Source organism: Oncorhynchus nerka, unplaced genomic scaffold (assembly GCF_034236695.1).
Source record: "Oncorhynchus nerka isolate Pitt River unplaced genomic scaffold, Oner_Uvic_2.0 unplaced_scaffold_1630, whole genome shotgun sequence".
Taxonomy (NCBI): Eukaryota; Metazoa; Chordata; class Actinopteri; order Salmoniformes; family Salmonidae; genus Oncorhynchus; species Oncorhynchus nerka.
The window spans coordinates 23,587-88,033 of NW_027039685.1; the positions used below are offsets into that span (position 1 = coordinate 23,587).

Here is a 64,447-nt window from a genome sequence, read left to right on the forward strand (position 1 = left end):
TGATATACGTCACAGATGACTCAAATATAACAAAACTGTTTGACATAGAAACAACAGATTTATACTGTAGCTTCAATGTTTTTATACAACATACTGTTGAATGAACTAAGGGTCGCTGTCAAACAGACATTCTCTATGCAATTATAATATCCTACCACTAGATGTCGATGTCGGTAATATACTACGACTAAAAGTCCAGTCCCTCAATTGATATCCTCATTCCAGGTGATGGGAATTGGCATAACATGCTTCTTTCTTCATCTCGGAACAAACCTACCAGTGATTATTTGCAAATAAACACAAACAATAACACAAGGAGGTTCCAGTGGGTTGTGGTTCCCTAAAATAGTTTTTTATTTTTCCTTTATTCAACTAGGCAAGTCAGTTAAGAACAAATTCTTATTTTCAATGACAGCCCTAGGAACAGTGGGTTAACTGCCTTGTTCAGGGGCAGAACGACAGATTTGTACCTTGTCAGCTCGGGGGTTTGAACTTGCAACCTTCCGGTTATTAGTCCAAAGCTCTAACCACTAGGCTACCTTGCTGCCACACGTCTTGGTAAAATAAATGATCAATAATTTATTTGGATGGGCAAGGAGGCCAGGGCCTGTAAGGTTATTACAACACATGTTACATAAAAACAACAACATAAAAACAACAACAACAAAAAGTATGTTACTCACTAACGTTTAGTCCCTGGACAATAAAGTAGACGAGCTCAGGACCAAGGTTTCCTTCCAGAGAGACATCAGGGACTGTAAAACTCTCTGTTTTACTGAATCATGGCTCTCTCTCTCTCTCTGGATGTATTGTCCCCATCCATACAGCCAGCGGGGTTCTCCGTTCATCGCGCAGTCAAGGAAGAAGGAACTCTCCAGGAAACACAGGGGTGGAGCGGTATGTCTCATGATTAACAACTCATGGTGTGATTGTGATAAGGTACAGGAAGTCATTTTGTTCTCCCGATCTGGAATACCTCACCATCAAATGCCGACCGCATTACCTCCCAAGAGAATATTCTTTGGTTATTGTCACTGTGTGTATATTCTCCCCAAGCCAACACCATAGCCATAGCCTCCTATCCGGAGGCAGCATTTATTGTACCTGGGGACTTTAATCAAGTAAATCTGAGGAAAATGCTCCCGAAATTCTATCAAACGCGGAGAGATCACGCACGCTTGTCCATTGTTACCCTCCCTTCCGGGAAAGCTACAACGCCCCACCCCTGCCCTCCCTTCGACGAATCAGATCACGCCTCCTCCCTGCCTATAGGCGGAAACTTAAGCAGGAAGCAACCGTGGTAAGGATTCTTCCACATTGGTCTGACCAATCGCAATCTATGCTTCAATATTGGTTTGATCACGCAGACTGGTAAAAAAGCATGAGCTGGCGCACACCCAGAGAAAATGATTTAGTGTAGAGGTGCTGACTAATGGCAAATAAACTGTAAGCTATAAAAAATAAAAAATAGTCTCTGTCTCTCTGTCTCCTTCTCTGTCTCCTTCTCTGTCTCCTTCTCTGTCTCTCTCTGTCTCCTTCTCTGTCTCTGTCTCTCTCTGTCTCCTTCTCTGTCTCTGTCTCTCTCTGTCTCCTTCTCTGTCTCCTTCTCTCTCTCTCTCGCTCTCTCTATCTCTATCTATATCCATATATATGGTGTGATTGTGGTAAGGTACAGGAAGTCATTTTGTTCTCCCGATCTGGAATACCTCTCTTTGGTTATTTTCACTGTGTGTATATTCTCCCCAAGCCAACACCATAGCCATAGCCTCCTATCCCGAGGCAGCATTTATTGTACCTGGGGACTTTAATCAAGTAAATATGAGGAAATATATATATATATATTACTGGGAGTGTATATATATATATATACCACGGTTGCTTCCTGCTTAAGTTTCCGCCTATAGGCAGGGAGGAGGCGTGATCTGATTCGTCGAAGGGAGGGCATGGGAGGGCGTTGTAGCAATATATATATACACTCCCAGTAATTTATTGGTTAAACCACCGTTTCGGCATCACTGTGCCTTCTTCAGGGTGATGTCATGAATACTTGAACCAGGTTATGTAGACAAGCATTGCAATAAGTGCAACCAATGACAGGTTGATTAGAATTTATTGAGTGAAACTGTTAAAAGCCAATAGTTTACAGCATATAGAATATATTAGGCTATTGTTATCATATGGACACATAATAAGATATTGTACGTAATATTAACATCAACGTACATTATTGTATAATTTAATGTCACATATAGTGCACAATAAGCATCATCAACAGGGGGAAAATACTGTGTACGCTGATAAACTGTAGAAATAATTTAATTCATTTCAGATCATGCAGACACTGACTCGGTGACTGGGTACATCAGGAAGTGGATAGAGGATGTTTTTCCCACTGTGACTGGGGTTCATCAGGAAGTGGATAGAGGATAGAGGACGTTGTTCCCATGGTGACGGGGTTCATCAGGAAGTGGATAGAGAATAGAGGACGTTGTTCCCATGGTGACGGGGTTCATCAGGAAGTGGATAGAGGATAGAGGACGTTGTTCCCATGGTGACGGGGTTCATCAGGAAGTGGATAGAGGATAGAGGACGTTGTTCCCATGGTGACGGGGTTCATCAGGAAGTGGATAGAGGATAGAGGACGTTGTTCCCATGGTGACGGGGTTCATCAGGAAGTGGATAGAGGATAGAGGACGTTGTTCCCATGGTGACGGGGTTCATCAGGAAGTGGATAGAGGATGTTGTTCCCACTGTGACTGGGGTTCATCAGGAAGTGGATAGAGGATAGAGGATGTTGTTCCCACTGTGACGGGGTTCATCAGGAAGTGGATAGAGGATGTTGTTGCTACTGTGACTGGGTTCATCAGGAAGTGGATAGAGGATGTTGTTCCCACTGTGACGGGGTTCATCAGGAAGTGGATAGAGGATGTTGTTCCCACTGTGACGGGGTTCATCAGGAAGTGGATAGAGGATGTTGTTCCCACTGTGACGGGGTTCATCAGGAAGTGGATAGAGGATGTTGTTCCCACTGTGACTGGGTTCATCAGGAAGTGGATAGAGGATGTTGTTCCCACTGTGACTGGGTTCATCAGGAAGTGGATAGAGGATGTTGTTCCCACTGTGACTGGGTTCATCAGGAAGTGGATAGAGGATGTTGTTCCCACTGTGACTGGGTTCATCAGGAAGTGGATAGAGGATGTTGTTCCCACTGTGACTGGGTTCATCAGGAAGTGGATAGAGGATGTTGTTCCCACTGTGACTGGGTTCATCAGGAAGTGGATAGAGGATGTTGTTCCCACTGTGACTGGGTTCATCAGGAAGTGGATAGAGGATGTTGTTCCCACTGTGACGGGGTTCATCAGGAAGTGGATAGAGGATGTTGTTCCCACTGTGATGAATAGAATTTATCCAAACTCCAAAACCGTGGATAGATGGCAGCATTCGCTCAAAGCTGAAAAGCGTGAACCTCCACAGAGAGGGACTGAAACAGTCTGTACTCTTACTCCTGGGATGCCTGGTTTTCTGCACCACTGTTATCCAGATCTCTCTTTTTTACTCAATTTACTTATTACAGTTTTGAAGTTGTTCAATATTGAGATCATTTTATGTGTCAGTTATCGTCCAACGGAAATTTGACTTCCGTTTAATCCTCAATCTTCCCGAAAGACACGCATACAATCATTGTGGATGATACTGTGATGCTGTGGCTAAAACAACACATTTGAAACACAAATGTGTGACATTAACGTCATGTCGGGAAAACCCAGAGCTCAGATCTTGTGTAATTGCGAGAGATTCACATTAAAGCGGTAGATTGTTCACTTGATTTATAATGTGGTGTGTGCAACTGGCTATAATGTGATGACCTGCTTCCTTTTCTACAAATCAAAATATATTTTATATTTGAGATTCTTCAAATAGCCACCCTTTTGCCTGGATGACAGCTTTGCACACAATGTAGAAAATAGTCAAATTAAAGAAAAACCCTTGAGTGTTCTAGAACCTTCGACCGGTAGTGTCTGATCATCATCATCATCATCATCTAACGGGTTCTATTTGTCCACAGTGTTTATTTTTTAAGCAATAAGGCACGAGGGGGTTTGTTTTTTTCTCATTTTTAAAATTAGAAGTTCAAACTGTTTGGGTATAGACCTGGAAAGTATGACAGAACTTTGCAGGCTATCTCTCCAGTAGACTCCTCCTCCTTTGGCAGTTCTATCTTGACGGAAAATGTTGTAGCTGGGTATGGAAATGTCTGAATTCTTGGTGGCCTTCCTAAGCCAGGATTCAGACACGGCAAGGACATCAGGGTTAGCAGAGTGTGCTAATGCAGTGAGTAAAACAAACTTAGGGAGGAGGCTTCTGATGTTGACATGCATGAAACAAAGGTTTTTTTTCGATCACAGAAGTCAACAAATGAGGGTGCCTGGGGACACGCAGAGCCTGGGTTTACCTCCACATCACCCGAGGAACCGAGGAGGAGTAGGATAAGGGTACGGCTAACGGCTATCAAAACTGGCATTGGGGACAAAGAATCAAAGGAGCAGATTTCTGGGTGTGGTAGAATAGATTCAGGGCATCATGTGCAGACAGGGATATGGTGGGGTGCGGGTACAGCGGAGTTAAGCCCAGGCACTGAGTGATGATACGAGAGGTTGCATCTCTGGATAAGCTGGTAATAATTGGGTGAGGTCGCCGTATGTGTGGGAGGTGGGACAAAGGAGGTATCAGAGGTATAATGAGTGGAACTAGGGGCTCCATTGTAAACTAAAACAATGAAAAGGCATAAAGTAATCACAGGTGTTGATTTGGAGAACCAGCTAAGTCAACAACGGGTGGGACAACAGCTGATCAGCTAAAACAACAACAGGTAAAAATGGCGATGACTGGGCAGAGAGGGTCGGTTAACTACACACAGAGCCTGAGTTCACGGCTGGGGCCGACAGATAAAAATAAATAAATAAATAAACAGAATGGAGTACCGTGATTAATGGACAGTAAAGCGGGCATCAGCTATGTAGCCAAGTGATCATAGTGTCCAGGGGGCAGCAATAGATGGAACAGGGAGGCCGCGGAGTAGTCGTTACTACGCTAGCACGCGGGCGATGACACGGCGTTTAAAGTTAGTAGCCCGGGGCTAGTAGAAGTGTCTGCTCCGACGTCCGACGGAGGCCGGTTGAAGGCACAGCGGATGGAGTATTCGTCGGCAGACCTGTCGTGGTGGTGCGGCGGGGTGCCGTGTCGACTAAGGATCCAAGCCAGATGGCGAAAGAGGTATTGTAGTTGTAGTAATTTAGTTTTCTATCCGGGAGATGCGCCTGGCTCACGGCTAACCGGTGCTTGCATGGGGGCAGGGGAGTTAGCCACTATAGCCACTCTGTAGCAGCCGTGATCCGGTGCCAAGGTCCAGAGCTTACGGCAAGGATCCGGTGGAGTAGTGGATTCTAGCCGTGTTTGGGTGGAGTCTGGGTGAACAACTGAGTAGGCCGGGAGGTGGGCCTCAGGGATAGCTTCGGTACTGGGTAACTCGGTGGGTGCTAGATAGCTGTGAAGATCAGGAGAATGGTCCAGGGATTACGGCAGGAATTGGGCATTGTAGTGGAGAGACAGTCCGTTACTGGTAGGCTGGCGAGGATTATCCAAACAAAAAAGAAAGTGCTGGTACCTCTGCAGATTGTAAAGGCCGCTAGCAGTGGCTAACAATTACTAAATAGCTTGTAGCTAATTAGCTGGTTAGCTTCTGATGGCTAGGTGGTTCTGGCTATAAGGTCTAGAAATAAAAAAAATAACAGCGGTTCCACATCACATTGGGTGAGAAAGGTATAATTGAATTAAAATGGAGAAGAGATTGAAAATAAAATTGAAATATATTTTTTTTAAAAGACGAAAAAATACAAAAGTACACGAAAGGACGAACAAAACACGTCTGCACTGCTACGCCATCTTGGAGTTTAAGCAAAGGGTCTGAATACTTACATAAATAAGGTATTTAATTGTTTTAATACGTTTGAAAAATGTTCTAAAAACCTGTTATTGCTTTGTCATTATGGGGTTTTGTGATGTCATTATGGGGTTTTGTGATGTCATTATGGGGTTTTGTGATGTCATTATGGGGTTTTGTGTGTAGATTGATGAGGGGGACAAAAAAAGATTGAATACATGTTAGAATAAGGCTACAATGTAACAAAATGTGGAAAAAGTCAAGGGGTCTGAATACTTTCTGAACGCACTGTATATTGTCCATTTATTTATGTATCTATTTATTGATCTGTTGATCTATTTATGTATCTATTGATCTATGTATCTATTGATCTATGTATCTATTGATCTATGTATCTATTGATCTATGTATCTATTGATATATTTATTGATCTGTTGATCTATGTATCTATTGATATATTTATTGATCTGTTGATCTATGTATCTATTGATATATTTATTGATCTGTTGATCTATGTATGTATCTATTGATCTATGTATCTATTGATATATTTATTGATCTGTTGATCTATCTATGTATCTATTGATCTATGTATCTATTGATCTATGTATCTATTGATCTATGTATCTATTGATATATTTATTGATCTGTTGATCTATGTATCTATTGATATATTTATTGATCCTTTTTTATGTATTGATCTATTTATTGATTGATCTATGTATTTATTTATTGATCAATTTCTTTATTGGTCTGTTTATGTATTTATAGATATATTGATGTATTTATTTATTGGTCTGTTTATGTATTTATAGATATATTGATGTATTTATTTATTGGTCTGTTTATGTATTTATAGATATATTGATGTATTTATTTATTGGTCTGTTTATGTATTTATAGATATATTGATGTATTTATTTATTGGTCTGTTTATGTATTTATAGATATATTGATGTATTTATTTATTGGTCTGTTTATGTATTTATAGATATATTGATGTATTTATTTATTGATCTGTTTATGTATTTATAGATATATTGATGTATTTATTTATTGATCTGTTTATGTATTTATAGATATATTGATGTATTTATTTATTGGTCTGTTTATGTATTTATAGATATATTGATGTATTTATTTATTGGTCTGTTTATGTATTTATAGATATATTGATGTATTTATTTATTGATATATATTTATATTTATTTATCTTTTATTGCTTAAAAAAAAAAAAGATCAATGTAAAAAAATATATATATTTATTGATCTATTGATTTATTTGATCTATTGTTTATTGATTCATTGACTGATACATTTGCCCTGTTTTTGGTTCATGTTTCTCAGATGAGTAATATTCCTATTTATTTTTCCTTCTATAACCGCAACATGTAAAGTGTTGGTCTCATGTTTCATGAGCTGAAATAAAAGAAAGAAATGTTCCATATGGACAAAAAACTTATTTCTCTCAAATTGTGTTCACAAATTTGATTAGATCCCTGTTAGTGAGCATTTCTCCTTTGCCAAGATAATTAATCCATCTGACACGTGTGGCATATCGAGAAGCTGAATAAACAGCATGATCATTACACAGGTGCACCTTGTGATGGGGACAATAAAAGGCCACTTTAAAATGTGCAGTTTTGTCACACAACACAATGCCACAGATGTCTCAAGTTTTGAGGGAGCATACTATTGGCATGCTGACTGCAGAGCTGTTTCCAGAGAACTGCATTTGAATTTCTATAACATAATCCTCCTCGTTTTAGAGAATTTGTCAGTATGTATTTACATTTACATTTAAGTCATTTAGCAGACGCTCTTATCCAGAGCGACTTACAAATTGGTGCTTTCACCTTATGACATCCAGTGGAACAGCCACTTTACAATAGTGCATCTAGGTCTTTTAAGGGGGGGGAGGGGGAGAAGGATTACTTTATCCTATCCTAGGTATTCCTTAAAGAGGTGGGGTTTCAGGTGTCTCCGGAAGGTGGTGATTGACTCCGACCGACATATTAATTCATAACAAATTTAACTTCTTTAAACAATTGATGTGAATTGTGTGACTTTGTTTTGGTCGTGTTCCCTTGCTTAGACATTGCTGACGGTTGGATTGGTATTTTACGTATTAGCTAACCACATCAACACCAACTCAGTGGCCTTGTGATTACAGTGTCCACCCTGAGATTGGGAGGTTGTGAGTTCAATCCCTACCAAAGACTGTGAAAATGGGACTGGATGTATCTCTGCTTGGCACCCAGCATTAAGGAGATAGATTGGGGGTAAGGCCCTGTGATAGACTAGCGTCCTGTCCAGGGAGTGTACTGAGGAGATATTCTAGTGTCCTGTCCAGGCGGTGTACTGAAGAGATAGACTAGTGTCCTGTCCAGGGGGTGTACTGAGGAGATAGACTAGTGTCCTGTCCAGGGGGTGTACTGGTACATCAAGCTGCATTGTGTTACAGAAATAGGTGATAGGCTCCTACACTATGTTCTGTTCTGTATTTACTAACCACATAATCTGGTGCAGTTGATGATGTGGCACGCAACCATTGGCTGATCCATGCAACATCTGAGCAGCGCAACATCACCTTTGTGCTCAGTAAATAAATAATAACAGTACGTTGCCTGTACTTTCATTTTGAGATGTATCTGCAGTCCCACAGCGAGAAATGTTCACACAAACGGTTCTACCGCAGCGCTCTCTTACCCAAGCGGTCCCAACAATACCTTAGCGGCATACACATTGACTGGGAAACAGCTGTTCGCTAATTGGCAGGAAAACACAAGGCTACTGTTCACTAATACACAGAAGGCTATGTCTGTTTATATCTAGTTTCTAAAATGTATTTTTGTTTTTAAGTAAATGGCATGTAACTTATATGAAGGCTATATCTAGATACAGTGAGGGAAAAAAAAGTATTTGATCCCCTGCTGATTTTGTACGATTGCCCACTGACAAAGAAATGATCCGTCTATAATTTTAATGGTAGGTTTATTTGAACAGTGAGAGACAGAATAACAACAACAAAATCCTGAAAAACGCATGTCAACAATGTTATAAATTGATTTGCATTTTAATGAGGGAAATAAGTATTTGACCCCCTCTGTCACGGGCGTCGTACAGACCGCACCACCCTCTGGAGAGCCTTGCGGTTGTGGGCGGAGCAGTTTCCGTACCAGGCAGTGATACAGCCCGACAGGATGCTCTCAATTGTGCACCTGTAAACTTTTGTGAGGGTTTTAGGTGACAAGGCACATTTCTTCAGATGCGGAAAATGTGGTAGATTGAGATGCAGCCCGTATCAGATATCTCTAGCTTAAACTGACAGGTTTTGATGGCGATTCTTTTCCATTACGTTACTTAGATTGACGCATGGGTGAAATTATGTTACTTAGATTGGCCTCATGGTGAAATCCCTGAGCGGTTTCCTTCCTCTGCTGCAACTGAGTTAGGAAGGACGCCTGTATCTTTGTAGTGACTGGGTGTATTGATACACCATCCAAAGTGTAATTAATAACTTCACCGTGCTCAAAGGGATATTCAATGTCTACCAATAGGTGCCCTTCTTTACGAGGCATTTAAATAAAACCATGATCTTTGTGGTTGAATCTGTGTTTGAAATTCACTGCTCAACTGAGGGACCTTACAGATAATTATATGTGTTGGGGCACAGAGATTAGTTAGTCAATCAAAAATAATTTAAACACTTTTTTGTGTTTAAATTATTGAGTCCATGCAATTTTTTGAGTCCATGCAATTTATTATTATACTTTGTTAATTAAACACATTTTTACTCCTGAACGTATTTAGGCTTTCCATAACTAAGGGTTTGAATACTTATTTACACAAGTAATTTCAGTTTTTTTTACATTTATTTTTTTACTAATAAAAAAAAAATCCATATTAAATGCAGGTTGTAACCCAAGATAATGCCGAAAAAGTCAAGGAGTGTTAACACTTTCTGAAGGCACTGTATTATGAATAAGTTTTTACACTCTTCTAATATAACGTGGGGGACATTTTGAAACGATAAAAAAATTATGTGACCCGGAAGTGATTTTGTTTTGTTGCTGAGACGATGACGTGTCTGTTTTGTGGTACGTTACAGTCGAAACCGTATTTATGTAATATCTTTGGTTTAAGAGTTTAACCTAACATCAGCTGTAAAAAAACAACAACAACTATGTTGTTGTAGTACTAATTGTACCAAGTAAAAACACTCATGACAACAACGTAAAACTGTGAAGCTAATTGTGCCTAGCTAACCTTTACGAATTAGCTAGACCTTGGTCACTGCTGGCTGTACATGCCAAAATGTATTTTGTGTTGTTAAACTAGCTATAGATCCACTGTCGTATGTTTGCAAGCCGTATGATATTTTTCACTAGCCTGCTGAGGAGAGGACTCTGTGTGAAACCATTCTGGAACCATCGTTACCAAAACGCTTCGGTGGTATTACTGAATGAGGTTGTATTGTGAGTATGCATAACAATTCACTTTATTTTGTATGAACTATAGACAATCTAATGCTTGTGGCGTGTGAAATGGCTAGCTAACGTTAGCTAGATGGTTTATCAACACACGTCCCATCTATTCTCGGGATGCTAACGTTATTATGGTGCTCTTTCTCTATCGTTAGCTAGATGGTTTATCAACACACGTCCCATCTATTCTCGGGATGCTAACGTTATTATGGTGCTCTTTCTCTATCTTGAAGCATGACTGCACTGTCAGACTTGGAGCCTGCTAAAAAGAGACAGCGGGTTGAATTTGGCCTCCAAGCACCTGTCGGCTCAAGGAGCCCTCTTTCATTGGCTTTTAAAGGTAACACTCCCTGAGCAGGGAATATTAAATGACCCTCTGTGTAAATCTGATTGTGGATTTTTCTTCAGTTCCATTGTTTTTCTCAAGTTATTTTTTTTGAGTTGTTTGATTTTCTGATGTGTTTTTGCGGTAGGCCTATAGGCTACACTCACTATGACTTACCAGTCAAGTTAATTATGATCGAGGTTGATTCACATTATGTTGTCTTTTGTGTCCTCTCCATTAGCAAGTTCCAAAGAGGCAAGTCTACACGCAATGGAGGGGCAGCAGCATAGTGCCAAAGCAACATCTCTTAGTCAGAAAAACAATCCCAAGTCCCAACAGAATAACCTTGATAAGTGGCTGTTGGAACTTCCCCAAAGCACCACAAGCCCAGCTTCTGACATGTGTGAAGCTGCTGAACAACAACTGGAGGATGTAGAGATGGTGAGTCCAGACAGCTCCGAGTCTGGCTGCAGTCACAAGATCCAGTTTATGGAGACCGAGACCGAGGCCCAGACCCACAGTTCAGACTCTGAGGAACCTGTTGTCTCTAGTATTATAGACCTGGAGGATGAAGAGACAGCGCCCTTAACACCATCTGACAGCTTAAAGGATCACAAACCCGTCTTGCAAATCACCACAGATCACAGTCCTGTTTCGGAGGTCTCCACAGATCTCAAGCCGGTCTCGCAAGTCACCACGGATCACAAGCCGGTCTCGGAAGTGCCCACGGATCACGAGCCGGTCTCGGAAGTGCCCACGGATCACAAGCCGGTCTCGGAAGTGCCCGAGGATCACAAGCCGGTCTCGGAAGTGCCCGAGGATCACAGCCCGGTCTCGGAAGTGCCCAAGGATCACAAGCCGGTCTCGGAAGTGCCCAAGGATCACAAGCCGGTCTCGGAAGTGCCCAAGGATCACAAGCCGGTCTCGGAAGTGCCCAAGGATCACAAGCCGGTCTCGGAAGTGCCCAAGGATCACAAGCCGGTCTCGGAAGTGCCCACGGATCACAAGCCGGTCTCGGAAGTGCCCACGGATCACAAGCCGGTCTCGGAAGTGCCCAAGGATCACAAGCCGGTCTCGGAAGTGCCCAAGGATCACAAGCCGGTCTCGGAAGTGCCCAAGGATCACAAGCCGGTCTCGGAAGTGCCCACAGATCACAAGCCGGTCTCGAACGTGCCCACAGATCCTAAAGGGAACAGTGGTGAGCAAATGGAGGAGACCGTGAGCCAGATCAACAGGGATCTGGACAAGCAGCAGGACACAGAAAGATCCTCCTCCAAGGGCCAAGGAAAAATAACAGACTTCTTCGCCCCATCCACAAGGTACAGTATTGAATACCTGGTGCTGTAGAAGTAACCCATTTAAATACAGAATTCTGGGTTCACGCGCTTTACATTCAAATATGCAAGAGAGCAAAATTACGTCACGTCTTAGATTCACGGACATATGACTTTGTACTATCTCAAGATTATATAGTCTAAGCATCCTCAATTACACGTCAGGTATAGGCTTCATTACAAATGTTGGTTGATAGGACAGTGGTGGTACCAGCAGGTGAGGACCGTGGGGGTACCAGCAGGTGAGGACAGTGGGGGTCCCAGCAGGTGAGGACAGTGGGGGTCCCAGCAGGTGAGGACAGTGGGGGTCCCAGCAGGTGAGGACAGTGGGGGTACCAGCAGGTGAGGACAGTGGGGGTACCAGGAGGTGAGGACAGTTTTTGAGAGCTGAGAATTCTTTGTCCTTTGTCGTTCCACCTCAAAAAGTACAAGAGGATTTAAACACCCACCGTCTCAGATTGTTCTGGAATCATTTGTTGTTAGAAACAGATCAGACTAGCATTCCTGTAACACTCATTTGTGGAAAATACAATTTGATCTCTGAAGGAAGAAAGCTAATTGAGTGCATCCAAATTGGCCATTTTTTGTGTATTTATTACGATCCACATCAACAACTCTTCCTGGGGTCCACAGGAAACATGACATAAGACATAGTACAGAACATTATTAGTCAAGGACTGAAATGCATTTAAAACATCACACACAGCCTACATGTCTGTACATACACACTACATGTCTGTACATACACACTACATGTCAGTACATACACACTACATGTCAGTACATACACACAACATGTCTGTACATACACACTACATGTCTGTACATACACACTACATGTCTGTACATACACACAACATGTCAGTACATGCACACTACATGTCAGTACATACACACAACATGTCTGTACATACACACAACATGTCTGTACATACACACTACATGTCTGTACATACACACTACATGTCAGTACATACACACTACATGTCAGTACATACACACAACATGTCAGTACATACACACTACATGTCAGTACATACACACAACATGTCAGTACATACACACAACATGTCAGTACATACACACAATACCTAGGTCTAATACAACATTTGTATTTATATGATTAATTTGCATTTATAATCACTGACCTAGACAACCAGGTGAGGGGAGTTCCTACCTAATCACTGACCTAGACAACCAGGTGAGGGGAGTTCCTACCTAATCACTGACCTAGACAACCAGGTGAGGGGAGTTCCTACCTAATCACTGACCTAGACAACCAGGTGAGGGGAGTTCCTACCTAATCACTGACCTAGACAACCAGGTGAGGGGAGTTCCTACCTAATCACTGACCTAGACAACCAGGTGAGGGGAGTTCCTACCTAATCATTGACCTAGACAACCAGGTGAGGGGAGTTCCTACCTAATCACTGACCTAGACAACCAGGTACAAGTGAACAGTAAAAACCAGCAGTCACTAGACCAGGGTTCCCCAACTAGCGGCCTGCGAGGTGAATCTGGTCTGCGAATAGTTTATAGGTGCTATATTTACATTCAATAAATATAGTACCTAACATCCGATTTGGACCAAACGTTTTTCTAACAATGAGCAAGACATGAGGAATCCACGCAAATATATACTTCACTTCAGACTTAAAAAAATAAAAGTTAGTTAGGCCTATGTGTAAGTAATTAAGTAGGTTACTCCTGTTATGGTTGTAAACAAAGATCTGTAAGGATATGAGTCGACTTGCCGTCCGGCTCAGTATGCTCGTTTCTCTTGGTTGACCTTTTTAACATTTTTGAATTAGTATTTTTCAACGATAAAGTTGTTTCAGGGGCAAGTTGTGAAGCTTCTTTATGGGTTTTTTCACTATTAGGCTACTGACCAATAGAACACCTAGCCGAATTTGAATGTTATTCATACTATTTTAATTTGTGGATAGGTTTTTATCGTGACAGTTATTTGTGTTCCTGTTGTGGCTGTTGTGACTCACCAAGTGGTGGAGAAAATATGGCAACAGAAGAATCAATGTCTTCCTGTCAGTACAGAGATCAAGTCAATGTCTTCCTGGCAGTGCAGAGATCAAGTCAATGTCTTCCTGTCCGTACAGAGATCAAGTCAATGTCTTCCTGTCCGTACAGAGATCAAGTCAATGTCTTCCTGTCCGTACAGAGATCAAGTCAATGTCTTCCTGTCCGTACAGAGATCAAGTCAATGTCTTCCTGTCCGTACAGAGATCAAGTCAATGTCTTCCTGTCCGTACAGAGATCAAGTCAATGTCTTCCTGTCCGTACAGAGATCAAGTCAATGTCTTCCTGTCCGTACAGAGATCAAGTCAATGTCTTCCTGTCTGTGCAGAGATCAAGTCGATGTCTTCTAGATTGTTCTGATGTCTTCTTAAGATGTTTATTATAAACTGTGTTGCTCGTGCATCCTGTTGTTGATCTATTGCATTTATTTTTTCTTCTTCAGTGTCGTGTTAAAGTTGTTTCTCTTTTTTTCAACGTGACAGTGCCCAAGCTCCTTCGGAGAAACATCGCAGAGACGGAGAGGACGGCCCTCCACCGTCGCCACCGTACGATTCCAAGTGGCTGGGAAGCCCCATCAGTGATCTGAGGAGAATGCCACAGTGTGGTTGTCCACTCCCACCACTGAAGAATATTCCTGACCGTCACACTGTCATGATCAGGGTGAGAGAGAGGGAGAAGCTCCTTGGAAAACTAACTGAATGCTTTAGTCTAAGCCAGTGGGGTCAAACCCCATTAGTCCAAACCAGTGGGGTCCAAGCCAGTGGTGTCAAACCCCATTAGTCCAAACCAGTGGGGTCCAAGCCAGTGGTGTCAAACCCCTTTAGTCCAAACCAGTGGTGTCCAACCCCTTTAGTCCAAACCAGTGGTGTCCAACCCCTTTAGTCCAAACCAGTGGTGTCCAACCCCTTTAGTCCAAACCAGTGGTGTCCAACCCCTTTAGTCCAAACCAGTGGTGTCCAACCCCATTAGTCCAAACCAGTGGGGTCCAAGCCAGTGGTGTCAAACCCCATTAGTCCAAACCAGTGGGGTCCAAGCCAGTGGTGTCAAACCCCTTTAGTCCAAACCAGTGGTGTCAAACCCCTTTAGTCCAAACCAGTGGTGTCCAACCCCTTTAGTCCAAACCAGTGGTGTCCAACCCCTTTAGTCCAAACCAGTGGTGTCCAATCCCTTTAGTCCAAACCAGTGGTGTCCAAGCCAGTGGGGTCAAACCCCTTTGGTCTCAGCCAGTGGGGTCAAACCCCTTTAGCCTAAGCCAGTGGGGTCAAACCCCTTTAGCCTAAGCCAGTGGGGTCAAACCCCTTTAGCCTAAGCCAGTGGGGTCAAACCCCTTTAGCCTAAGCCAGTGGGGTCAAACCCCTTTAGTCTAAGCCAGTGGGGTCAAACCCCTTTGGTCTCAGCCAGTGGGGTCAAACCCCTTTGGTCTCAGCCAGTGGGGTCAAACCCCTTTGGTCTCAGCCAGTGGGGTCAAACCCCTTTGGTCTAAGCCAGTGGGGTCAAACCCCTTTGGTCTCAGCCAGTGGGGTCAAACCCCTTTGGTCTCAGCCAGTGGGGTCAAACCCCTTTGGTCTCAGCCAGTGGGGTCAAACCCCTTTAGCCTAAGCCAGTGGGGTCAAACCCCTTTAGCCTAAGCCAGTGGGGTCAAACCCCTTTAGTCTAAGCCAGTGGGGTCAAACCCCTTTAGTCTAAGCCAGTGGGGTCAAACCCCTTTGGTCTCAGCCAGTGGGGTCAAACCCCTTTGGTCTAAGCCAGTGGGGTCAAACCCCTTTGGTCTCAGCCAGTGGGGTCAAACCCCTTTGGTCTCAGCCAGTGGGGTCAAACCCCTTTGGTCTCAGCCAGTGGGGTCAAACCCCTTTGGTCTCAGCCAGTGGGGTCTAAGCCAGTGGTGTCAAACCCCTTTAGTCTAAGCCAGTGGGGTCAAACCCCTTTAGTCTAAGCCAGTGGTGTCAAACCCCTTTAGTCTAAGCCAGTGGGGTCAAACCCCTTTAGTCTTAGCCAGTGGGGTCAAACCCCTTTAGTCCAAACCAGTGGGGTCAAAGTCCTTTAGTCCAAACCAGTGGGGTCAAACCCCTTTAGTCCAAACCAGTGGGGTCAAACCCCTTTAGTCTCAGCCAGTGGGGTCAAATCCCTTTAGTCCAAACCAGTGGGGTCAAAGTCCTTTAGTCCAAACCAGTGGGGTCAAACCCCTTTAGTCTAAACCAGTGGGGTCAAACCTCATTATTCCAAACTAGTGGTGTCTAAGCCAGTGGTGTCTAACCCCATGGTGGGCTGAGCATCTGGTGGTTTTGTTATTTCCTTTGAATTTGTTCCTTACTAATCACTGACCTAGACAACCAGGTGAGGGGAGTTCCTACCTAATCACTGACCTAGACAACCAGGTGAGGGGAGTTCCTAACTAATCACTGACCCAGACAACCAGGTGAGGGGAGTTCCTAACTAATCACTGACCTAGACAACCAGGTGAGGGGAGTTCCTACCTCATCACTGACCTAGTCAACCAGGTGAGGGGAGTTCCTAACTAATCACTGACCTAGACAACCAGGTGAGGGGAGTTCCTACCTCATCACTGACCTAGTCAACCAGGTGAGGGGAGTTCCTACCTAATCACTGACCTAGACAACCAGGTGAGGGGAGTTCCTACCTCATCACTGACCTAGACAACCAGGTGAGGGGAGTTCCTAACTAATCACTGTCCTAGACAACCAGGTGAGGGGAGTTCAGGGCAACAGTGGGTTAAACTGCCTTGTTCAGGGGAACAGTGGGTTAAACTGCCTTGTTCAGGGGAACAGTGGGTTAAACTGCCTTGTTCAGGGGAACAGTGGGTTAACTGCCTTGTTCAGGGGAACAGTGGGTTAAACTGCCTTGTTCAGGGGAATAGTGGGTTAACTGCCTTGTTCAGGGGAACAGTGGGTTAAACTGCCTTGTTCAGGGGAACAGTGGGTTAAACTGCCTTGTTCAGGGGAACAGTGGGTTAAACTGCCTTGTTCAGGGGAACAGTGGGTTAAACTGCCTTGTTCAGGGGAACAGTGGGTTAAAATGCCTTGTTCAGGGGAACAGTGGGTTAAACTGCCTTGTTCAGGGGAACAGTGGGTTAAACTGCCTTGTTCAGGGGAACAGCGGGTTAACTGCCTTGTTCAGGGGAACAGCGGGTTAAACTGCCTTGTTCAGAGGAACAGCGGGTTAAACTGCCTTGTTCAGGGGAACAGTGGGTTAAACTGCCTTGTTCAGGGGAACAGTGGGTTAAACTGCCTTGTTCAGGGGAACAGTGGGTTAAACTGCCTTGTTCAGGGGAACAGTGGGTTAAACTGCCTTGTTCAGAGGAACAGTGGGTTAAACTGCCTTGTTCAGGGGAACAGTGGGTTAACTGCCTTGTTCAGGGGAACAGTGGGTTAACTGCCTTGTTCAGGGGAACAGTGGGTTAAACTGCCTTGTTCAGGGGAATAGTGGGTTAACTGCCTTGTTCAGGGGAACAGTGGGTTAAACTGCCTTGTTCAGGGGAATAGTGGGTTAACTGCCTTGTTCAGGGGAACAGTGGGTTAAACTGCCTTGTTCAGGGGAACAGTGGGTTAAACTGCCTTGTTCAGGGGAATAGTGGGTTAAACTGCCTTGTTCAGGGGAATAGTGGGTTAACTGCCTTGTTCAGGGGAACAGTGGGTTAAACTGCCTTGTTCAGAGGAACAGTGGGTTAAACTGCCTTGTTCAGGGGAACAGTGGGTTAAACTGCCTTGTTCAGGGGCAGAATGACAGATTTTTTTTGTTTAACTTTGTCAGCTTGGGGACTTGATCAAGCAACCTTTACGGTTACTGGCCCAATGCTCTAACCACTAGGCTACCTGTCTCTAACCACTAGGCTACCTGTCTCTAACCACTAGGCTACCTGTCTCTAACCACTAGGCTACCTGTCTCTAACCACTAGGCTACCTGTCTCTAACCACTAGGCTACCTGTCTCTAACCACTTGGCTACCTGTCTCTAACCACTAGGCTACCTGCCTCCAACCACTAGGCTACCTGCCTCCAACCACTAGGCTACCTGCTCTAACCACTAGGCTACCTGTCTCTAACCACTAGGCTACCTGTCTCTAACCACTAGGCTACCTGTCTCTAACCACTAGGCTACCTGTCTCCAACCACTAGGCTACCTGCCTCTAACCACTAGGCTACCTGCCTCTAACCACTAGGCTACCTGCCTCTAACCACTAGGCTACCTGCCTCTAACCACTAGGCTACCTGCCTCTAACCACTAGGCTACCTGCCTCTAACCACTAGGCTACCTGTCTCTAACCACTAGGCTACCTGTTTCTAACCACTAGGCTACCTGTCTCTAACCACTAGGCTACCTGCCTCTAACAACCTTTACGGTTACTCGCCCAATGCTCTAACCACTAGGCTACCTGTCTCTAACCACTAGGCTACCTGTCTCTAACCACTAGGCTACCTGTCTCTAACCACTAGGCTACCTGTCTCTAACCACTAGGCTACCTGTCTCTAACCCACTAGGCTACCTGTCTCTAACCACTAGGCTACCTGTCTCTAACCACTAGGCTACCTGTCTCTAACCACTAGGCTACCTGTCTCTAACCACTAGGTTACCTGTCTCTAACCACTAGGCTACCTGTCTCTAACCACTAGGCTACCTGTCTCTAACCACTGGTGATGCCGTTCATGTTCTCCTCATGCTGTATTTTCTCTTCAACAGACAGACCTCCTTCAAACAGGCAAAGTTCCTGTTCCCTACCCCAACAAGTTCAGAGACACCTGGGACGAGGTCCACGTGAAAATGCCCTGTTCAAAGAGCAGCCTATTCCCTGTAGGAAATCAGGTACTGCTTCTACCGTAGTTACACTTTGTACACTTCATGTTTGAAACTGGACTCACTAACTACAAGTGTTGTTGATAACTTACAAGTGATCTTCCGAGCTACATCTTTTTTATTTTTTATTTTATTTCACCTTTATTTAACCAGGTAGGCTAGTTGAGAACAAGATCTCATTTGCAACTGCGACCTGGCCAAGATAAAGCATAGCAGTGTGAACAGACAACACAGAGTTACACATGGAGTAAACAATTAACAAGTCAATAACACAGTAGAAAAAAGAAAAAAGGGGGGGAGTCTATATACATTGTGTGCAAAAGGCATGAGGTAGGCGAATAATTACAATTTTGCAGATTAACACTGGAGTGATAAATGATCAGATGATCATGTACAGGTAGAGATATTGGTGTGCAAAAGAGCAGAAAAGTAAATAAATAAAAACAGTATGGGAATGAGGTAGGTGAAAATGGGTGGGCTATTTACCAATAGATTATGTACAGCTGCAGCGATCGGTTAGCTGCTCAGATAGCTGATGTTTGAAGTTGGTGAGGGAGATAAAAGTCTCCAACTTCAGCGATTTTTGCAATTCGTTCCAGTCACAGGCAGCAGAGTACTGGAACGAAAGGCGGCCGAATGAGGTGTTGGCTTTAGGGATGATCAGTGAGATACACTTGCTGGAGCGCGTGCTACGGATGGGTGTTGCCATCGTGACCAGTGAACTGAGATAAGGCGGAGCTTTACCTAGCATGGACTTGTAGATGACTTGGAGCCAGTGGGTCTGGCGACGAATATGTAGCGAGGGCCAGCCGACTAGAGCATACAAGTCGCAGTGGTGGGTGGTATAAGGTGCTTTAGTGACAAAGCGGATGGCACTGTGATAGACTGCATCCAGTTTGCTGAGTAGAGTGTTGGAAGCCATTAGGGAAAGAGCTGATCTCCAGGGCAGAAAGTATTCATACCCCTTGACTTATTACACATTTTGTTGTTACAGCCTGAATTCAAAATGGATTCAATAAATGCAACCCCCCCCCCCCCATAATGACAAAGTGACAAAAATCAGAAATATCTTACTTACATTACTCTTCACACCCCTAAGTCAATACGTTAGAATTACCTTTGGCAGCGAGGTCTCTTAAGAGCTTTGCACACCTGGATTGTACAACATTTGCACGTTTGATTATTTTCTAAATTATTCAAGCACTGTCAAATTGCTTATTGTTAATTGGTCAAGTCTTGCCATAGATTTTCAAGCCGATTTAGGTCAAAACTGTAACTCAGCCGCTCAGGAACATTCACTATTTTGTTGGTAAGGTGAATTAATCTCCTAGTGTCTGGTGGAAAGTAGACAGAACCAGGTTTTCCTCTAGGATTTTGCCTGTGCTTAGCTCCATTCTGTTTCTTTTTTATCCTGAAAAACTCCCCAGTCCTTAATGATTACAAGCATACCCATAACATGATGCAGCCAACACTATGCTTAAAAATATGGGGAGTGGTACTCAGTAATGTGTTGTATTGGATTTGCCCCAAACATAACACAGTATTCAGGAAAAAAAAAAGTTAAATGCTTTGCCACATTTTTTGCAGTATTATTTTAGTGCCATATTAAAAAACAGGATGCATGTTTTGGAGAGAAAAATATATTATGTACGAGCTTCCTTCTTTTCGTCCTGTTGATTAGGATTGATAGGTAATTATCATACTGAAACATGGTATCAGAAGTGGCTCGGAAAACACACGTTTGTTATTTTTGTAGCTAAGTACAGTATAGGCGCAGTTATTGTGGAGTAACTACATTGTTGATCCATCCTCCGTTTTCCTCCGTTAAAGTCACCATTGGCCTCATGGTGAAATCCCTGAACGGTTTCCTTCCTCTCCGGCAACTGAGTTTGGAAGGATGCCTTTATCTTTTTTTAGTGTAATTAATACGTTCACCATGCTCAAAGGCATGCTCAGTGTCTGCTTTTTTATTTATTTTTAACCCATCTACCAATAGGTTCCCTTCTGTGCCAGGCACTGGAAAACCTCCCTGGTATTTGTGGTTGAATCTGTGTTTTGAAATGCACTGCTCGACTAAGGGACCTTACAGATAATTGTATGTGTGGGGTACAGAGATGAGGTAGTCATTCAAAAACTTGTGAAGCAAATGTATTATTTAGGCTTGCCATAACAAAGGGGTTGAATACTTAATTGACTCAAAACATTTCAGCTTTTCATTTTGTATTCATTTGTAAAAATGGCAAAAACATTATTCCACTTTGACATTATGGGTTATTGTGTGTAGGCCAGCGACAAACATCTATATTTAATCTATTTTTTAAATTCAGGCTGTAACGTAACAATATGTGGATGAAGTCAAGGGGTTTGAATACTTTCTGAAGGCTTTGTGTCTAATTACACTCAACAAAAAAAAATATATATATATATATATATATATTATATATATACGGAAGTATGTGGACACCCCTTCAAATTAGTGGATTCTGCTATTTCGGCCACACCCGTTGCTGACAGGTGTATAAAAATTGAGCACACAGCCATGCAATCTCCATAGACAAACATTGCCAGTTGAATGGTCTTACTGAAGAGCTCAGTGACTTTCAACATGGCATCGTCATAGGATGCCACCTTTCCAACAAGTCAGTTCGTCTTCCCTGCCTAGGGCTTCCCCAGTCATCTGTGAGTAGTGCCAACTGTAAAGTTTGGTATAGGAGGAATAATGATCTGGGGCTGTTTTTCATGGTTCGGGCCTCTTAGATCCAGTGAAGTGTGAACCTTTCCAACAAGTCAGTTTGTCAAATTTCTGCCCTGCTAGAGCTGACCCCCGGTTAACTGTAAGTGCTGTTATTGTGAAGTTGAAATGTCCAGGAGCAACAACGGCACAGCCGCGAAGTGGTAGGCCACACAATCTCACAGAACAGGACCACTGAAGTGCATAGCACTTAAAAATCATCTGTCCTCGGTTGCCTTAATGAGTTCCAAACTGCCTCTGGAAGCAACGTCAGACACAGGAACTGTTTGTCGGGAGCTTCGTGAAATGGGTTTCCATGGCCGACCAGCTGCACACAAGCCTAAGATCACCATGCTCAATGCCAAGCTTCGGCTGGGAATGGTGTAAAGCTCGCCACCATTGGTCTCTGGAGCAGTGGAAATGTGTTTTCTGGGGTGATGAATCACACTTCACCATCTGACAAATCTGGGTTTGGCAGATGTGAGGAGAAGGCTACCTGCCCCAATGCATAGTGCCAACTGTAAAGTTTGGTGGAGGAGGAATCACGGCCCGGGGCTGTTTTCCATTTTTCGTGCTAGGCCCCTTAGTTCCAGTGAAGGGACATTTTAACACTTCGGCATACAAAAACATTCTAGACAATTCTGTGCTTCCATCTTTGTGGCAACAGTTTGGACAAAACCGTTAACTGTTTCAGCATGACAATGCCCTCCCATGCACAAAGTGAGGTCCATACAGAAATGGTTTGTTGAGATCGGTGTGGAAGAACTTGACAGGCCTGTACAGAGCCCTCACCTCAACCTCACCGAACACCTGTGGGACGAATTGGAACACTGACTGCGAGCCAGGCCTAATCGCCCAACATCAGTGCCCGACCTCACTAATGCTCTTGTAACTGAATGGAAGCAAGTCCCTGCCTCAACGTTCCAACATCTAGTGGAAAGCCTTCCCAGAAGAGTGGAGGCTGTTATGGCAGAAAAGGATGGGGAACAACTGGGACATTTTCAGCTTCTAGGATGTTTTTTACAGATCCTTGCGCCATGCATGCTGATACGTGAGTGGCGGCAGACGGACGGGCCTCAAGATCTCATGGTATTTCTGTACATTCAAATTGCCAAAGATAAAATGCAATTGTGTTTGTTGTTCATAGCTTATGCCTGCCCATAGCATAACCCCACCACCACCATGGGGCACTCTGTTCACGACGTTGACATCAGCAAACCGCTAGCTCACACAAAGCCATACACGCTGTCTGCCATCTGCCCGGTACAGTTGAAACCAGGATTCATCCGTGAAGAGCACACTTCTCCAGCGTAAGGTGAGCATTAGTCGGTTACGACGCCGAACTGCAGTCAGATCAAGACCCTGGTGAGGATGACGCGCAGATGAGCTTCCCTGAGACGGTTTCTGACAGTTTGTGCAGAAATTCTTTGCTTGTGCAAACCCACACGCTTTCATCAGCTGTCTGGGTGGCTGGTCTCAGACGATCCCTGCAGGTGAAGAAGCCGCATGTGGAGGTCCTGGGCTGCCGTGGTTACACTGTGGTCTGCGGTTGTGAGGCCGGTTGGACGTACTGCCAAATTCTCTAACTTTATGTTAGCGAAATTAACATTAACTTCTCTGGCAACAACTCGGGTGGACATTCCTACAGTCAGCATGCCAATTGCACGCTCTATTAAAACTTCTGTGGCATTGTGTTGACAAAACGGCACATTTTAGTGGCCTTTTCTCGTCCCCAGCACAAGGTGCACATGTGTAATGATCCGTTTAATTCAGCTTCTTGTGAAAAATAGCTTGATGTGGAACATTTCTCTGATTTTTATTTTATTTATTTCTGCTCATGAAACATGGGACCAACACTTTACATAATAAGACTATGCATAGGGGTGTACCGGTACAGAGTCAATGTGCGGGGGGCACCATTTAGTTGAGGTAATATATAGATATAGGTAGAGTTCTTAATACGACTATGCATAGATGTTAAAACCAGGATTAGCAGCGGTGTAAAAGAGGGGGAGAGGGCAATAGTCTGGCAAGCCCTTTGATTAGGTGTTCAGGAGTCTTATGGCTTGGGGGGGGTAGAAGCTTGTGGAGGTCCTGGGCTGCCGTGGTTACACTGTGGTCTGCAGGATTAGCAGCGGTGTAAAAGAGGGGGAGAGGGCAATAGTCTCTTATATTTTTGTTTCAGTGTCATTCTAACAAATCAACAATAATATAAATAGGTTATATCCTTGGGAAGTTGTTCAAATGTTGTGTGTGTAGACAGTTGAAGTTGGAAGTTTACATACACCGTAGTCAAATACATTTAAACTCTGTTTTGCACAATTCCTGACATTTAATCCTAGTAAAACTCCCTGTCTTAGGTCAGTTAGGATCACCACTTTATTTTAAGAATGTGAATTGTCAGAATAATAGTAGAGAGATTTATTTCTTTCAGCTTTTATTTCTTTCATCACATTCCCAGTGGGTCAGAAGTTTAGATGCACTCAATTAGTATTTGGTAGCATTGCCTTTAAATTGTTTAACTTGGATCAAACATTTCGGGTAGCCTTCCACAAGCTTCCCACAATAAGTTGGGTGAATTTTGGCCCATTCCTCCTGACAGAGCTGGTGTAACTGAGTCAGGTTTGTAGGCCTCCTTGCTCGCACATGATTTTTCATCAGTTCTGCCCACATATCTATGGGATTGAGGTCAGGGCTTTGTGATGGCCACTCCAATACATTGACTTTGTTGTCCTCAAGCTGTTTTGGCACAACTTTGGAAGTATGCTTGGGGTCATTGTCCATTTGGATAACCCATTTGCGACCAAGCTTTAACTTCCTTCTTGAGATATTGCTTCAATATTTCCACGTAATTCTTTCCTCATGATGCCATCTATTTTGTGAAGTGCACCGATCTCTCCTGCAGCAAAGCACCCCCACAACATGATGCTGCCACCCCCGTGCTTCACGGTTGGGATGGTGTTCTTCAGCTTGCAAGCCTCCCCCTTTTTCCTCCAAACATAACGATGGTCATTATGGCCAAACAGTTCTATTTTTGTTTCATCAGACCAGAGGAAATTTTTACAAAATGTACGATCTTTGTCCCCATGTGCAGTTGCAAACCGTAGTCTGGCTTTTTTTTGGTAGGTTTGGAGCAGTGGCTTCTTCCTTGCTGAGTGACCTGTTATGTCGATATCGGACTCGTTTTATTGTGGATATCAGATACTTTTGTACTTTTTTCCTCCAGCATCTTCACAAGGTCCTTTGCTGTTGTTCTGGGATTGATTTGCACTTTTCGCACCAAAGTAAGTTCATCTCTAGGAGACAGAACGCGTCTACTTCCTGAGCGGTATGACAGCTGCGTGGTCCCATGGTGTTTATACTTGCGTACTATTGTTTGTACGGATGAACGTGGTACCTTCAGGCGTTTGGAAATTGCTCCCAAGGATGAACCAGACTTGTGGAGGTCTATAATTTTTTTTTTCTGAGGTCTTGGCTGATTTCCCCATGATGCCAAGCAAAGAGTCACTGAGTTTGAAGGTAGGTCCTTGAAATACATCCACAGGTACACCTCCAATTGACTCAAATTATGTAAATTATCCTATCAGAAGCTTCTAAAGCCATGGCATAATTTTCTGGAATTTTCCAAGCTGTTTAAAGGCACAGTCAACTTAGTGTATGTAAACTTCTGACCCACTGGAATCGTGATTAAGTGAAATAATCTGTAAACAATTGTTGGAAAAACGACTTGTCACGCACAAAGTAGATGTCCTAACCAACCAAAACTATAGTTTGTTAACAAGAAATGTGTGAAATGTCCGACCTAAGTAAATGTAAACCTCCGACTTCAACTGTCAAATAAAATCAATCAGGGCATTAATCAATCAGGGTATTAGCATTAATCAATCAGGGTATTAGCATTAATCAATCAGGGTATTAGCATTAATCAATCAGGCAATCAGGGTATTAGCATTAATCAATCAGGGTATTAGCATTAATCAATCAGGGCATTAGCATTAATCAATCAGGGCATTAGCATTAATCAATCAGGGTATTAGCATTAATCAATCAGGGCATTAGCATTAATCAATCAGGGTATTAGCATTAATCAATCAGGGTATTAGCATTAATCAATCAGGGTATTAGCATTAATCAATCAGGGTATTAGCATTAATCAATCAGGGCATTAGCATTAATCAATCAGGGCATTAGCATTAATCAATCAGGGTATTAGCATTAATCAATCAGGGCATTAGCATTAATCAATCAGGGCATTAGCATTAATCAATCAGGGTATTAGCATTAATCAATCAGGGCATTAGCATTAATCAATCAGGGCATTAGCATTAATCAATCAGGGTATTAGCATTAATCAATCAGGGATACTAATAAAGGCATTAGTTTTGTGATGATGCAAATCAATATCATGTCTTAGGAAGAACCGACCACTAACCCTGACCTGTACGATCAGGAAGGATTAGGCGGAGGAGGATGATGATGATGATGATGATGGTGGTGTTTACCTTCCTGGTTTTGCAGGAACTGCAGGAACGGTGGGAACTCATCCAGAAAGCTTTAAACAGAGAATTTTGCAGTTCCCATGATGTGAAGGTAAGTTAATGACTACATTGATATTTTGTTTGTTCACTGTGTAGCAATTTTCTTTTTTTTTGTAAATGTGTTTTTATTTAACCAGGTAGGCCAGTTGAGAACACCTTTATTTAACCAAGTAGGCCAGTTGAGAACACCTTTATTTAACCAGGTAGGCCAGTTGAGAACACCTTTATTTAACCAGGTAGGCCAGTTGAGAACACCTTTATTTAACCAGGTAGGCCAGTTGAGAACACCTTTATTTAACCAGGTAGGCCAGTTGAGAACACCTTTATTTAACCAGGTAGGCCAGTTGAGAACACCTTTATTTAACCAGGTAGGCCAGTTGAGAACACCTTTATTTAACCAGGTAGGCCAGTTGAGAACACCTTTATTTAACCAGGTAGGCCAGTTGAGAACACCTTTATTTAACCAGGTAGGCCAGTTGAGAATACCTTTATTTAACCAGGTAGGCCAGTTGAGAACACCTTTATTTAACCAGGTAGGCCAGTTGAAAACACCTTTATTTAACCAGGTAGGCCAGTTGAGAACACCTTTATTTAACCAGGTAGGCCAGTTGAAAACACCTTTATTTAACCAGGTAGGCCAGTTGAAAACACCTTTATTTAACCAGGTAGGCCAGTTGAAAACACCTTTATTTAACCAGGTAGGCCAGTTGAGAACACCTTTATTTAACCAGGTAGGCTAGTTGAAAACACCTTTATTTAACCAGGTAGGCCAGTTGAAAACACCTTTATTTAACCAGGTAGGCCAGTTGAGAACACCTTTATTTAACCAGGTAGGCTAGTTGAGAACACCTTTATTTAACCAGGTAGGCTAGTTGAAAACACCTTTATTTAACCAGGTAGGCCAGTTGAGAACACCTTTATTTAACCAGGTTAGGCCAGTTGAGAACACCTTTATTTAACCAGGTAGGCCAGTTGAGAACACCTTTATTTAACCAGGTAGGCCAGTTGAGAACACCTTTATTTAACCAGGTAGGCCAGTTGAGAACACCTTTATTTAACCAGGTAGGCCAGTTGAGAATACCTTTATTTAACCAGGTAGGCCAGTTGAGAACATCTTTATTTAACCAGGTAGGCCAGTTGAGAACACCTTTATTTAACCAGGTAGGCCAGTTGAGAACACCTTTATTTAACCAGGTAGGCCAGTTGAGAACACCTTTATTTAACCAGGTAGGCCAGTTGAGAACACCTTTATTTAACCAGGTAGGCCAGTTGAGAACACCTTTATTTAACCAGGTAGGCCAGTTGAGAACACCTTTATTTAACCAGGTAGGCCAGTTGAGAACACCTTTATTTAACCAGGTAGGCCAGTTGAGAACACCTTTATTTAACCAGGTAGGTCAGTTGAGAACACCTTTATTTAACCAGGTAGGCCAGTTGAGAACACCTTTATTTAACCAGGTAGGCTAGTTGAGAACACCTTTATTTAACCAGGTAGGCCAGTTGAGAACACCTTTATTTAACCAGGTAGGCCAGTTGAGAACACCTTTATTTAACCAGGTAGGCTAGTTGAGAACACCTTTATTTAACCAGGTAGGCCAGTTGAGAACACCTTTATTTAACCAGGTAGGCCAGTTGAGAACACCTTTATTTAACCAGGTAGGCTAGTTGAGAACACCTTTATTTAACCAGGTAGGCCAGTTGAGAACAAGTTCTCAGTTACAATTGCGACCTGGCCAAGATAAAGCAAAGCAGTGCGACAAAAACAACAACAGTTACACATAAACAAACGTACAGTCAATAACACAATAGAAAGATCTATGTACAGTGTGTGCAAAATGTAGAAGAGTAGGGAGGTAAGGCAATAAATAGGCCCTAGTGGGGAAATAATTACAATTAATTAATTATTATTATTTACTATTTACATTGCATCAAGCAATGTATTCAACATGTACAGTATCTATTGTTGACCAGATGCATCAATATTAGATATTATTAGTATTATTATTGAGAGAGGATGTTTTATGTGGTGTTAAAATGCCTATCCACTGTGTTATCAAAGAGAGGACCTATCTATCAAATCCATTATTGTATAAATAATACATGTTATTACCCGAATCGGCCATGAGATGGCACCAAGATCCCAGATATCAAGGCAAAGATACTTACTGCCAAAAAACAAACAAACAAAAAAGAAAGCACGCGCGTCCCTCTACTGAACATTGTTTTTAATGACTTTTATTGGTGTCCCCGTTTTTAAGAATGCCATATTGAAGTACAATGTCGCTCATGCCAAGAGATGGGACTTCACAGCTCTTCATTTGTTCTGCAACAAGGTAAGAAAATAATGTTCTTGGTTTTTAACCTTTAACCCCACCTTCTAAAATATAGTCATCAGGTGGACCGTTTGGGTTCAAGGACATCTGAAAAATAAAATCCTTTTCTCTGGCCCCATCCGTTTAAACAGCAGGGTAGCCTAGTGGTTCGAGCGTTGGACTAGTAACCGGAAGGTTGCAAGTTCAAATCCCAGAGCTGACAAGGTACAAATCTGTCGTTCTGCCCCTGAACGGGCAGTTAACCCACTGTTCCTAGGCCGTCATTGAAAATAAGAATTTGTTCTTAACTGACTTGCCTAGTTAAATAAAGGTAAAATTAAAATAAAATAAACACACACACACACACACACACAAAATCAGCATCTGGTTTTAAGAACCACTATTAAACTAATCATGTTTTAGTATCCATGAATATACCAGTCAGATTGGCATAAACCACAGGGCTGTAGTGATCTAGTCTGGTGCTAGGTTCATGTTTTTAGTATCCATGAATATACCAGTCAGATTGGCATAAACCACAGGGCTGTAGTGATCTAGTCTGGTGCTAGGTTCATGTTTTTAGTATCCATGAATATACCAGTCAGATTGGCATAAACCACAGGGCTGTAGTGATCTAGTCTGGTGCTAGGTTCATGTTTTTAGTATCCATGAATATACCAGTCAGATTGGCATAAACCACAGGGCTGTAGTGATCTAGTCTGGTGCTAGGTTCATGTTTTTAGTATCCATGAATATACCAGTCAGATTGGCATAAACCACAGGGCTGTAGTGATCTAGTCTGGTTCAGACAATGATCTGAACAATGACAATGTTCAGACCAATGAACCGTTCATACGGAGTCAGTTACAATCTGCCTCTCTAAAGACCGCAACCGTTATACAGCAGACGCTGTACTTTTAGCTGTGTATTATCAGTGAAATGTTACCTTTTTTTAAAAATAAAAAATAGTTTTGAAGTGACAAACTGATTACATTTATCACTGTCTGTCTTCCCCTATTAATATTTAGGTCTTACAAATCGCTGGTAAAAAAACAACAACAACGACAGATTAAATAACTCATGAATCTGTAAATTGTGAATAACTTACTCTGGGGACTAGCCTCTTTACTGTCTGAAACTCAATGGTGTCTAGGATGACGTCGTCCCCACAGTGACTGTACGTACATACCCCGACCAGAAGCCATGGATTACAGGCAACACCCACACTGAGCTAAAGGGTAGAGCTGCCGCTTTCAAGGAGTGGGACTGAAACTTGGAAGCTAATAAGAAATTCCGCTATGCCCTACGACGAACCATCAAACAGGCAAAGCGTCAATGCAGGACTAAGATAGAATCGTACTACACCGGCTCTGACGCTCGTCGGATGTGGCACGGCCTGCAAACCATTACAGACTACAAAGGGAAGCACAGCCGAGAGCTGCCCAGTGACACAAACCTACCAGAAGAGCTAAACTACTTATATGCTAGCTTTGAGGCAAATGTCACTGAAACAACATGCATGAGAGCACCGGCTGTTCCGGAAGACTGTGATCACGCTCTCTGATGTGATTAAGACCTTTAAACAGGTCAACAGTCACAAGGCCGCAGGGCCGTACGGATTACCAGGATGTGTACTGCGAGCATGCGCTGACCAACTGGCAAGTGTCTTCACTGACATTTTCAACCTCTCCCTGTCCGAGTCTGTAATATCAACATGTTTTAAGAAGAACACCATAGTGCCTGTGCCCAAGAACACCAAGGTAACCTGCCTAAATGACTACAGACCTGTGGCACTCACATCCGTAGCCATGAAGTGCTTTGAAAGGCTGGTCATGGCTCACATCAACACCATTATCCCAGAAACCCTAAACCCACTCCAATTTGCATACCGCCCCAACAGATCCACAGATGATGCAATCTCTATTGCACTCCACACTGCCCTTTCCCACCTGGACAAAAGGAACACCTATGTGAGAATGCTATTCATTGACTACAGCTCAGTATTCAATACCACAGTGCCCTCAAAGCTCATCAGTAATCTAAGGACCCTGGGATTAAACACCTAGGTAACACATCCACCACGCTGGTCCTCAACACAGGGGTCCCTCAGGGGTGCGTGCTCAGTCCCCTCCTGTACTCCCTGTTCACTCATGAATGAACGGCCAGGCACAACTCCAACACCATAATTAAGTTTGCCGATGACAGAACAGTGGTAGGCCTGATCACTGACAATGAATAGACAGCCTATAGGAAGGAGGTCATAAACCTGGCCGTGTGGTGCCAAGACAACAACCTCTCCCTCAACGTGATTAAGACAAAGATGATTGTGGACTACAGGAAAAAAGAGGACCAAGCACACCCCCATTCTCATCGCCGGGGCTGCAGTGGAGGAGGTTTAGAGCTTCAAGTTCCTTGGTACATGGTCCAAAAACACCAAGACAGTTGTGAAGAGGGCACGACAAAACCTATTCCCCCTCAGGAGACTGAAAAGATTTGGCATGGGTCCTCAGATCCTCAAAATGTTCTACAGCTGCACCATCGAGAGCATCCTAACTGGTTGCATCACTGCCTGGTATGGCAACTGCTCTGCCTCCGACCGCAAGGCACTACAGAGGGGTAGTGCGTACGGCCCAGTACATCACTGGTGCCATGCTTCTTGCCATCCAGGACCTCTATATCAAGCGGTGTCCGAGGAAGGCCCTAAGAATTGTGAAAGACTCCAGCCACCTAAATCATCGCCTGTTCTCTCTGCTACCGCAAGGCAAGCGGTACCGGAGCGCCAAGTCTAGGTCCAAGAGGCTTCAAAACAGCTTCTACCCCCCCCAAGCCATAAGACTCCTGAACACCTAATCAAAGGGCTTGCCAGACTATTGCCCTCTCCCCCTCTTTTACACCACTGCTAATCTTTGTTTTAACATCTATGCATAGTCGTATTAAGAACTCTACCTATATCTATATATTACCTCAACTAAATGGTGCCCCCCGCACATTGACTCTGTACCGGTACACCCCTGCATCTAGTCTCACTATTGTTATTTTTACTAACGCTCTTTAATTAATTACTTGTTACTTTATTTTCTAATTCTTATCTGTATTTAAAAATAATCTGTGTGTATATATATATTTATTTTAACTGCTTTGTTGGTTTAAGGGCTTGTAAGTCGGCATTACACTGTATGGTTGTATTCGGCACAAGTGACTAATCAAATGTAATTTGATAGATCATTTACCAGGCCATACAGCCCAGCGAAGACCTGGATGCACTCAGTGATGAGAGAGCTGCCTTATTGGATGTCTTATCCTAGTGGCAAACTCACCATCCTCTACTCATCTCTCTGTCTCTGTCTGCCTGTGTCTCTGTCTTATCCTAGTGGCAAACTCACCATCCTCTACTCATCTCTCTGTCTCTGTCTGCCTGTGTCTCTGTCTGTCTTATCCTAGTGGCAAACTCACCATCCTCTACTCATCTCTCTGTCTGTCTGTGTCTCTGTCTGTCTTATCCTAGTGGCAAACTCACCATCCTCTACTCATCTCTCTGTCTCTGTCTGTCTGTGTCTCTGTCTGTCTGTGTCTCTGTCTGTCTTATCTAGTGGCAAACTCACCATCCTCTACTCATCTCTCTGTCTCTCCCTCCCTTTGTCTCTGTCTGTCTTATCTAGTGGCAAACTCACCATCCTCTACTCATCTCTCTCTCTCTCTCTGTCTCTCCCTCCCTTTGTCTCTGTCTGTCTGTGTCTCTGTCTGCCTGTGTCTCTGTCTGTCTTATCCTAGTGGCAAACTCACCATCCTCTACTCATCTCTGTCTCTGTCTGCCTGTGTCTCTGTCTGTCTTATCTAGTGGCAAACTCACCATCCTCTACTCATCTCTCTGTCTCTGTCTGTCTGTGTCTCTGTCTGTCTGTGTCTCTGTCTGTCTGTGTCTCTGTCTGTCTGTGTCTCTGTCTGCCTGTGTCTCTGTCTGTCTTATCTAGTGGCAAACTCACCATCCTCTACTCATCTCTCTGTCTCTCTCTCTCTCTCTCTCTGTCTCTGTCTGTCTGTGTCTCTGTCTGTCTGTGTCTCTGTCTGCCTGTGTCTCTGTCTGTCTTATCTAGTGGCAAACTCACCATCCTCTACTCATCTCTCTGTCTCTGTCTGTCTGTGTCTCTGTCTGTCTTATCTAGTGGCAAACTCACCATCCTCTACTCATCTCTCTGTCTATGTCTGTCTGTGTCTCTGTCTGCCTGTGTCTGTCTGTCTTATCTAGTGGCAAACTCACCATCCTCTACTCATCTCTCTGTCTGTCTGTGTCTCTGTCTGCCTGTGTCTCTGTCTGTCTTATCTAGTGGCAAACTCACCATCCTCTACTCATCTCTCTGTCTCTGTCTGCCTGTGTCTCTGTCTGTCTTATCTAGTGGCAAACTCACCATCCTCTACTCATCTCTCTGTCTATGTCTGTCTGTCTGTCTCTGTCTGCCTGTGTCTCTGTCTGTCTTATCTAGTGGCAAACTCACCATCCTCTACTCATCTCTCTGTCTCTCTCTCTCTCTCTCTCTCTGTCTGCCTGTGTCTCTGTCTGCCTGTGTCTCTGTATGTCTTATCTAGTGGCAAACTCACCATCCTCTACTCATCTCTCTGTCTCTCTCTCTCTGTCTCTCTGTCTCTGTCTGCCTGTGTCTCTGTCTGCCTTATCTAGTGGCAAACTCACCATCCTCTACTCATCTCTACTCATCTCTCTGTCTCTCCCTCCCTTTGTCTCTGTCTGTCTGTGTCTGTCTGCCTGTGTCTCTGTATGTCTTATCTAGTGGCAAACTCACCATCCTCTACTCATCTCTCTGTCTCTGTCTGCCTGTGTCTCTGTCTGTCTTATCTAGTGGCAAACTCACCATCCTCTACTCATCTCTCTGTCTCTGTCTGTCTGTGTCTCTGTCTGCCTGTGTCTCTGTCTGTCTTATCTAGTGGCAAACTCACCATCCTCTACTCATCTCTCTGTCTCTGTCTGCCTGTGTCTCTGTCTGTCTTATCTAGTGGCAAACTCACCATCCTCTACTCATCTCTCTGTCTATGTCTGTCTGTGTCTCTGTCTGCCTGTGTCTCTGTCTGTCTTATCTAGTGGCAAACTCACCATCCTCTACTCATCTCTCTGTCTCTGTCTGCCTGTGTCTCTGTCTGCCTTATCTAGTGGCAAACTCACCATCCTCTACTCATCTCTCTGTCTCTGTCTGTCTGTGTCTCTGTCTGTCTGTGTCTCTGTCTGCCTGTGTCTCTGTCTGTCTTATCTAGTGGCAAACTCACCATCCTCTACTCGTCTCTCTGTCTCTCTCTCTCTCTCTCTCTCTGTCTCTGTCTGCCTGTGTCTCTGTCTGCCTTATCTAGTGGCAAACTCACCATCCTCTACTCATCTCTCTGTCTCTCTCTCTCTCTCGGTCTCTCCCTCCCTTTGTCTCTGTCTGCCTGTGTCTCTGTCTGCCTGTGTCTCTGTCTGTCTGTGTCTCTGTCTGTCTGTGTCTCTGTCTGTCTGTGTCTCTGTCTGCCTGTGTCTCTGTATGTCTTATCTAGTGGCAAACTCACCATCCTCTACTCATCTCTGTCTCTCTCTCTCTCTCTCTGTCTCTGTCTGCCTGTGTCTCTGTCTGCCTTATCTAGTGGCAAACTCACCATCCTCTACTCATCTCTCTCTCTCTCTCTCTCTCTCTGTCTCTCCCTCCCTTTGTCTCTGTCTGTCTGTGTCTCTGTCTGCCTGTGTTTCTGTCTGTCTTATCTAGTGGCAAACTCACCATCCTCTACTCATCTCTACTCATCTCTCTGTCTCTCCCTCCCTTTGTCTCTGTCTGTCTGTGTCTGTCTGCCTGTGTCTCTGTCTGTCTTATCTAGTGGCAAATTCACCATCCTCTACTCATCTCTCTGTCTCTCTCTCTCTCTCTCTGTCTCTCCCTCCCTTTGTCTCTGTCTGCCTTATCTAGTGGCAAACTCACCATCCTCTACTCATCTCTCTCTCTCTCTCTCTCTCTCTCTCTCTCTCTGTCTCTCCCTCCCTTTGTCTCTGTCTGCCTTATCTAGTGGCAAACTCACCATCCTCTACTCATCTCTCTGTCTCTGTCTGCCTGTGTCTCTGTCTGTCTTATCTAGTGCAAACTCACCATCCTGTCATCTCTGTCTCTGTCTGTCTGTATCTAGTGGTGTCTCTGTCTGCCCATCCTCTGTCTGTCTTATCTAGTGGCAAACTCACCATCCTCTACTGTCTCTCTGTCTGTCTCTGTCTCTCTGTCTGTCTGTGTCTCTGTCTGCCTGTGTCTCTGTATGTCTTATCTAGTGGCAAACTCACCATCCTCTACTCATCTCTCTGTCTCTCTCTCTCTGTCTCTGTCTGCCTGTGTCTCTGTCTGCCTTATCTAGTGGCAAACTCACCATCCTCTACTCATCTCTCTGTCTGTCTGTGTCTCTGTCTGTCTGTGTCTCTGTCTGTCTGTGTCTCTGTCTGTCTGTGTCTCTGTCTGCCTGTGTCTCTGTCTGTCTTATCTAGTGGCAAACTCACCATCCTCTACTCATCTCTCTGTCTCTCTCTCTCTCTCTCTCTGTCTCTGTCTGTCTGTGTCTCTGTCTGTCTGTGTCTCTGTCTGCCTGTGTCTCTGTCTGTCTTATCCTAGTGGCAAACTCACCATCCTCTACTCATCTCTGTCTCTGTCTGCCTGTGTCTCTGTCTGTCTTATCTAGTGGCAAACTCACCATCCTCTACTCATCTCTCTGTCTCTGTCTGTCTGTGTCTCTGTCTGTCTGTGTCTCTGTCTGCCTGTGTCTCTGTCTGTCTTATCTAGTGGCAAACTCACCATCCTCTACTCATCTCTCTGTCTCTCTCTCTCTCTCTCTCTGTCTCTGTCTGTCTGTGTCTCTGTCTGTCTGTGTCTCTGTCTGCCTGTGTCTCTGTCTGTCTTATCTAGTGGCAAACTCACCATCCTCTACTCATCTCTCTGTCTCTGTCTGTCTGTGTCTCTGTCTGTCTTATCTAGTGGCAAACTCACCATCCTCTACTCATCTCTCTGTCTATGTCTGTCTGTGTCTCTGTCTGCCTGTGTCTGTCTGTCTTATCTAGTGGCAAACTCACCATCCTCTACTCATCTCTCTGTCTGTCTGTGTCTCTGTCTGCCTGTGTCTCTGTATGTCTTATCTAGTGGCAAACTCACCATCCTCTACTCGTCTCTCTGTCTCTCTCTCTCTCTCTCTCTCTGTCTCTGTCTGCCTGTGTCTCTGTCTGCCTGTGTCTCTGTCTGTCTCATCTAGTGGCAAACTCACCATCCTCTACTCATCTCTCTGTCTCTCCCTCCCTTTGTCTCTGTCTGCCTGTGTGTCTGCCTGTGTCTCTGTCTGCCTGTGTCTCTATCTGTCTTATCTAGTGGCAAACTCACCATCCTCTACTCATCTGTCTGCCTGTGTCTCTGTCTGTCTCTGTCTGTCTTATCTAGTGGCAAACTCACCATCCTCTACTCATCTCTCTCTCCCTCTCTCTGTCTCTGTCTGCCTGTCTGTCTCTGTCTGCCTGTGTCTCTGTCTCTCTCTCTTATCTGTCGCCAGTTGGCACCTGTCCTGTCTTGTTGCTGTAGCTACAGTTCTTGCTTGGTCCCAAATCTTTTGTGCTCTCTTGCCGACGATCACAATATGAGTTGGCAAGACAACCCTTACCCATCTGGGACCAGGCTACAGCAGACCAGTCAGAGAGAACCTCCAAATAAACGCAACACCAGCACCTGCCTGCTATCTAGCTAACCGTCACTAGGGAAAAAAGGGATCAATTTGCCTGCTATCTAGCTAACCGTCACTAGGGAAAATGGGATCAATTTGCCTGCTATCTAGCTAACCGTCACTAGGGAAAATGGGATCAATTTGCCTGCTATCTAGCTAACCGTCACTAGGGAAAATGGGATCAATTTGCCTGCTATCTAGCTAACCGTCACTAGGGAAAATGGGATCCATCTGCCTCAGTCTCCTGAGGGGTAATAGGTGTTGTCGTGCCCTCTTCACGACTGTCTTGGTGTGCTTGTACCATGTTAGTTTGTTGGTGATGTGGACACCCAATTCCTTTTATAAAAGACGGGTTGACATCTTGACAGTCGATTGGTTTATAAAGTCTAGTCATCAACTGATTTTAAAGGAGCGGTGTGTCGTTCTCTCTACAGCTGTTTGTTCTTCTAACATCCTGTTTTAATGCTGATGATCCTGTTATTTACTTGACAGTCAATTGGCTTATAAAGTCTTTAATACTAAATTAAGTGATTAATACTGTTATTTACTGTTGTGCCTCGTCTCTTACGAAAAAGCTTCTTAGAACATGCAAAATGCATTTTATTATTTTATTACTGTTCGACATACCTTTTGTCAATTGAAGCGTATCTTCAATACTGACTAAACTAATGGTGTTTTCTAAAGCAAGAAATAGACCTCTGAACCTTTCACCTATTACTTATTACCTATCAGGGGATTGAGACTGTAACCTCATATAAATATCTTGGAATTTTAATTGATGAATGACCTCTCTCTTTTATAAATTGCGTATTCAACAACTTACAAAAAAAATTGAAGCTGAAATTGGGATTTTATTTTATTTTAGGAATAAGGTTTTTCTTATGAAGCCAGAAGGAGGATAGTATCAGCTACATTTATGCCTTTACTAGACTCTGGTGATATTTTATATATGAATGCTTCTGCTCAGTGTTTGGTATCAATTGACACCCTTTACCATGGCACTTTGAGATTTATTTTAAACTGCAAAACCCTTACGCACCACTGCACTTTGTATACCAGGGTTGGCTGGCCTTCTCTAGTCACTCGTAGGCTCAGTCACTGGTATACTTTTATTTACAAAGCCATTTTGGGTTTACTACCTTTTTATTTGTGCATTATTATTGTTCAGAAATGTGGTGGGTACTCTCTTCGTTCGCTGGACTTTATCCTGCTAACTGTTCCAAATGTCCCAACTGAATTTGGTAAAAGGGCTTATATGTCCTCTGCGCCATCGTCTTGGAACACCTTACAAAATACTTTTAAACTGGAAGAACTTGTCCTGATTGGTGTTTTTAAATCACTGATGAAGGATTTTGAGGCTGATTCCCTGACCAGTCAATGTTTTTAATTTGCTGTTTTAGACTCTTTTGAATTCTATGGTGTTTACTAGATTACTTGTGGTTTTTCATGTTTGTCTGTAATTGTTGTAATGACTTGGTGCTGCCTATCTTGGCCGGGACGCTCTTGAAAAAGAGATTTTTAATCTCAATGAGCCCTTCCTGGTTAAATAAAGGTTTAATAATATATAGCTCCAGTACGAGAGAATATAATTGTTTGAAAAGACACCATTTCATTGATTGTTTGTTTTGTTTGTTGTCTCAAGAAAATACAGTACCAGGCAAAAGGTTACACACACAAATCAAAATCAAATGTATTTATTATAGCCCTTCGTACATCAGCTGATATCTCAAAGTGCTGTACAGAAACCCAGCCTAAAACCCCAAACAGCAAGCAATGCAGGTGTAGAAGCACGGCGGCTAGGAAAAACTCCCTACAAAGGCCAGAACCTAGGAAGAAACCTAGAGGGGAACCAGGTTATGTGGGGTGGCCAGTCCTCTTCTGGCTGTGCCGGGTGGAGATTATAACAGAACATGGCCAAGATGTTCAAATGTTCATAAATGACCAGCATGGTCAAATAATAATAATCACAGGCAGAACAGTTGAAACTGGAGCAGCAGCACGGCCAGGTGGACTGGGGACAGCAAGGAGTCATCATGTCAGGTAGTCCTGGGGCATGGTCCTAGGGCCTACACCTACTCATTTTTTTATTTATTTTTACTATTTTCTACGTTGTAGAATAATAGTGAAGATATCAAAACTATGAAAACACCAATCATGTAGTAACCAAAAAAGTGTTAAACAAATCGAAATATATTTCAGATTCTTCAACGTATTTGCAAAGCAAAAGGCAGATTCTCAAATATATAAAAAAAAAAAAAAAAGTTTTTTTTTTTTTTTTTTTTAACACTTTTTTTTTTGGTTACTACATGAATCCATATGTGTGTTATTTCATCGTTTTGATTTCTTCACTATTCTATATATCCCTCTATTTCGAGCGTGTCAAGACGGCAGGTAGCCTAGTGGTTAGAGCGTTGTGCCAGTAACCAAAAGGTTGCTGGATCGAATCCCCGAGCTGACAAGGTAAAAAAAATCTGTAATTCTACCCCTGAACAAGGCAGTTAACCCACTGTTCCTCGGGCGCCGAAGACGTGGATGTTGATTAAGGCAACCCCCCCTCCCATAAATCGCTCACTCAGAGGGGTCGGGTTAAATACGGAGCACACATTTCAGTTGAATGCATTCAGTTGTACAACTGACTAGGGTATCACCCCTTTCCCATTTTCTTTATCTTTAGGCACAAAATGTACAGTACGTATGAGAATGGCAATGCTGTGTCGGCAGCTATACATTCAGGGGGGAAACAGGAGTCGAGAACTCATTTCATCCCATTCCGTTCAAAGGTAGCGTTTAGTAGGCTGTCGGGAGGAAAACAGCTGCCTAACATCATATATCACAGAGAAAACACATTATTCCATTCTTAAACCTGTCAAATTGATTTGCAAAACACTTATGTCATAAATCATGTTTTATAGAATGAAAAAATTTAAATACATACAATACATGAACAAAAGTCTGGACACCTGCTCGTCGAACATCTCATTCCAAAATCATTATTAATTTGCTGCTATAACAACCTCCACTCTGCTGGGAAGGCTTTCCACTAGATGGTGTAACATTGCTGCTATATCAGCCTCCACTCTTCTGGGAAGGCTTTCCACTAGATGTTGGAACATTGCTGCTATAACAGCCTCCACTCTTCTGGGAAGGCTTTCCACTAGATGTAGGAACATTGCTGCTATAACAGCCTCCACTCTTCTGGGAAGGCTTTCCACTAGATGTTGGAACATTGCTGCTATAACAGCCTCCACTCTTCTGGGAAGGCTTTCCACTAGATGTTGGAACATTGCTGCTATAACAGCCTCCACTCTTCTGGGAAGGCTTTCCACTAGATGTAGGAACATTGCTGCTATAACAGCCTCCACTCTTCTGGGAAGGCTTTCCACTAGATGTTGGAACATTGCTGCTATAGCAGCCTCCACTCTTCTGGGAAGGCTTTCCACTAGATGTAGGAACATTGCTGCTATAACAGCCTCCACTCTTCTGGGAAGGCTTTCCACTAGATGTTGGAACATTGCTGCTATAACAGCCTCCACTCTTCTGGGAAGGCTTTCCACTAGATGTAGGAACATTGCTGCTATAACAGCCTCCACTCTTCTGGGAAGGCTTTCCACTAGATGTTGGAACATTGCTGCTATAGCAGCCTCCACTCTTCTGGGAAGGCTTTCCACTAGATGTTGGAACATTGCTGCTATAACAGCCTCCACTCTTCTGGGAAGGCTTTCCACTAGATGGTGGAACATTGCTGCTATAACAGCCTCCACTCTTCTGGGAAGGCTTTCCACTAGATGTTGGAACATTGCTGCTATAACAGCCTCCACTCTTCTGGGAAGGCTTTCCACTAGATGGTGGAACATTGCTGCCATAGCAGCCTCCACTCTTCTGGGAAGGCTTTCCACTAGATGTTGGAACATTGCTGCTATAACAGCCTCCACTCTGCTGGGAAGGCTTTCCACTAGATGTTGGACATTGCTGCCATAGCAGCCTCCACTCTTCTGGGAAGGCTTTCCACTAGATGTTGGAAACCACATACACGTATTTAGCAGGTGTTATTGAGGGTGTAGCAAAATGCTTATGTTTAACAGTGCAGTAGCATCTAACAACTCAAAACAATACACACATGTAAAAAATAATGGCATTAATGGGGTACCGATGTTGGGCGATTTGGCCTGGCTATAACAGTCAGAGTTCATTGAGGTCAGGGCTCTGTGCAGGCCATTCAAGTTCTTCCACACCGATCTCAACCATTACTGTATGGACCTTGTTTTGTGCACGGGGGCATTGTCATGCTGAAACAGGAAAGAGCCTTCCCCAAACTGCTGCCACGAAGTTGGAGGCACAGAATCATCTAGAATGTCATGGAATGCAGCAGCGTTAAGATTTCCCTTCACTGGAACTAAGGGGCCCGAACCATGAAAAACAGCCCTAGACCATTTAGTCCTCCTCCACCAAACTTTACAGTTGGCACTATGCATTGGGGCAGGCAGCCTTCTCCTGGCATCGGCCAAACCCAGATTTGTCCATCAGACTGCCAGATGGTAAAGCGTGATTCATCACTCCAGAGAACGTGTTTCCAATGCTCCAGAGTCCAGTGGCGGCGAGAATTACACCAGACGACACTCCAGCCGAGGCATTGATTAACTTAGGCTTTTGTGAGGCTGCTCGGTCAGGCTGCTCGGTGAGGCCATGGAAAACCATTTCATGTAGTACCCGACAAACAGTTATTGTGCTGACGTTGCTTCCAGAGGCAGTTTGGAACTCTGTGAGTGTTGCAACCGAGGACCATTTTTTTATGTGCTACGCACTTTTGTGTGGCCTACCACTTCGCGGCTGAGCCGTTGTTGCTCCTAGACGTTTCCACTTGACAATAACAGCACTTACCAGGGCAGGCAGAAATTTGACGGAACTGACTTGTTGGAAAGGTGGCATCCAATGAAGGTGCTGCGTTGAAAGTCACTGAGCTCTTCAGTAACGCCATTTTACTGGCAATGTTTGTCTATGGAGATTGCATGGCTGTGTGCTCGATTTGTATACACCTGTCAGCAACGGGTGTGGTTGATATAGCCGAATACACATTTGAAGGGGTGTCCACACACTTTTTGTATATGTAGTGGCCATATTTTTCCTCACAATAAAATTGAAGCGACGTGCGCTTGTATCAGGAGACACTTGTTTTTGTGAAATCAAAAAACAGAAATATGAGGTACCAGATTCTAGAATACACACACACACACACACACTGTGTATTTTTTGGGACACTGTTTTTTTTGGGACAACTGACAAGCTAATAACTTGATGTACAGCATAGGTGGGGGAGGGATAGAGAGGGAGAAGAGGTAGTGGTAAATATAGAGAGGAGGTAGTGGTAAATATAGAGAGGAGGTAGTGGTAAATGTAGAGAGGAGGTAGTGGTAAATGTAGAGAGGAGGTAGTGGTAAATGTAGAGAGGAGGTAGTGGTAAATATAGAGAGGAGGTAGTGGTAAATATAGAGAGGAGGTAGTGGTAAATATAGAGGAGTAGTGGTAAATATAGAGAGGAGGTAGTGGTGGATATAGAGAGGAGTGGAGAGGTACTGGTAAATATAGAGAAGAGGTAGTGGTAAATATAGAGAAGAGGTAGTGGTAAATATAGAGAGGGGAGAGGAGGTAGTGGTAAATATAGAGAGGGGAGAGGAGGTAGTGGTAAATATAGAGGAGGGAGAGGAGGTAGTGGTAAATATAGAGGAGGAGAGAGGAGGTAGTGGTAAATATAGAGAGGGGAGAGGAGGTAGTGGTAAATATAGAGAGGGGAGAGGAGGTAGTGGTAAATGTAGAGAGGAGGTAGTGGTAAATATAGAGGAGGAGAGAGGAGGTAGTGGTAAATATAGAGAGGAGGTAGTAGTAAATATAGAGAGGAGGTAGTGGTAAATATAGAGAGGGGAGGTAGTGGTAAATATAGAGAGGGGGTAGTGGTAAATATAGAGGGGAGAGGAGGTAGTGGTAAATATACAGAGGAGGTAGTGGTAAATATAGAGGAGGAGAGAGGAGGTAGTGGTAAATATAGAGAGGAGGTAGTGGTAAATATAGAGAGGAGGTAGTGGTAAATATAGAGAGGAGGAGAGAGGAGGTAGTGGTAAATATAGAGAGGGGAGAGAAGGTAGTGGTAAATATAGAGAGGGGAGAGGAGGTAGTGGTAAATATAGAGAGGAGGTAGTGGTAAATATAGAGAGGAGGTAGTGGTAAATATAGAGAGGAGGAGAGATGAGGTAGTGGTAAATATAGAGAGGGGAGAGGAGCTAGTGGTAAATATAGAGAGGGGGTAGTGTTAAATATAGAGAGGGGAGAGGAGGTAGTGGTAAATATAGAGAGGTAGTGGTAAATATAGAGAGGAGGTAGTGGTAAATATAGAGAGGAGGTAGTGGTAAATATAGAGAGGAGGTAGTGGTAAATATAGAGAGGAGGTAGTGGTAAATATAGAGAGGAGGTTGTGGTAAATATAGAGAGGAGAGAGGAGGTAGTGGTAAATATACAGAGGTAGTGGTAAATATAGAGAGGAGGTAGTGGTAAATATAGAGAGGAGGTAGTGGTGGATATAGAGAGGAGTGGAGAGGTACTGGTAAATATAGAGAGGAGGTAGTGGTAAATATAGAGAGGAGGTAGTGGTAAATATAGAGAGGAGGTAGTGGTAAATATAGAGAGGAGAGAGGAGGTAGTGTTAAATATACAGAGGTAGTGGTAAATATAGAGAGGAGGTAGTGGTAAATATAGAGAGGAGGTAGTGGTAAATATAGAGAGGAGGTAGTGGTAAATATAGAGAGGAGGTAGTGGTAAATATAGAGGAGGTAGTGGTAAATATAGAGAGGGGAGAGGAGCTAGTGGTAAATATAGAGAGGGGAGAGGAGGTAGTGGTAAATATAGAGAGGGGAGAGGAGGTAGTGGTAAATGTAGAGAGGAGGTAGTGGTAAATATAGAGAGGAGGTTGTGGTAAATATAGAGAGGAGGTTGTGGTAAATATAGAGAGGAGGTTGTGGTAAATATAGAGAGGAGGTAGTGGTAAATATAGAGAGGAGGTAGTGGTAAATATAGAGAGGAGAGAGGAGGTAGTGGTAAATATAGAGAGGAGAGAGGAGGTAGTGGTAAATATAGAGAGGAGAGAGGAGGTAGTGGTAAATATAGAGAAGAGGTAGTGGTAAATATAGAGAGGAGAGAGGAGGTAGTGGTAAATATAGAGAGGAGGTAGTGGTAAATATAGAGAGGAGGTAGTGGTAAATATAGAGAGGAGGTAGTGGTAAATATAGAGAGGGGGTAGTGGTAAATATAGAGAGGAGGTAGTGGTAAATATAGAGAGGAGGTAGTGGTAAATATAGAGAGGAGGTAGTGGTAAATATAGAGAGGAGGTAGTGGTAAATATAGAGAGGAGGTTGTGGTAAATATAGAGAGGTAGTGGTAAATATAGAGAGGGGAGAGGAGGTAGTGGTAAATATAGAGAGTAGGTAGTGGTAAATATAGAGAGTAGGTAGTGGTAAATATAGAGAGGGGAGAGGAGCTAGTGGTAAATATAGAGAGGGGAGAGGAGGTAGTGGTAAATATAGAGAGGAGAGAGGAGGTAGTGGTAAATATAGAGAGGAGGTAGTGGTAAATATAGAGAGGAGGTAGTGGTAAATATAGAGAGGGGAGAGGAGGTAGTGGTAAATATAGAGAGGAGGTTGTGGTAAATCGGAATCTGTCTCCATCTTCAGCAGTCTCTCCTCTCCAGCCCCCTCTCCTCGGCAACCTCCTCTCCGGACTCTAGCAGCCCCCTCTCCGGTCTCTGGCAGCCCACTCTCCTCTTCTCGGCAGCCTCCTCTTCTCGGCAGCCTCTCTCTGATCTCTGGCAGCCTCCTCTCCGGTCTCTGGCAGCCCCCTCTCCGCTCTGGCAGCCCCCTCTCCGGTCTCTGGCAGCCCCCTCTCCGGTCTCTGGCAGCCCCCTCTCCGGTCTCTGGCAGCCCCCTCTCCTCTTCTCGGCAGCCTCCTCTTCTCGGCAGCCTCTCTCTGATCTCTGGCAGCCTCCTCTCCGGTCTCTGGCAGCCCCCTCTCCGGTCTCTGGCAGCCCCCTCTCCGCTCTGGCAGCCCCCTCTCCGGTCTCTGGCAGCCCCCTCTCCGGTCTCTGGCAGCCCCCTCTCCGGTCTCTGGCAGCCCCCTCTCCGGTCTCTGGCAGCCCCCTCTCCTCTCCTCTCTTCGGAAGCCCCCTCTCCGGTCTCTGGCAGCCCCTCTCCTCTCCTCGGCAGCCCCCTCTCCTCTCCTCGGCAGCCTCCTCTCTTCTCTTCTCGGCAGCCCCCTCTCCATCCGGCAGCGCCCTCTCCTCTCCTCGGCAGCCCCCTCTCCATCCGGCAGCCCCCTCTCCATCCGGCAGCCCCTCTCCTCTCCTCGGCAGCCCCCTCTCCTCTCCTCGGCAGCCCCTCTCCTCTCCTCGGCAGCCCCCTCTCCTCGGCAGCCCCCTCTCCTCTCCTCTGCAGCCCCCTCTCCTCTGCAGCCCCCTCTCCTCTCCTCGGCAGCCCCTCTCCTCTCCTCGGCAGCCCCCTCTCCTCTCCTCGGCAGCCCCCTCTCCTCTCCTCGGCAGCCCCTCTCCTCTCCTCGGCAGCCCCTCTCTCTCCTCGGCAGCCTCCTCTCCTCGGCAGCCTCCTCTCCTCGGCAGCCTCCTCTCCTCTCCTCGGCAGCCCCCTCTCCTCTCCTCGGCAGCCTCCTCTCCTCTCCTCGGCAGCCCCCTCTCCTCTCCTCGGCAGCCCCCTCTCCTCTCCTCGGCAGCCCCCTCTCCTCTCCTCGGCAGCCCCTCTCCTCGGCAGCCCCCTCTCCTCTCCTCGGCAGCCTCCTCTCCTCTCCTCGGCAGCCTCCTCTCCTCTCCTCGGCAGCCCCCTCTCCTCTCCTCGGCAGCCCCTCTCCTCTCCTCGGCAGCCCCCTCTCCTCTCCTCGGCAGCCCCCTCTCTTCTTACTTGATGACTTTCAGTTTGATGTGATGTATAGACCTGTTTCAAGTCAAAACAGCCAGTGTTAGTTCAGTTGATTTGATCGTCTGTCTCTCTGTGATTTAGAGGTAACCCGGGGCAATGCTAGCTCAGCTAAATCCCATCTCTTCCATCCCCACCCATCAGGCCCTGCTTCATTCATTATACCCAGAGGGATCGGTTATGATTTCACCCAGGTTATTACTTATGACAGCGTTTAGTCAGGCCCTGTTTCCTACAATATAAATGCCTCTCCTGTGGCCCAATGCTAAATCGGCAGTCAAGTCTCCCTGTCTCTACTCTGTCCAGGAAGTGAGCACACTTCCTATCCTTCACACATGAGACGCACACACGCACTGATAGACGCACAGGCAGGCACACACACACACATACACACACACACACACACACACACACACACTCATGGTTCACGATCATCTGTTCGAGGAAGAAGCCACGTTTAATCAGACCCCCCCCCCCCCCCCCCATGCTCCCTCCCTAAAACCTTGATGAAATTGCTCAGTGATTGATCACACTGACATCTGTCAGCCGATCGATACGGCTGTAAATAAATACATAATGTAAATATCTTCAATGAGTAACAGCACTTAGGCCTATATGGGTCATTCTACAGAAGGGGGTGAGTAACAGCACTTAGGCCTATATGGGTCATTCTACAGAAGGTGGTGAGTAACAGCACTTAGGCCTATATGGGTCATTCTACAGAAGGTGGTGAGTAACAGCACTTAGGCCTATATGGGTCATTCTACAGAAGGGGGTGAGTAACAGCACTTAGGCCTATATGGGTCATTCTACAGAAGGGGGTGAGTAACAGCACTTAGGCCTATATGGGTCATTCTACAGAAGGTGGTGAGTAACAGCACTTAGGCCTATATGGGTCATTCTACAGAAGGTGGTGAGTAACAGCACTTAGGCCTATATGGGTCATTCTACAGAAGGTGGTGAGTAACAGCACTTAGGCCTATATGGGTCATTCTACAGAAGGTGGTGAGTAACAGCACTTAGGCCTATATGGGTCATTCTACAGAAGGTGGTGAGTAACAGCACTTAGGCCTATATGGGTCATTCTACAGAAGGGGGTGAGTAACAGCACTTAGGCCTATATGGGTCATTCTACAGAAGGTGGTGAGTAACAGCACTTAGGCCTATATGGGTCATTCTACAGAAGGTGGTGAGTAACAGTACTTAGGCCTATATGGGTCATTCTACAGAAGGGGGTGAGTAACAGCACTTAGGCCTATATGGGTCATTCTACAGAAGGTGGTGAGTAACAGCACTTAGGCCTATATGGGTCATTCTACAGAAGGTGGTGAGTAACAGCACTTAGGCCTATATGGGTCATTCTACAGAAGGGGGTGAGTAACAGCACTTAGGCCTATATGGGTCATTCTACAGAAGGTGGTGAGTAACAGTACTTAGGCCTATATGGGTCATTCTACAGAAGGTGGTGAGTAACAGCACTTAGGCCTATATGGGTCATTCTACAGAAGGTGGTGAGTAACAGTACTTAGGCCTATATGGGTCATTCTACAGAAGGGGGTGAGTAACAGCACTTAGGCCTATATGGGTCATTCTACAGAAGGTGGTGAGTAACAGTACTTAGGCCTATATGGGTCATTCTACAGAAGGTGGTGAGTAACAGCACTTAGGCCTATATGGGTCATTCTACAGAAGGTGGTGAGTAACAGCACTTAGGCCTATATGGGGTCATTCTAGGCCTATATGGGTCATTCTACAGAAGGGGTGAGTAACAGCACTTAGGCCTATATGGGTCATTCTACAGAAGGTGGTGAGTAACAGCACTTAGGCCTATATGGGTCATTCTACAGAAGGTGGTGAGTAACAGCACTTAGGCCTATATGGGTCATTCTACAGAAGGTGGTGAATAACAGCACTTAGGCCTATATGGGTCATTCTACAGAAGGTGGTGAGTAACAGCACTTAGGCCTATATGGGTCATTCTACAGAAGGTGGTGAGTAACAGCACTTAGGCCTATATGGGTCATTCTACAGAAGGGGGTGAGTAACAGCACTTAGGCCTATATGGGTCATTCTACAGAAGTGAGTAACAGCACTTAGGCCTATATGGGTCATTCTACAGAAGGTGGTGAGTAACAGCACTTAGGCCTATATGGGTCATTCTACAGAAGGGGGTGAGTAACAGTACTTAGGCCTATATGGGTCATTCTACAGAAGGGGGTGAGTAACAGCACTTAGGCCTATATGGGTCATTCTACAGAAGGGGGTGAGTATAACAGCACTTAGGCGTATATGGGTCATTCTACAGAAGGTGGTGAGTAACAGCACTTAGGCCTATATGGGTCATTCTACAGAAGGGGGTGAGTAACAGTACTTAGGCCTATATGGGTCATTCTACAGAAGGGGGTGAGTAACAGTACTTAGGCCTATATGGGTCATTCTACAGAAGGGGGTGAGTAACAGCACTTAGGCCTATATGGGTCATTCTACAGAAGGTGGTGAGTAACAGCACTTAGGCCTATATGGGTCATTCTACAGAAGGTGGTGAGTAACAGTACTTAGGCCTATATGGGTCATTCTACAGAAGGTGGTGAGTAACAGTACTTAGGCCTATATGGGTCATTCTACAGAAGGGGGTGAGTAACAGCACTTAGGCCTATATGGGTCATTCTACAGAAGGGGGTGAGTAACAGCACTTAGGCCTATATGGGTCATTCTACAGAAGGTGGTGAGTAACAGCACTTAGGCCTATATGGGTCATTCTACAGAAGGTGGTGAATAACAGCACTTAGGCCTATATGGGTCATTCTACAGAAGGGGGTGAGTATGGGTCAACAGTACTTAGGCCTATATGGGTCATTCTACAGAAGGGGGTGAGTAACAGTACTTAGGCCTATATGGGTCATTCTACAGAAGGTGGTGAGTAACAGTACTTAGGCCTATATGGGTCATTCTACAGAAGGTGGTGAGTAACAGTACTTAGGCCTATATGGGTCATTCTACAGAAGGTGGTGAGTAACAGCACTTAGGCCTATATGGATCATTCTACAGAAGGTGGTGAGTAACAGCACTTAGGCCTATATGGGTCATTCTACAGAAGGGGGTGAGTAACAGTACTTAGGCCTATATGGGTCATTCTACAGAAGGGGTGAGTAACAGTACTTAGGCCTATATGGGTCATTCTACAGAAGGGGGTGAGTAACAGCACTTAGGCCTATATGGGTCATTCTACAGAAGGGGTGAGTAACAGCACTTAGGCCTATATGGGTCATTCTACAGAAGGGGGTGAGTAACAGCACTTAGGCCTATATGGGTCATTCTACAGAAGGTGGTGAGTAACAGTACTTAGGCCTATATGGGTCATTCTACAGAAGGGGTGAGTAACAGCACTTAGGCCTATATGGGTCATTCTACAGAAGGGGGTGAGTAACAGTACTTAGGCCTATATGGGTCATTCTACAGAAGGGGTGAGTAACAGTACTTAGGCCTATATGGGTCATTCTACAGAAGGGGGTGAGTAACAGTACTTAGGCCTATATGGGTCATTCTACAGAAGGGGTGAGTAACAGCACTTAGGCCTATATGGGTCATTCTACAGAAGGTGGTGAGTAACAGTACTTAGGCCTATATGGGTCATTCTACAGAAGGGGTGAGTAACAGCACTTAGGCCTATATGGGTCATTCTACAGAAGGGGGTGAGTAACAGCACTTAGGCCTATATGGGTCATTCTACAGAAGGGGGTGAGTAACAGCACTTAGGCCTATATGGGTCATTCTACAGAAGGTGGTGAGTAACAGTACTTAGGCCTATATGGGTCATTCTACAGAAGGGGTGAGTAACAGCACTTAGGCCTATATGGGTCATTCTACAGAAGGGGTGAGTAACAGCACTTAGGCCTATATGGGTCATTCTACAGAAGGGGTGAGTAACAGCACTTAGGCCTATATGGGTCATTCTACAGAAGGTGGTGAGTAACAGCACTTAGGCCTATATGGGTCATTCTACAGAAGGTGGTGAGTAACAGCACTTAGGCCTATATGGGTCATTCTACAGAAGGTGGTGAGTAACAGTACTTAGGCCTATATGGGTCATTCTACAGAAGGTGGTGAGTAACAGTACTTAGGCCTATATGGGTCATTCTACAGAAGGGGGTGAGTAACAGCACTTAGGCCTATATGGGTCATTCTACAGAAGGGGGTGAGTAACAGCACTTAGGCCTATATGGGTCATTCTACAGAAGGTGGTGAGTAACAGCACTTAGGCCTATATGGGTCATTCTACAGAAGGTGGTGAATAACAGCACTTAGGCCTATATGGGTCATTCTACAGAAGGGGGTGAGTAACAGTACTTAGGCCTATATGGGTCATTCTACAGAAGGGGGTGAGTAACAGTACTTAGGCCTATATGGGTCATTCTACAGAAGGTGGTGAGTAACAGTACTTAGGCCTATATGGGTCATTCTACAGAAGGTGGTGAGTAACAGTACTTAGGCCTATATGGGTCATTCTACAGAAGGTGGTGAGTAACAGCACTTAGGCCTATATGGATCATTCTACAGAAGGTGGTGAGTAACAGCACTTAGGCCTATATGGGTCATTCTACAGAAGGGGGTGAGTAACAGTACTTAGGCCTATATGGGTCATTCTACAGAAGGGGGTGAGTAACAGTACTTAGGCCTATATGGGTCATTCTACAGAAGGGGGTGAGTAACAGTACTTAGGCCTATATGGGTCATTCTACAGAAGGGGGTGAGTAACAGCACTTAGGCCTATATGGGTCATTCTACAGAAGGGGGTGAGTAACAGCACTTAGGCCTATATGGGTCATTCTACAGAAGGTGGTGAGTAACAGTACTTAGGCCTATATGGGTCATTCTACAGAAGGGGGTGAGTAACAGCACTTAGGCCTATATGGGTCATTCTACAGAAGGGGGTGAGTAACAGTACTTAGGCCTATATGGGTCATTCTACAGAAGGGGGTGAGTAACAGTACTTAGGCCTATATGGGTCATTCTACAGAAGGGGGTGAGTAACAGTACTTAGGCCTATATGGGTCATTCTACAGAAGGGGGTGAGTAACAGCACTTAGGCCTATATGGGTCATTCTACAGAAGGTGGTGAGTAACAGTACTTAGGCCTATATGGGTCATTCTACAGAAGGGGGTGAGTAACAGCACTTAGGCCTATATGGGTCATTCTACAGAAGGGGGTGAGTAACAGCACTTAGGCCTATATGGGTCATTCTACAGAAGGGGTGAGTAACAGCACTTAGGCCTATATGGGTCATTCTACAGAAGGTGGTGAGTAACAGTACTTAGGCCTATATGGGTCATTCTACAGAAGGGGGTGAGTAACAGCACTTAGGCCTATATGGGTCATTCTACAGAAGGGGGTGAGTAACAGCACTTAGGCCTATATGGGTCATTCTACAGAAGGGGGTGAGTAACAGCACTTAGGCCTATATGGGTCATTCTACAGAAGGTGGTGAGTAACAGCACTTAGGCCTATATGGGTCATTCTACAGAAGGTGGTGAGTAACAGCACTTAGGCCTATATGGGTCATTCTACAGAAGGTGGTGAGTAACAGCACTTAGGCCTATATGGGTCATTCTACAGAAGGTGGTGAATAACAGCACTTAGGCCTATATGGGTCATTCTACAGAAGGTGGTGAGTAACAGCACTTAGGCCTATATGGGTCATTCTACAGAAGGGGGTGAGTAACAGCACTTAGGCCTATATGGGTCATTCTACAGAAGGTGGTGAGTAACAGCACTTAGGCCTATATGGGTCATTCTACAGAAGGGGGTGAGTAACAGCACTTAGGCCTATATGGGTCATTCTACAGAAGGTGGTGAGTAACAGCACTTAGGCCTATATGGGTCATTCTACAGAAGGTGGTGAGTAACAGTACTTAGGCCTATATGGGTCATTCTACAGAAGGTGGTGAGTAACAGCACTTAGGCCTATATGGGTCATTCTACAGAAGGTGGTGAGTAACAGCACTTAGGCCTATATGGGTCATTCTACAGAAGGTGGTGAGTAACAGCACTTAGGCCTATATGGGTCATTCTACAGAAGGTGGTGAGTAACAGCACTTAGGCCTATATGGGTCATTCTACAGAAGGGGGTGAGTAACAGCACTTAGGCCTATATGGGTCATTCTACAGAAGGTGGTGAGTAACAGCACTTAGGCCTATATGGGTCATTCTACAGAAGGGGGTGAGTAACAGCACTTAGGCCTATATGGGTCATTCTACAGAAGGGGGTGAGTAACAGCACTTAGGCCTATATGGGTCATTCTACAGAAGGGGTGAGTAACAGCACTTAGGCCTATATGGGTCATTCTACAGAAGGTGGTGAGTAACAGCACTTAGGCCTATATGGGTCATTCTACAGAAGGGGTGAGTAACAGCACTTAGGCCTATATGGGTCATTCTACAGAAGGTGGTGAGTAACAGCACTTAGGCCTATATGGGTCATTCTACAGAAGGGGGTGAGTAACAGCACTTAGGCCTATATGGGTCATTCTACAGAAGGTGGTGAGTAACAGCACTTAGGCCTATATGGGTCATTCTACAGAAGGGGGTGAGTAACAGCACTTAGGCCTATATGGATCATTCTACAGAAGGTGTAATTTTTTATTAATTTTTAACATTTATTTGTATCCTATTTTTCCCCCAGACTTTCAGCACATGTGTTCCAGGTAGACATATATATATATATATATACATATATACTACTCACACACTTTCTATTGCATATTTGACCTGTTATCTTTAATTCATTACAACCCCACTCAATTTGTCGCAACGGAAACGTAGTGAACACGTTTAAATGAAAAAAGAGAACCTTGCAGTGATCATGTTGTTGATTTCATTTCAGAATTTTTCATTTTCACACTAAATTGATAAAATAGTAAAACCATGAGGTCGGGGCGATTAGGCCTGGCTCGCAGTCGCTGTTCCAATTCATCCCAAAGGTGTTTGATGGGGTTAAGGTCAGGGCTCTGTGCAGGCCAGTCAAGTTCTTCCATAGCGGTTAAGGCAGCCCCTCCCCACACCTCTGATTCAGAGAGGTTGAGTTAAATGCGGAAGACGAATTTCAGTTGAATGCATTCAGTTGTACAACTGACTAGGTAACTGACTTCGCTTTCCACTCTGATCTCGAGAAGATCATTCCTGTATGGACCTCACGTTGTGCACGTGGGGATTGTCATGATGAAACTGGAGAGGACCTTCCCCGAATTAGTGCCATAAAGTTGTTTGCACAGAATTGTCTAGAATGTCATAGTATGCTGTAGCGTTAAGATTTCCCTTCACTGGAACTAAGGGACCTGAACCATGAAAAACAGCCCTAGACCATTAGTTCTCTTCCACCAAACTTTACAGTTGGCACTATGCATTGGGGCAGGTAGTGTTCTCCTGGCATCCGCCAAACCCAGAGTCATCGTCGGACTGCCAGATGGTGAAGTGTGATTCGTCATTCCAGAGAACGCGTTTCCACTGCTCCAGAGTCCAACGGTGAACTTTACACCACTCCAGACGAAGCTTGGCATTTGCACATAATGGTGATCTTAGGCTTGTGTGCTGCTGCTCGGCCATGGAAACCCATTACATGAACTCTCCTGATGAACGGTTCATGTGCTGATTACGTTGCTTCCAAAGGCAGTTTGGAACTCAGTAGTGACCGAAGACATGATTTTTACATGCTACGCGCTTCAGCACTCGGCGTTCCCGTTCTGTGAGCTTGTTCTGTGAGCTCGGTGTTGCTCCTAGACGTTTCCACTTCACACTAACAGCACTTACAGTTGACTGGGGGCAGCTCTAGCAGGGCAGAAATTGACAAAATTACCTGTGCAACATTGAAAGTCACTGAGCTCTTCAGTCAAGCCATTCTACTGCCAATGTTTGTCTATGGAGATTGCATGGCTGTGTGGTTTTGTTATTGTTTATTCATGCATGATTTAAAACCCAATAGGCTAATTGTTTTTTTAAACAACTAAACATAAACAAACCTCTTCTCTTCCTCTCCAAGGATCTGGAGCCCGACGACGTTCATCATCTGTTTAGGTCTCTGCTGCCTGAAATGGTCCAATTAGCACTGAGTGTGTCTGAGCTGTGCAACAAGGTAACTACATATACAGTCTGTCTGTGTCTCTGTCCTGTGTTCCTTCTGAATCATTCACACGACACAGAAGCTCAAAACGTGACACAGTATCTAAGCTGAATGCAAAGGTAACATCAGGTTATATACATACAAACACCCTGTGAGTTAACATGCTTCTCTCTAAATAGTGAACTACTTTTGACAAGGGCTTAAGTGAAAAGTAGTGCACTATATAGGGATTAGGGTGCTATTTGGGATACTGCCCTGGATGGACAATGCAGATCTCCAGCCGGAACATATTTATTAGCAGGCCGTCCGGAACCTGTCAGCCAATCAGTCAATAATCACATTGCTCCCTAGTGGGAAGTCCAAGATTGAGCACCCCCCAAAAAAATTAAAACAAGCCTTTGGACTGAGATGTGCTTTTTGAAAGTAAAATAGCAGGGATAATTTCACGTCTGATTAGTTTGATTCTGTATGCTTTTAAATGCATAATTAAAATGTGTGTGTGTGTGTGTGTGTGTGTGTGTGTGTATACACAAACACATTTCAATTATGCAAAAAACAAGTATAGTGTACTTGTATTATAGGTGGACTATGTACAGGTGCAGTAATATGTGAGCTGACTCCCTTAAATCCTTTGGAGAAAATACCCTTTCTTTTTCATTCAGCTTTGTTCAATTATATTCTTCGTACTATAAAATAAGGCCACAGAATTCTAAGCAAATCTTGTCTCTATATTACATGGGTTTTATTAGACTTTTTTTCAAATGTAGATGTTCCAAATGTCTGCATCAGTGTGGAAGCCAGGAGATGCTAAATGTTTTTATTTCATTTTTTATGTTAATTAATGTTCAATTGCCCATAAAACCTACAGTTATTGCTTGACAAATCACCGGTTGACACAATTTCGTGACCGCCACAACCCTAACATAACTGTAGAGCATGAATCACATGTTAAGACAAGGTCATTAATAGTTAGCAGATATCTAGCTGGCAGACATTTAGTTGTGAATTCTGTACTGTAACTAGATCAACCTGGCGCGTGCTGCACAACAAGACTCTGGTCTCTGGTCGTAAACAAACACAACAAGGCTCTGGTCTCTGGTCGTAAACAAACACAACAAGGCTCTGGTCTCTGGTCGTAAACAAACACAACAAGGCTCTGGTCTCTGGTCTCTGGTCGTAAACAAACACAACAAGGCTCTGGTCTCTCGTCATGGTGTGTAAACAAACACCATGTGTCGTGACACTGGGGATTCGCCTGTAAGCTTCATAATGAACAATAATGTGACAGGTGTAATGAACAATGCAGTCTGCTTTTATCTCCTAACGGTATTGCACACGTTTGACTGCGGGGATTTACTTTTAAGTTGCTACAAATATTCAAATGTATTTATAAAAAAAAATATTAAAAAACTTTCAATAAATAGTTTCAACGGTATTGACGATATTGGGAAAAACCAGCATGTGGCTTTTTCCCCAAATACCTCAGTATACAGTACATACCTCACAAGCCTTAGGCTACATGTTGAAATGTTAAGGACCATTCCCTGACATGAGCATCAGTGAACCTCCCCAAAAAATAGAAAGACAACTAGATTCCACAGCACAAACAGATTTCCGAGCCCCCGGATTAGAGCTAACTTGGCCATAAAGAGTCAGCTAGTCTGAGATGAGATTGAGCCTCTTGAAATCTATTGGTTTTCTGTGAGGTGCTGCTGGAGGAGCCTGGACCAGAGATTAATGGGAAGGCCGAATGGGCTCAGTCCCCATTACATTCCTCCTCTCTCTGACTAACACCAAATTGGGAACTAGTGCCGATCTACTAGCTCTCTGATTTATGTATTGAATGTGTCAGCAGTCATGACGGTGTGCAAAGAGTCACTTGTAAATTCTTTTGATTTGAACAAGGGACCAAAAAACTACCTTCGTCATTTTTCCTTAACCACCATTTTGTGAGAAAAGGATTGTTCTCTGTCGTCACGGTGCCTCTGTAGCAGGTTTTGTGCCGACTTAGGACAAATCTGGTCTAGTGTGTGTATCGTCTATTCTACATTCGTCTCGTTCCACTGTGCTCTTTTTCACTTACATTTTATGCCAAAAGAAATGACTACCACTTACGTTAAAGACATTGTGTATAATGACCAAACTCATTATTTTGACCTCCCTTAATCAACGCTTTGTCTGCTTCCAAAATGGCACCCTGTTTGTCTGCTTCCAAAATGGCACCCTATTTGTCTTCTTCCAAAATGGCACCCTATTTGTCTGCTTCCAAAATGGCACCCTATTTGTCTTCTTCCAAAATGGCACCCTGTTTGTCTTCTTCCAAAATGGCACCCTATTTGTCTTCTTCCAAAATGGCACCCTATTTGTCTGCTTCCAAAATGGCACTCTATTTGTCTTCTTCCAAAATGGCACCCTATTTGTCTTCTTCCAAAATGGCACCCTATTTGTCTGCTTCCAAAATGGCACCCTATTTGTCTGCTTCCAAAATGGCACCCTATTTGTCTGCTTCCAAAATGGCACCCTATTTGAAATATCAGTGTTTCCCAACTCCACTCCTCCAGTACTCCCAAACAGTACACATTTTATTGTAACCCCAGACAAACATACCAGATTCAACTTGTCAACTAACTGAGCTTGTCCGGAGCTACAATAAAATGTGTGCTGTTTGAGAGGACTGGAGTTTTGAAACACTGCCCTATATAGTGCACTGCTGTTGACCAGAGCCCTATATAGTGCACTACTGTTGACCACAGCCCTATATAGTGCACTACTGTTGACCAGAGCCCTATATAGTACACTACTGTTGACCACAGCCCTATATAGTACACTACTGTTGACCACAGCCCTATATAGTGCACTACTGTTGACCAGAGCCCTATATAGTCCACTACTGTTGACCAGAGCCCTATATAGTACACTACTGTTGACCAGAGCCCTATATAGTACACTACTGTTGACCACAGCCCTATATAGTACACTACTGTTGACCACAGTCCTATATAGCACACTACTGTTGACCAGAGCCCTATATAGTACACTACTGTTGACCAGAGCCCTATATAGTACACTACTGTTGACCAGAGCCCTATATAGTGCACTACTGTTGACCAGAGCCCTATATAGTGCACTACTGTTGACCAGAGCCCTATATAGTACACTACTGTTGACCAGAGCCATATATAGTACACTACTGTTGACCAGAGCCATATATAGTACACTACTGTTGACCAGAGCCCTATATAGTACACTACTGTTGACCAGAACCCTATATAGTACACTACTGTTGATCAGAGCCCTATATGGTGCACTAGTGTTGACCAGAGCCCTATATAGTACACTACTGTTGACCAGAGCCCTATATAGTGCACTACTGTTAACCAGAGCCCTATATAGTGCACTACTGTTGACCAGAGCCCTATATAGTGCACTACTGTTGACCACAGCCCTATATAGTACACTACTGTTGACCACAGCCCTATATAGTACACTACTGTTGACCAGAGCCCTATATAGTACACTACTGTTGACCAGAGCCCTATATAGTACACTACTGTTGACCAGAGCCCTATATAGTACACTACTGTTGACCACAGCCCTATATAGTACACTACTGTTGACCACAGCCCTATATAGTGCACTACTGTTGACCAGAGCCCTATATAGTACACTACTGTTGACCACAGCCCTATATAGTACACTACTGTTGACCAGAGCCCTATATAGTACACTACTGTTGACCAGAGCCCTATATAGTACACTACTGTTGACCAGAGCCCTATATAGTACACTACTGTTGACCAGAGCCCTATATAGTACACTACTGTTGACCAGAGCCCTATATAGCACACTACTGTTGACCAGAGCCCTATATAGTACACTACTGTTGACCAGAGCCCTATATAGTCCACTACTGTTGACCAGAGCCCTATATAGTGCACTACTGTTGACCAGAGCCCTATATAGTGCACTACTGTTGACCACAGCCCTATATAGGACACTACTGTTGACCAGAGCCCTATATAGTACACTACTGTTGACCAGAGCCCTATATAGTGCACTACTGTTGACCACAGCCCTATATAGTGCACTACTGTTGACCAGAGCCCTATATAGTACACTACTGTTGACCAGAGCCCTATATAGTACACTACTGTTGACCACAGCCCTATATAGTACACTACTGTTGACCACAGCCCTATATAGTACACTACTGTTGACCAGAGCCCTATATAGCACACTACTGTTGACCAGAGCCCTATATAGTACACTACTGTTGACCAGAGCCCTATATAGTCCACTACTGTTGACCAGAGCCCTATATAGTGCACTACTGTTGACCAGAGCCCTATATAGTGCACTACTGTTGACCACAGCCCTATATAGGACACTACTGTTGACCAGAGCCCTATATAGTACACTACTGTTGACCAGAGCCCTATATAGTGCACTACTGTTGACCACAGCCCTATATAGTACACTACTGTTGACCACAGCCCTATATAGTACACTACTGTTGACCAGAGCCCTATATAGTACACTACTGTTGACCAGAGCCCTATATAGTGCACTACTGTTGACCACAGCCCTATATAGTGCACTACTGTTGACCACAGTCCTATATAGGACACTACTGTTGACCAGAGCCCTATATAGTACACTACTGTTGACCAGAGCCCTATATAGTGCACTACTGTTGACCACAGTCCTATATAGTACACTACTGTTGACCAGAGCCCTATATAGTACACTACTGTTGACCAGAGCCCTATATAGTACACTACTGTTGACCAGAGCCCTATATAGTACACTACTGTTGACCAGAGCCCTATATAGCACACTACTGTTGACCAGAGCCATAGGATGCCATTTCAAACGCACCTTTGTATTTTCCCAAGTCTGTCTTGCTCCTTAAGGAATGAATGAACCAATCAATCACCATGTTTTAAGGAACAGGCACCAACCCTGGTGTTTTTGGATTCACAGACTAGGGCTTTAAATGGCCAACATCATTATGTTGACCTCCTTCAATCACCGCTTTGGCCGTTTACTCCACTACTCCTATTTTACTCCACTACTCCTATTTTACTCCACTACTCCTATTTTACTCTACATATACACCACATTTACTCCACTACTCCTATTTTACTCTACATATACACCATATTTACTACACTACTCCTATTTTACTCTACATATACACCATATTTACTCCACTACTCCTATTTTACTCCACTACTGCTATTTTACTCCACTACTGCAATTTTACTCCACTACTCCTATTTTACTCCACTACTCCTATTTTACTCCACTACTGCTATTTTACTCCACGACTCCTATTTTACTCCACTACTGCTATTTTACTCCACGACTCCTATTTTACTCCACTACTCCTATTTTACTCTACATATACACCATATTTACTCCACTACTGCTATTTTACTCCACTACTCCTATTTTACTCCACTACTCCTATTTTACTCTACATATTCATCATATTTACTCCACTACTCCTATTTTACTCTACATATACATCATATTTACTCCACTACTCCTATTTTGCTCTACATATACACCATATTTACTCCACTACTCCTATTTTACTCTACGTATACACCATATTTACTCCACTACTCCTATTTTACTCTACGTATACACCATATTTACTCCATTACTCCTATTTTACTCCACATTTACTCCACGTTTACTCCACATTTACTCCACGTTTACTCCACGTTTACTCCACTACTCCACATTTACTCCACGTTTACTCCACTACTCCACGTTTACTCCACTACTCCACATTTACTCCACGTTTACTCCACTACTCCACGTTTACTCCACATTTACTCCACTAAGAAGTCAAGCAACTGTAAGTCTCTCTGGACAAGAGCGTCTGTTAAATGACTCAAAATGCAAGTCAAGAAATCGTTTGTCTTTTCCCCCAGCCCATCCCTCTGCTGAAGGAAGGGGTGAACCACTCCATCACCCTGTCTCAGATGCAGGTGGCTTCTCTATTGGCCAATGCCTTCTTCTGTACCTTTCCCCGACGCAACTCCAGGAAGTCAGAATATTTCAACTACCCTGACATCAACTTCTACAGGTACTACTTACTATGTTTCATATTGTCATATAACATTAGGATATTCCCCGGACATCAACTTCTACAGGTACTACTTACTATGTTTCATGTAGTCATATTGTCATATATATATATATATGACATCAGATAGACGAGGAGGTCTGAAACAAGTCCCATTTCCATAAGGGGGCACTAGACTACTGACTTTGCTTTCCTCACTAACCACTTTTGTCTTCTGTAATCTCTCTGAGGTAGTTGTTCAGTATATCTCTTCGTATTTGTCTGAAAGCTTCAGTAACGCTTACATTTGGTTGTTATTGTTGTAAATATAGGCCTTGTATCCACTGTGTACTACTGCCATGTCTAACCACTCAGAAATTTTTATTTTTATTTAACTTGGCAAGTCAGTTAAGAACAAATTCTTATTTACAATGACGGACCAGGAACAGTGGGTTAAATGCCTTGTTCAGGGGCAAAACGACAGATTTTTACCTTGTCAACTCAGGGATTTGATCCAGCAACCTTTCGGTTACTGGCCCAACACTCTAACCACTAGGCTACCTGTCTCTAACCACTAGGCTACCTGTCTCTAACCACTAGGCTACCTGTCTCTAACCACTAGGCTACCTGTCTCTAACCACTAGGCTACCTGTCTCTAACCACTAGACTACCTGTCTCTAACCACTAGGCTACCTGTCTCTAACCACTAGGCTACCTGTCTCTAACCACCGGGCTACCTGTCTCTAACCACCAGGCTACCTGTCTCTAACCACCAGGCTACCTGTCTCTAACCACCAGGCTACCTGTCTCTAACCACTAGGCTACCTGTCTCTAACCACTAGGCTACCTGCCTCTAACCACCAGGCTACCTGTCTCTAAACACCAGGCTACCTGTCTCTAACCACCAGGCTACCTGTCTCTAACCACCAGGCTACCTGTCTCTAACCACCAGGCTACCTGTCTCTAACCACCAGGCTACCTGTCTCCAGGCTACCTGTCTCTAACCACCAGGCTACCTGTCTCTAACCACCAGGCTACCTGTCTCTAACCACTAGGCTACCTGTCTCTAACCACCAGGCTACCTGTCTCTAACCACTATGCTACCTGTCTCTAACCACCAGGCTACCTGTCTCTAACCACTATGCTACCTGTCTCTAACCACCAGGCTACCTGTCTCTAACCACCAGGCTACCTGTCTCTATCCACCAGGCTACCTGTCTCTAACCACCAGGCTACCTGTCTCTAACCACCAGGCTACCTGCCTCTAACCACTAGGCTACCTATCTCTAACCACCAGGCTACCTGTCTCTAACCACCAGGCTACCTGTCTCTAACCACTAGGCTACCTGCCTCTAACCACCAGGCTACCTGTCTCTAAACACCAGGCTACCTGTCTCTAACCACCAGGCTACCTGTCTCTAACCACCAGGCTACCTGTCTCTAACCACCAGGCTACCTGTCTCTAACCACCAGGCTACCTGTCTCTAACCACTAGGCTACCTGTCTCTAACCACCAGGCTACCTGTCTCTAAACACCAGGCTACCTGTCTCTAACCACCAGGCTACCTGTCTCTAACCACCAGGCTACCTGTCTCTAACCACTAGGCTACCTGTCTCTAACCACTAGGCTACCTGCCTCTAACCACCAGGCTACCTGTCTCTAAACACCAGGCTACCTGTCTCTAACCACCAGGCTACCTGTCTCTAACCACCGGGCTACCTGTCTCTAACCACCGGGCTACCTGTCTCTAACCACCGGGCTACCTGTCTGTAACCACCAGGCTACCTGTCTCTAACCACTAGGCTACATGTCTCTAACCACCAGGCTACCTGTCTCTAACCACTAGGCTACCTGTCTCTAACCACCAGGCTACCTGTCTCTATCCACTAGGCTACCTGTCTCTAATCACCAGGCTACCTGTCTCTAACCACCAGGCTACCTGTCTCTAACCACTAGGCTACCTGTCTCTAACCACCAGGCTACCTGTCTCTAACCACCAGGCTACCTGTCTCTAACCACTAGGCTACCTGTCTCTAACCACTAGGCTACCTGCCTCTAACCACCAGGCTACCTGTCTCTAAATACCAGGCTACCTGTCTCTAAACACCAGGCTACCTGTCTCTAACCACCAGGCTACCTGTCTCTAACCACCAGGCTACCTCTCTAACCACCAGGCTACCTGTCTCTAACCACTAGGCTACCTGCCTCTAACCACCAGGCTACCTGTCTCTAACCACCAGGCTACCTGTCTCTAACCACTAGGCTACCTGTCTCTAAACACCAGGCTACCTGCTGATTGGGGTGCACATTGAACACTAATACCTTACCATTATAAGAAATTATTCCATAAGGATCAGTCTTGCTCCCTCAATTACGGTGCTGGCATGCCTTTTATCCAACTACCACAAATGAACACACAACAGTCCAGCATAAATTCAAATGAGCACGTCTTTTAAGAGCCACTGTTCGACTTATCTTTATTTCATTACCGGATTACATTTCCATAACTGCAGACCATTTCGATTCAATTTGACTTGTATCCAATTTGTAAGTCGCTCTGGATAAGAGCGTCTGCTAAATGACTTAAATGTAAATGTAAATGTAAATCAACATTGTATGGCTGTTTATTGAATGTGTTTTTTAGGGCTAGAGTCTATGAGAGAGGGTTATTGTATTTCGACACATGAGATTCTTTCTGTGTCAGGTCAGTGCTGTAGCAGATCTATTTCACAGGATCAACATGGGAACCAAACACCAGGTAACAGTAATGTTGACCTGTCCCCTAGAGGGGAGAATATTAACCATGAGTTAGCCAGCTAACTTGCCTAAATGTTCAGGGGAAAAAAACACATTTTGGTTGAAATGGACTTGGTCGGCCTCCCAGGTGGCGTAGTGGTTAAGGGCGCTGTACTGCAGCGCCAGCTGTGCCACCAGAGACTCTGGGTTCGCGCCCAGGCTCTGTTGTAACTGGCCGCGACCGGGAGGTCCGTGGGGCGAGGTCCGTGGGGCACAATTGGCCTAGCGTCGTCCGCTTTAGGGAGGGTTTGGCCGGTAGGGATATCCTTGTCTCATTGCGCACCAGCGACTCCTGTGGCGGGCCGGGCGCAGTGTGCGCTAACCAAGGTTGCCAGGTGCACTGTGTTTCCTCTGACACATTGGTGCTGCTGGCTTCCGGGTTGGATGCGCGCTGTGTTAAGAAGCAGTGCGGCTTGGTTGGCTTGTGTATCGGATAGACTCATGACTTTCAACCTTCGTCTCTCCTGAGCCCATATGGGAGTTGTAGCGATGAGACAAGATAGTAGCTACTAAACAATTGGACACCACGAAATTGGGGAGAAAAAGGACGTACAAAAAAAAATGTACTTGGTCTAATTGTCTGAACAACCAAAAATACAAGGTCTTCATGAACAAGAAAATCACTAGTTATTATTTTGGGTTGTTTATTCAAGTTAGCTGGCTAACTCATTCAACCTTTTGTTGTAGTAGACACCAAAAGGTGACAATGACAAAAAATGAGTTGGCACTCAGCCTACAGAACTGGAACATTCTGAGGGTCAAAACGCTGCCCAGTTGGTCTGTTTGGTGGCGGTAAAGGGGTCAAAACGCTGCCCAGTTGGTCTGTTTGGTTGGCGGTAAAGGGGTCAAAACGCTGCCCAGTTGGTCTGTTTGGTGACGGTAAAGGGGTCAAAACGCTGCCCAGTTGGTCTGTTTGGTGACGGTAAAGGGGTCAAAACGCTGCCCAGTTGGTCTGTTTGGTGACGGTAAAGGGGTCAAAACGCTGCCCAGTTGGTCTGTTTGGTTGGCGGTAAAGGGGTCAAAACGCTGCCCAGTTGGTCTGTTTGGTTGGCGGTAAAGGGGTCAAAACGCTGCCCAGTTGGTCTGTTTGGTGGCGGTAAAGGATCCTTTTGGGATTTGACAGAACGTTGTCCTCACAGCAGACTCTCTGGCACTCAGACTTTATCTTGATCTTGACTGACCGTTCTCGACTGCATCACTTCCTCTATGTCTGGCAAGTGCCCCATGTACTGTACCACCACTTTGATTATGAGCCAAATTATATTTTATATAATTAAATTAAATTATACACGAGGTATCAGACAGTCCGGTTATTCTACAGGTGGTCTAAGGTGAAGACATGATATCTCTTACTTCCTCGTTCACACGCCCTCAATAGTCTTGACTCAGTGAGGCAAGCGTTAGTTACCTGAACACTTCTCTGCAGACCAGTGCAGTGCAGTTAATGATTGATATTAAATGTTTATTAGGGTATAAGACATAAGGGTTCATACAAGCATTATAACCGCATCGTAATCCATGACGGTGCATTCTGAAAAGTATGCAGACCCCTGTCTATATAAGGTCACCCAGTTGAGAGTGCATAAACCAAGCCATGAGGTCAACGGAAGCCACTCCTCAGTAAAAAGGCACATGACAGCCCGCTTGGAGTTTGCTAAAAAAAAGGCACCTAAAGGAATCTCAGACCATGAGAAACAAGATTCTCTGGTCTGATGAAACTAAGATTAAAGTTATTGGCCTGAATGCCAAACATCTGGAGGAAACCAGGCACCGTTCGTCGTACCATCCCTACGGTGAAGCATGGTGGTGGCAGCATCCCTACGGTGAAGCATGGTGGTGGCAGCATCATGCTGTGGGATGTTTTTCAGTGGCAGGGACTGAGAGACTAGTCAGGGTTGAGGGAAATATTAATGGAGCAAAGGACAGAGAGATCCTTGATTAAAACCTGCTCCAGAGCGCTCAGGACCTCAGACTGGGGTGAAGGTTCACCTTTCAACAGGACAACGACCCTAAGCACACAGCCAAGACAACGCAGGAGTGGCTTCGGGACAAGTCTCTGAATGTCCTTGAGTGGCCCAACCAGAGCTCGGACATGAACCCAATCGAACATCTCTGGAGAGACCTGAAAATAGCTGTGCAGCAACGCTCCCCATCTAACCTGACGGAGCTTTAGAGGATCTGCAGAGAAGAATGGGAGAAACTCCCTAAATACAGGTGTGACAAGCTTGTAGCGTCATACCCAAGAAGACTCAAGGCTGTAACTGTTGACAA

The 64,447-nt window shown here is 44.4% G+C and overlaps 1 protein-coding gene across 1 annotated transcript; it reads left to right on the forward strand.

Annotated features, from left to right (window-relative positions):
• Positions 1-9,964: 9,964 nt before the first annotated feature.
• LOC115123785 (germ cell nuclear acidic protein-like) lies at positions 9,965-59,400 on the forward strand (the record flags this gene model as incomplete). Its single annotated transcript, XM_029653144.2, has 10 exons — positions 9,965-10,041; positions 10,333-10,419; positions 10,662-10,768; positions 10,995-12,072; positions 14,604-14,781; positions 18,816-18,938; positions 26,179-26,250; positions 28,457-28,531; positions 53,220-53,312; positions 59,246-59,400. Coding segments are annotated over exons 3-10 (1,880 nt in total), but the record flags the coding sequence as incomplete, so codon positions are not given.
• Between the last annotated feature and the right edge of the window lie 5,047 nt (positions 59,401-64,447).